Here is a 72,089-nt window from a genome sequence, read left to right on the forward strand (position 1 = left end):
TGCTTAGCCACAGCCTGGGGCGATGTTCCGAGAATGAATTTTTCACTCTGGATGGAAGTGTGCGCTGAGATGAAACTTCCTGGTAAATATAAACTGTGTGCCGGACCGACGCTCGAACTCGGGACATTTGCCTTTCGCGGGCAAGTGCTCTGCCAACTGAGCTACGAGAGGCCAGCTTACTGTACTCATCTCTTCGTCTCCTTCTACAATTTTTACCCCCATACCTCCCTCCAATACTAAACTGGTGATCTCTCAACGTCGCAGAAAGTTTCTGCCAACTTATCCCTTCTTCTAGTCGGGTTGGGCCACAAATTTAGTTTTTCCCAATTTTATTTAGAATCTTTTCATTATTTATTTGATCTGCCTATGTAATCGTAAGTATTTCTGCTGTAGCATCACATTTCGAAAGCGTCTATTCTCCTATTATGGAAACTGTTTGTCGTCCATTTTTCACATCCATAGACGCCTGCACTTCGTACAAATGCTTTCAGGAAAGAGTTCCTAACACTTATATCTACACTCGACGTTAACAAATTTCTCTTATTCTGAAATTTCTTCCTTGCCATAGCCAATCTACATGTTACAGCCTCTCTCCTCCGGCCATCATCAGTTATTTTGCCCAAAGAACGAAACTCGTCAACTATTTTAAGTTTCTCGTTTACTACCTACTCCAAATTTTTTATTTGGTTCGTTTTACTGCTTGCTCAGTGTACAGATTGGACAACACTGTGGATGGTCTACAACCCAGTCTCACTCTCTTCTCAACTGGTCCTTCTCCTTCGTGCCCCTTGTCTATTATAACTGTCGTCTGGCTTCTGTACAAGTTGTAAATAGCCTTTCGCTCCCTCAATTTACCCCTGCTACCTCCAGGATTTAAAAGAGAGTACTCTAGTCCACATAGTCTAGAGTTTTCTATAAGTATATGAATGCTTTAACTGTAGGTATGCCTCTCGTAAGCCTATATTCTAAGATAATTCATAGGGGCAGAATTGCCTCCGTTTTTCCTACATTTCTCTGGAATCAAAACTGAACTTCCCCCTAATTAGTTTCTACCAGTGTTCCATCCTTCTGTAAGGAATTCATGTCAGTATTTTGCTGCCATGACTTATTAAACTGATGTTTCGGTAATATTCACACTGGTCAGCACCTGCTTTTTTAGGAATTGATATTGTTATATTCTTTTTGAACTCTAAGGATATTTCGCCTGTCTCATACATCTCGCACACCAGATGGAAAGTATTGCAATTACTGGATGTCCCAAGACTGTCAAGAGTTCTGACGGAATATCCTCCCCCCGGGACCTTACTTTCGGCTTAGATCTTTCAGTATTCTATCAGATTCTTTTTCCAGTATCCCGTCTCTCCTCTCAACTTTATCTCCATCGTCTTCCACTTTATAAGATTACCTACAAGTTAAAAAAAATGGTTCAAATGGCTCTGAGCAATATGGGACTTAACATCTATGGTCATCAGTCCCCTAGAACTTAGAATTACTTAAACCTAACTAACCTAAGGACATCACAAAGACCCAGTCATCACGAGGCAGAGAAAATCCCTGACCACGCCGTGAATCGGACCCGGGAATCCGGGCTTGGGAAACGAGAACGCTACCGCACCACCACGAGCTGCGGACACCTACAAGTTCATCACCTTTGTACACACCTTTGAGCCCTCCCTTCCATGTTTAGGACTGGTTTCCCATCTGAGCAGTTAACACTGGTAAAGATGCTAGCCTTTTCATGAAATGAATCTTCGATTCTCTTGTAGGAGGTATCTGTCTTCCCATAGTGATATATGCTTCTAAGTCCTTATATTTGTCCATATTAATAGAAATAAATTCAACTGAAGACGGAGGTTTATACTTTCGAACGTGTTGCGGTAACACATAAACATTGACTGGTAACAGGAAGTATGGTATTTCATTCGACATCAGTAGCAGTCAGGGTAATGTGTAAAAAATGATCGCATTTAACGGAGTTTAAACGTTTATAAGTCGAACACTTTAGGCCTGTGTCATGTACATCGATCTAGAAACCGACTCTAAATGTGTTCAGAAATACGCCCTAAAACCGCTTAACTACACTTACATGGGAAGAGCTAACGCTATTAAAACAAACGCCTTAATTAAAGAGATTTATAGTAATTAGAAAACTGTAATAGAATTTGTCGATGTTTATAACACCCGAAGTGTCAGCCACGTCGTGGATATAAGATTTTCTAATAACAAGAGTTATTGTTTCAACCACAGTTACGCTAAATATTCACTGGTAACAAGAATAAAGACTACACCGAGTATGCAAAACGAAATAAATTTAAATTAGTCACTGTTTACTCTTAAATACGCGCTCTTCGTGGACAAAGTATACCTATGTATCTCAAACGACAGCCGTCTTGCTCCTAATGTGTGCAAGGAATTTATTAAAGCGGCAGTTTCATGGTGTACAGTTCGGTGGTCACAGAGATGGAATGCAACACACAGGATGCAAGGCTGGCTCACACAGACTGGGTGAAGTGCTACTGCGGTCTGCGGCATTCCGGAACGCCAAAGCACGCGCACTGCCGGCATTTAACTGAAAACGATACTGCAGCGCGGTTGCATATAGCTGCCGTTTAGGCAGCTGCAGCGGAAACTGGCGCCCATTTGTTTCATGACGATTTCGGCGACTACACCAAGGGCACGCTCATCCAATTGCATAAACGCGAAATCCGTATGCTTTAGACAGCACTATTCGAATACTTTAGTTCCTGGTACAAATCAAATTTCTCATCCACAAGCTCAACTCTTTAAATAAAAGGTACTTAGTAGTTTCACTGAGTTAAAATGTGTGTCATGGCGTTAATGTTTACATTGTGTATAAATGGTCTAGTGGGTAACACGGGGCACCTTGGGGCTGTTTGTCAATAATACTGTTGTCTATAGGAGGGCAGCAACGCTAAAACTCTGGAAGACCTCCAGAGGGCTGATAAATGGTGCAGGGAAAGGAAGTTGATATTTACCTTATGCAAACGTAACTTACAAACACGTGACAAATCATGGGAAAGCGTTATGCACATACACAGACTAGGATAGTCTCGCGTACACAGGTTATAAAGGGGCAGTACATTGGTGGAGCTATCATTTGCACTCAGGTGAATCATGTGAAATGGCTTCTTATGTGATTATGACCGCAAGCCGGGAAATAACAAACATAACGTGGTGTCATAGTTGGAGCTAGACGCGTGGGACGGTCTATTTTGAAAATCGTTTGGGTGTTCAGAGTCCCTGATCCTCAGTGTCAAGACGATACCGACAACACCAAATTTTGCGCTTTACCTCTCACCACGGTCAACGCTGTAACTGATGGCCTTCTCTTTAGAACAGAGAGCAGCGGTGTTTGCGTCGAATTGTCAGTTCACATAGACAGGCAACGCTGCGTGGAATAACTGCGGAAATCAATGTGGAACCTACGACACAGGTATTCGTCAGCACAGTGCGATGAAATCTGGCGTTAATGGGCTATGGCAGCAGACAACCGACTTGACTGGTTTTGCTAACGGCAGGACATTACCTGCAGTGCCTCTCCTGGGCTCCTGAATATATAAATTGGCCTCCAGACGACTCGCAAACCGTAGCCTAGTCGGATGACTCCTGATTTCACTTGGTATATGCTGACGGTAGGATTCGAGTGTGGCGAAGACCCCGCAAAGGCATAGGCCCGAGATTTCTTCAAGGCTCCATAATGGTGTGGACCGTGTTTCCATGGATTGGATCAGGTCGCTAGCCCAACTGAACTGATCACTGACTGGAAAATGTTATGTTCTGCAAATTGGAGACCATCTGTAGCCGTACATGAACTTCATATTCTTAAATGGCGATAGAATTTTTACGGATGATAATCCGCTAAGTCACCGGGTCATAAAGGTTCGCGATTTGTTCGGAGAACGTTCGGGACCATTCGAGCGAATGCTTCGGCCACTCAAATTACAGGAAAGGAATCTCGGTGAATATTTCTGGGACGTAATCGAGAGGTCAGTTCGTTCACAGAATTGTGCAGCATCAACATATTCGCAGCTATGACAGGCTTTGGGGTCTACGGGCAGCATAGCTCAATATTTCTGCAAGGGGATTCCAGTGATTTGTTTAGACCATGCCACGTCGAGTTGCTGCACTAAGCCGGGCCAAAGGGGGTCCGACACTTTATTAGAAGGTATTCCATGACATTTGTCACCAGAGTGTACAGCTTGTACGTAGACTGACATATCCTCCACGGTACAGTTACACTACTGGTGACATATCACTGGAAACACTAACTACCGTAAAATCTCTATCAACAACTGTCTCGCAGTGTCTTTCTGCAATATACAAGAAGGAATATTCAACTTCCTGTAGCGCTATTAAACGATTCCATTCAAAGTCACTGAGGTGCTAATAATGCCGGTTTGTGGCCTTAAAGGCATTGTTGACAAACATCAAGTCACCACGCCCCATGACAGCATGTATTTGAAGCAAACCTGATTTGCATTTTCATAGTGGCGCAACTAGTGCCAGTCTTGTGCGACATGTATGAAATTTGAATAGACATCTTCTTTCAGATGTAGAAAGAAGTGTACCAACTTTCGTTTAGATTGCGCAACTCCTTCTTGGTGTTGAGACTTTTCTGCCATCATGTAATTAAAGTAATAATGTCACTCCGGAAGTAGCGTCTGGCGAGATGTGTAAAATCGTACAAGGTGTGAGGAGGTCATAGTGGTTCAGTATAATTGGTTAAAACTATAGTAAGACCAATAGAAGATAAACAAGTAAAATTTAAATATCTTTTCCTTTCCATTTTCTGGCTTGCTCATTCACCAAACATTAAAATTTATTTCAAAAAGAGAACAGTCTTGGATGAAAAAAAAATCTATATATTATTTAACTAACGTGTTTCACCATTGTGGGGAGCCATCAGATTGTGTATTATTCAGCAAATAAGCATCCGTCACTAAACGTGCGAGGTACATTTGGTCCTTATGCACACCTCTCACCTTTCTTGACGAAAGCTTTTTGGCAGAATAGTGCACAGTCTTACGACACCCCATAAGCGTGAAGTGCATTATTATATAATCATTTGCAACCAAGCTTGTTTTCTTTTTGAAGTAAAATTTACTGAAGAATGGCCGCTGATCAGTCAATCCCCTCCCTTTGCTGTGTAAGATAAACACTAAAACAATCATCATACGCATATCAGGAACTTGGATTTTAATTAAGCAAATGATCATGACGCTATTGAAAATGTATTCAATTCAAAGGAGCGTTTGTGAGTCGAAAACTAAATATTGCAACTGTGAAATGAGCACGAATTATCACTTTGATAGGAATTAATTAATTTGGAGATCCATACCGACTCATTGTAAAAGACACGTGACATATTGAGAAACAATTGTTAGTCGTTATTTGTGCTATAATTAAAACCACAATTATTAGTATTTTTCATATCCTTCTTCTGCACAATGTGTATAAGGCCAAGTGTGGTCTGTTACAATTTCCATCATTCTCTCGATCGGCCAAGACTTTTTCTCCTTTTGGTTTAAAGTATTTTATCTGTCGTCGCAGTCTGTCTGGAATCATTCTTTGTAGTTGTTAAGTCCATATTTTTTAATCCATCTTTTCTATCATGTTTGAAATTTTTTATTTCTTCCGAATACCTTTGTTTCACATTTCGTATATTTTTTTACACCAAATTAGAGCTCTAATAATCCCACTTCTATTCCTGTATTTGTTTTTTGTTTCTTTCATCATTATCAATGATGCAGTTCCATCTACAATAAAGAGACAAAGAAACTGGCACATCTGCCTAATATCGTGCAGTGCACATGCGAACTCCCAGAAGTGCTACAGCATGACGTGGCATCGTCTCGACTAATGGCTGAAATAGTGCTGAAGGGAACTGACACCATGAATCATTCAGGGCTGTCCATAAATTCGTAAGAATACGAGGGGAGTGGAGATTTCTTCTGAATAGCACGTTGCAAGGCATCCCGGATATACTCAATAATGATCATGTCTGAAGAGTTCGATGGTCAGCGGAAGTGTTTAAACTCAGAAGAGTGTTCCTGTAGCCACTCTGTATAGATTCTGGACGTGTGGGGTGTCGCATTGTCCTACTGGAATTGCCCAAGTCCGTCGGAATGCACAATGGACATGAATGGATGCAGGTGATCAGACAGGACGCTTACGTACTTGTCACCTATCAAAGTCGTATCCAGACGTATCAGGCGTCTCATGTCACTTCAACTGCACACGCCCCACACCAATACAGAGCCTCCACCGGCTTCGACAGTCCCCTGCTGACATGTAGGATCCATGGATTCATGCCGTTGTCTCCATGCCCGTACACATCCAACTGCTCGAGACTCGTCCGACCAACCAACATATTTCCAACATCAACAGTCCTATGCCGGTGTTGACGAGCGCAGGCGAAGCGTGCAACTTTGTGTCGTGCAGTCATCAATGGTAAACGAGAGGGCCTTCGGCTACGAAAGCCCATATCGATAATGTTTCGTTTAATGGTTTGCATGCTGACACTTGTTGATGGTCCGGCATTGAAATCTGCAGCAATTTGCGGAAGGATTGCACTTGTCACGTTGAAAGATTTTCTTCAGTCATCGTTGGTCCTGTTCTTTCAAGGTCTTTTTCCGGCCACAGTAATATCGGAGATTTGATATTTTACCGGATTCCTGATATTCACGGTACACTCGTGAAATGGTCGTACGGGAAAAGTCCCACTTCATCACTACCTTGGAGATTATTTGTCCCATCACACGTGCACCGATTATAACACCACGTTCAGACTTTGATAACCTGCTATTGTAGCGGCAGTTACCGATCTGACAACTGCGCCAGTCACTTGTTGCCTCATGTAGGTATTGCCGAACGCAGTGCCTTTTTCTGCCTGTTTACATATCTCTGTATTTGAATACGCATGCCTGTACCAGCTGCCTTGGCTCTTCACTGCAATAGGACTGGCAACGCCACTGTTTTGTAAAATTTCAGAGGTGTTTTGATCTTTATTCTGTTTTTTAACGCAGCACTGATGGTTCCACGTACACTACCAAACGTTTTCCACTTAATCAGCATATCTTCTTCTTATTGATATGATATTTTTCATCCACGGTAGTTAAAATATTTTACTTGTTCAATTGATTTTTCATTAACTGCTGTCATAGTTTTCACTGAATAATTTCCACCAAATACCATTTTCTGAGATTTACTAGGAAAGATCTTTTCATTTTATATTGTGCCCATATTTTATCTAGTTAATTAAGTTTCATGAAAGAATCATTGCAAGATTACTAGAATGTAGGAGTGGTTCTACATTCACCATATCTTTTAGTTGTGCCGGCCGCGGTGGTCTAGCGGTTCCAGGCGCTCAGTCAGGAGCCGCGCGACTGCTACGGTCGCAGGTTCGAATCCTGCCTCTGGCGTGGATGTGTGTGATGTCCTTAGGTTAGTTAGGTTTAAGTAGTTCTAAGTTGTAGGGGACTTATGACCACAGATTTTGAGTCCCATAGTGCTCAGAGCCATTTGAACCATTTTTTTTTTAGTTGTGCCCCAGTATTTATCCCAGAATTCCATCTACAATTTGCATCGTCTGTTTAAATACCGAACAGCGTAGGGGACAAACTGCAGCCATTTCTCACCCCGCTTTTCTCGTTATATCGGTTCTATATACATGCCTTCTATAAATAGTAGTACAGGTGTTACCTCATATGCAAATTTGATAGTTAATCTATACTATAAAGCGTAAACTCTGCTCTCCGTTATTCTCCATAACTTCTCGGAAATTACCTCACTGAAAGCCCTTAAAGTCTTATAAAGCAATATTGGTCTCTTTCAAAAACTCATTGTATGCTTTTCGAGGAGCAGTCGTAAGATAATAACTGCTTGAGATTGTGGTATTACACTTAGTCTGCCCATCGCTTCCGCTAAGAAATGGCACCCAACGAAAGCGATATCGTACTGTTCAAATTGTTTCAAATGGCTCTGAGCACTATGGGACATAACTTATAAGGTCATCGGTCCCCTACAACTTAGAACTACTTAAACCTAACTAACCTAAGGACATCACACACATCCATGCCCGAGGCAGGATTCGAACCTGCGACCGTAGCGATCGCGCGGTTCCAGACTGTAGCGCCTAGAACCGCTCGGCTACCTTACCGTGTAAGCACCTGCAGGTATGAATTAAGAACTCAGTTGGATTACATGAAACTAAGCATGGGAATGTATGTGAACAGAAAGGGCAGCACCAAAATCATAGCATTGGGAAGAAACAATTTTTAACTCCATAACTGAAGAATACTTCGTGTTCGAAATTTACAGACCAACATACTATGAATACTAAACACAGATATCGAGGGGAAAGAGTATGCAGTATCAAGAACAAGTGTTCAATAACATGATCGCAGGTTATGGAGCATCAGTGACAATCGAAGTGGCGAAACAGCTATCAATAAAACGCCTACCGCGTTGAGACTAAAGAGCAGGGCCGGACAAACGCTGCACAGTGTGCAGACGTGCGGAAGTGCTGCACATGTGCACACGTGTGCGATAGCGAGCGACAGCGACATCTGTTATTAGACATGTGTCCTAAATGAACGGCGGCGGCTCCACTTCCCTCTTTATGTGGTACAAGCAAGAGCGCAACATACCCAGTCTCGTTTACCCCTGGTAACCGCAACCTTAACAGAGAAGTAGTGAGAAGTGGCGAGTACTGTGAAAAAGCAAAGGACGGGAGATCTATGTTCTCAGTCGTTTAAAAATGACTGGGAACTGCAATTCTTTTTTGTAGCCGTTGGTGAAAACTCACAGTGTTTGCTATGCCGCCGAATAATAGGCTGCCAGCGTAAGTTTTAAATTGAAAGACACTACAATACATATCACAAAGACGAGTGTAGTGTACTCAAGAGTGAAGAACGGCAAGCAAAATTAAATGTCCTTTAGAAAATGGATGAGACACATCAACTCGAGTATCATTTCTCATGACCAGTGATAAACGTGTTTTTTTATTTATTCCTTTCATAATTAAAAATTATTGTTTACTAACTGTGCATTAGTGCCTCATCTGATCCCTTACATTATTATCAGGAAAGTTGATCCTTAAACCGATTGTTCCAATGTATACTTACATTTAGAGTTTTTTTTTATGTGTGAAGGGCTACGCTCAGCTGAAGTCGATAAAACGTGACATTCATCTAATTGTCGGTTGTTGTGCAGATTTCAGACGTAACTGATGAAAGATATAGCAATAATGGTATTGAAATAACAGGTGATCATCGAGAGGTCTGCGGTTATCATTCTGTTCAGAGGTCAGTGAGACAGATATTATGTGGGTGTAACTGAGGGCACCGAGGATTAGTTAGAGGAAACCTTGCATTAGTTTCATGTTATTTGAAATCATGAGTAAGTTTCGTTGGAAGTCGCTAAGTGCTCTCCTTCTTAAATACTAGATGAAAAACATTGCTCGTATTTACGTGCCGTCAGTCAAGCTGTCTTAATAAAAACCCACGGTTGTTAACTGTATTACTTGTCTTACTGGGTTAAACTGTTAACATATAAGTAGACGTCGCAATAAATAGACTGTGACAGTGTTTTAAGTGTTTAATCCGCGAAATACCTTCCCATGGTTGGCTTGCAAGATGTGGAAAGAGCACTAGAATGCGCCGGGACAAAGTATCCCAGCAAGTGGATAAAGCGACATCTGTGGGTAGAAACATGCACTACATGAACGCTGACGGCTGCGGCGTGCACGCTGTGACGCGGAAGTTGCACATGTGCAGGAGCACCGCACGCGTGCAGAATTTCTGGCCGGCCCTGCTAAAGAGATAGAATAATTGCCATGACGAGTAACGGTGCCAGCATGATGGCGTGTTACCTATCCGTCACAACATAGAATCTCGCCTTGTTGTTCCGATGTCCGATGGCGGCTAACTGCTGTCAGCGAGGTGTTCTGTGGCGGACCCGGACGCCACGAGCTGCCTGCTAAAGAAAACCGATAAAAGTGAGGCTGAGTAACCCTTCTCGGTCCCGTTTAAAAACTCGGGCCCAGTGCGAGAGTATCGCATTGTCAGCGTAGGGCACTATTTTACATTGCAACCCTAAAGGACCGTTCCTACAAAAGGCTTGCGCGTCTCTGTCGTGAGTTCTGAGACTACTCATTAGATCTTTTATGTTGCTATAGCCGGTCTGGTCCTAACCGCCAAGCTCAACCAGGAGTGAATCCCGACGCTCCGGTTGGCGTCCTTCTTCAGACGGAGGAATTCCTCTAACGTTCACCGCTATCTTGGTGACAACCAAAATATGCACTTAGTAAGCCGTTGCCTCAAAATTTGAACCCACCCAAAATTACTTATGCGGAGAAAAATAATGTTTATTTATGTCTTCTTTACATAGCCCCATCAGATAACGGCGACAAGACCTATTAATCTGACCAGGAACAACATACACCAAAGACATAAGACATTTACAGTTTATGTATACGGCATAGATTACTTTAGCTCATTTGAAGTGATGTTTAGATTCGTCAGAAGCGGAAGGGATGAAGATAGAGGAGAAGGTTGAAATGGCAGTGACAGCTGCTGTTAGGAAGAAACAGAATTTAATAGAGAAATATGCCGACAAGGAGGACTTAGAGCAGATGTGTGAGAGAGACTTTTATGGAAGGTATGTCTATTGTTATGTGAGGTACATCAGTATTTGTGTTTTCAAGTTTGAAAGGGATTTCATTTCTCTGATATTTTGAGGAAGATCTTTGCAAAGTAGGATTCCTGGTACAGAAAATTATTTAGAGCTCATGGTATGGTTAGGTATCGATTGAGAGAGGATTTCCGTTCTGCTGTTCAGATAGTGGAGTAAGATCTGAAGATAAGTAAAAGGACGTACAGTAATTGAGAAGACGATAAAGCAAACTGAGCTTGATAGCCTCTACGCTTACAGGCAAGTAGCAATAATAATTTTTACTAGGTAATACTGATATATCACTTATGTATTGTACATATTCTTTCATTTCAGTTCGAGCTGATGTAAATTTTTGTGTGAAAGCCTCACCATAGTCAAATATGTGGGGTATTTGCCACTCAACGGGCTTTTTTCTAACAAATAAGTAAATACATTTTTTGTCTATAGTGAGGCAAGCTAAAGATGAGATAGGGAAAGTGTATGAGGATATTGAAAGGGTAATACAGTACTTGAAGGGAGATGAAATTCTAATAGTCATGGGGGACTGGAGTGGAGTTGGAGGGGAAGAAGTACCAGAAAAGTTTACAAGATAATATGGGCTTTCGATAAGGAATGAGAGAGGAGAAAGACTAATAAAGTTCTGTAACAAATTTCTGCTAGTAATATCGATTACTCTGTTCAAGAGTCACCAGAGGAGGAGGTATGCTTGGAAAAGGGCAGGTGACAAGGGAATATTTCAGTTAGATTACACCATGGTCAGATGGAGATTTCGAAATCAGATACTGGATTTTAAGGCGTACCCAGGAGCAGATATAGACTCACACCACAATTTAGTAATGATGAAAACTAGGCTGAAGTTTAAGAGATTAGTATCGAACAATCAGTACTCAAAGAAGTGGGATACAGAAGTGCTAATGATTGACACCCTTGGCGTTCTCTGGGGCTATAGATAGAGCATTAAGGAATATCTCAGTAGCCACTACAGTTAAAGAGGAATAGACGCCTCTAAAAGTGCAATTACGAAAGTTTGAAAGAAAAACATAGTACAAAGAAGGTAATTGCGAAGAAACCATGGGTAAGTGAAGAAATACTTTAACTGATCGATGACGAAGGAAATACAAAGATGTTCATGGAGTTTCTGGAATACAGAAATACAAGTCGCTGAAGAACGAAATAAACTGGAAGAGCAGGAAAGCTAAGACGAAATGGCTGCATGAAAAACGTGAAGAAATCGAAAAAGATATGATTGTGGGAAGGACTGACTCAGCATATACATAAGTCAAAACAACCTCCGGTGAAATGAAAAGCAAGGGTGGTAACATTAACACTGCAAAGGGAACTCTACTGTTAAATATAGAGTGGATATGTGGAAAGAGTACACTGAAGACCTCTATGAGGGGGAAGATTTGTCTGATGTGTTGAAGAAGAAACACGAATCGATATGGAAGAGATAGGGAATCCAGGATTAGAAGAATTTACGAGAGCTTAGGAGGATTTAAGATCGAATAAGACAGAAGGGAGAGATAACATTCCTTCAGATGTTCTCAATTAATTGGGGGATATGGTGAGAAAATGAGTATTCACGGTGGTGTTTAGAATGTGTGAGTCTGGCGATATGCCATGTAACTTCCGGAAAAACACCATCTACAAGATTACGAAGACTGCTATAGATGGCAAGTGTGAGAATTTTCGCACAACGAAGTTAACAGCCCATACATCCAAGTTGTTGACAAAGATAATGAAGAATGGAAAAATAGAATTGAGGAAGTGTTAGATGACGATCAGTTTGGCTTTAGGAAAGGTAAAGTCACCTGAGAGGCAATTCTGCGGTTGAGATTGTTAATGGTATCAATACTAAGGAAAAATCAAGAAACATTCATAGGACCTGTCCAACTCGAAAAAGCGTTCGTCACTGTAAAACGGTGCAAAATGTTCGAAATGCTGAGAAAAATAGGAGTAAGTTATAGGATGATACGGGTATTATACAATATGTACAAAACCCAATAGGGAAAAATAAGGATTGACGGCCAAGAACGGAGTGTTCCGATTAAAAAGGATGTAAGACAGGCACAAAGTCTCTCGCCAGCACTGTTCAATCTGTACATCGAAGAAGCAATGATGGAAATAATAGAAAGGTTGAGGAGAGGGATTAAAATTCAAGCTCAATGGATATCAATGATACGATACTCAGATGACGCTGATATCGTGAGTGAAAGTGAAGAACTACATGGTCTGCTGAATGGAATGAGGAGTGTAATGAGTAGAGAATACAGACTGAGAGTAAATCGAAGAAAGACGAAGTAATGAGGAGTAGCAGAAATAGAACAGCAAGAAACTTAACTTCAGGATTGATGTTTGCGAAGAAGATGACTTTAAGGAATTCTGCTACCTATGCAGCAAAATAACAAATGACGAACGAAGCAAGAAGGCCGTCAAAAGCAGACTAGCACTGGAAAAAAGGCATTCCTGTCCAAGAGAAGTCTACTAGTATCAAACACAGGCCTTAATTTGAGGAAGAAGTTATTGAGAATGTACGTTTGGAGTACAGCATTGTATGATAGTGAGACATAGACTGTATGAAGACCGGAATAGAGAGAATCGAAGCATTTGAGACATGGTGCTACAGACGAATGTTAAAAATTAGGTGGACTGATAAGGTAAGGAATGAGGAGGTTCTGAGCAGAATTGGAGGGAAAAGGAACACGTGGAAAACCATGACAAGAGGAAGGGAGAGTATAATAGGACATAGATTAAGAAAACAGGGAAAGACTTGCATGGTACTAGGGGAAGCTTCAGAAGGCTAAAACCGTAGAGGAAGGCAGAGATTGAAATACACCCGGTATATAATTGAGGACGTAGGTTGCAAGTGCTAGTTGAAGATGAAGAGGTTGGCACAGGAGAGGAATTCGTGGCGGGGCGCATAGAACCAGTCAGAAGACTGGTCAAAAAGAAAATACATTAGTCGTATTTTCGATGGGTTACTTTTGAAACCTTTGTCCTGCGCTTGGACATTCCTGTAAGATGCAAGTGGTCCTGTAGTGGGAAGGTTGTTTGGCAGATTTCCTGATACGTAGTGGTGTTACTGTTTCCAAGCTATAGGAAGACGCAGAAACTCAGAGAATGGTTAAAATTTCTGTTATTTTAGGAAACAATGGATCGACGAGAAAACTGAACGGCACGACGGAATATTCATTTACATCCTCAGTAAGAACTAGAGGGTCAGATGCTAATTTCGGTTTGCCTATTCCTAGACCTCGTAGATTTTTTCACATAATTGCGGGTCTATGAAAGATCTCAGCGAGTGGCCATACTTGAATTCTGCCCTTCTTACAGAGTGATTAATTTGGTGGTGTAGTTCCTTGTAGGTGAGAAGACTCAGAGGTCGGGTGCCGTTTATACTTCCAGTGTGCTGCGTCCCTTATACTCATTAGGTGTTCAGTGGCCCGTAACCTACGTTCGTACTGGTTATATATTAGTGTGTTTATCGTATAAGTCGTGTAGTCTCTTACTGTAAATGGATACTTCATTTTATATGTTGACGTTATGTCCAGCCACATTTTGTCATTTAATATCACAGGCGTTAGTTGCTAGCTCTGACGCATTCATCTATTTCAAATCTCAAAAACCCGCCAACTGCATTTTGGGTAGTGCATCTTAAGTAGTGACCTTCTCTGTCTCTCTCTCTCTCCCACTCTCTCTCTCTCTTGTCTCTGGGGCACAAAGAAAACCGGGCTTTACTTCAGATCTCAATTTGCTAGTGAAAGAGATGTAGTATCAAAGGTCATTGGTATTCCTTTTACAAAACCGATCCATCCCTTCGCTAGTAAACATTCGTCTATTCCTCTCAGTCAAATATTTAAAATATTTACTTAAGGGTTACAACCTGTGGCAAGTAAGTTTGTACCACGACAGTTTTCACATATATTTCTCATTTCCTTTCTTATGTATGTATATCGATTTTACTTTAGGTTTCTCATAATTTAGTGGTACATTATTGCTTCCCTCGCAAGTTAAACAATTGTAACAATTTAAGGTGTATTTATAACACATGTTTAATTAAATATGTATTAATTCCACCTTAACCTGTTACTTTTTTTTTGTAGTAATCAAAGCCGCTAAGAATTCCTTTATCGCTGTGTCATCTAGTTCTCTAATTTTTATTTCTGGATATTTCCTTTCTTTTCTTCGATATTAGGATCATGCCATCAAACTTCATACTTTCGTAAATCTATCCAAACAGATTATAACCGTTTCTGTTTATTTCCTGTTTTCAAAGATACATATGCTATCTTCTGATATCCGTAATTATGACATTCTATATTACTAATGTAGCAGCCCCAGGCTTTTTAGTGGACGCCCTTTTCTGCGATTCCTTTCCTATTCATACATTCGTTTCGTTTACAGGACAGGCTTTGACGGATACTTTTTGAATGCTGTTCGTTTCTGTCGTATTGCTTCCGCAATTCCTTTTGACCAAATTTTAATCCTCTCCTTTGGTGACATTTCTTTTTCCTTCCTGATGACTCACTTGCAGCCCCAATAATATTTTTTATCAATTTCGATCCTATCTTTTTCAGATCCATGTAGACAATACTTGTAATGCTTTTCGTAAACTGTTCTGGTGTAGGCCCTTAATACTTTCCTTCTAAACATACATTGTAGACCTCTTCCTGCAAACATGTAGCAGAAGGTTCTTCTTCCTCCATTTAGCAAAAGTGCCAAATTGACGTAGTAAGGTATAGTGATAAGCATAGTCTTTTATCTTTTCCTTGACCTTGTAATCTTGCATTAGGTATTTCGTAATCCGTAACTGATATCTATTTTCTAATTGTCAAAGTGTGTTTTTTTCTAAAATTTTAATTTCTTAATTTTTTAATCGTTGAATGTAGAAAAATTCTTCACTTTATTTTGCCATGGTAGTAACTGATGAGGAAGAGAGAGGTGCTGGGAGCCACAAGCTCGGAAAACAAGGATGCAGCCTTTCTCTCCTACTATTCAACATGTACAATACATACACAATGTAAATAACAGAAAGGTCCAGGTGCATGATTTTCAAAGTGAAGAAATGACTGCTATGAGATTCCTTGAACGCAATGGTGTTCTCTGTGAATGTGAGGAATAGTTAAAAGATCAGCAGAGCGGAAGAGAATATTACAGCAGAGCAAAGCGAAGAAAGACGAAATGCATAAGGGTACAAAAACGTGACCGTTATAAAAAAATCAAGTTAGTGAAGCACGTAATATGTGAAGTTTGTGTGTTCTGCTATCTCAAAGAAAAATTCCGCCAGAATGGTGGGAGACGCTGGATACCCTAAGCAGAGGGAATAATCTTCGCTGACAGAAGTCTGTTTTTAGCCAATGTTCGTCTTAAATGGAGGTTAAAATTCCTGACAATTTATGACTGGAGCACGATATCGTATGGAAGCGAAAATGGACTTTGGAAGAAACGGAAAAGATGATAAACAAAACATGAGTGATTTGGTTGCGTAGAAGGATACTGAAAAGAAAGTAGACTAATAATATCAGAAATTATAAGATCCTCATCTGAATCAGCGAGGAAATTAGTATGAGGAAATGTTGTTGTTGTGGTCTTCAGTCCTGAGACTGGTTTGATGCAGCTCTCCTTGCTACTCTACCCTCTGCAAGCATCTTCATCTCCCAGTACTTAGTGCAACCTACATCCTTCTGGATCTGATTAGTGTATTCATCTCTTGGTCTCCCTTTCCGATTTTTACCATCCACGCTGCCCTCCAGGGCTAAATTTGTGATCCCTTTATGCATCAGAACATGTCCTACTAGCCGGTCCCTTCTTCTTGTCAAGTTGTGCCACAAACTCCTCTTCTCCCGAATTCTATTCAATACCTCATTAGTTATGTGATCTACCCATCTAATCTACAGCATTCTTCTGTAGCACCGCATTTCGAAAGCTTCTATTCTCTTCTTGTCCAAACTATTTATCGTCCATGTTTCACTTCCATGCATGGCTACACTCCATAAAAGTACTTTCAGAAACGACTTCCTGACACTTAAATCTATACTCGATGTTAACAAATTTCTCTTCTTCAGAAACGCTTTCCTTGCCATTGCCAGTCTACATTTTATATACTCTCTACTTCGACCATCATAAGTTATTTTGCTCCCCAAATAGCAAAACTTCTTTACTACTTTAAGTGTCTCATATCCTAATCTAATTTCCTCAGTATCACCCGACTTATTCGACTACATTCCATTATCCTCGTTTTGCTTTTGTTCATGTTAATCCTATTCCTCCTTTCAAGACGCAGTCCATTCCGTTCAACTGCTCTTCCAAGTCCTTTGCTGTCTCTGACAGAATTACAATGTCATCGGTGAAGCTCAACGTTTTTATTTCTTATCCGTGGACTTTAATACCTACTCCGAATTTTTCTTTTGTTTCCTTTATTGCTTGCTCAATATACAGATTGAATAACATCGGGGATAGGCTACAACCCTGTCTCACTCCCTTCCCAAGCGCTGCTTCCCTTTCATGCCCCGCAACTCTTATAACCGGCATCTGGTTTCTGTACAAATTGTAAAGGCCTTTCGCTCCCTGTATTTTACCCCTGCCACCTTTAGAATTTGAAAGAGAGTATTCCAGTCAACATTGTCAAAAGCTTTCCTTATGTCTACAAATGCTAGAAATGTAGGTTTGCCTTTCCTTAATCTATTTTTTAAGATAAGTCGTATGGTCGCCTCACGTGTTCCAGCATTTCTGTGGAATCGAAACTGATCTTCGCCGAGGTCGGCTTCTACCAGTTTTTCCATTCGTCTGTAAAGAATTCGCGTTAGTATTTTGCAGCTGTGGCTTATTAAACTGATAGTTCGGTAATTTTCACATCTGTCAACACCTGCTTTCTTTGGGATTGGGATTATTATATTCTTCTTGAAGTCTGAGGGTATTTCGCCTGTCTCATACATCTTGCTCACCAGATGGTAGAGTATTGTCAGGACTGGCTCTCCGAAGGCCGTCAATAGTTCCAATGGAAAATTGTCTGCTCCCGGGGCCTTGTTTAGACCCAGGTCTTTCAGTGCTTTGTGAAACACTTCACGCAGTATCGTATCTCACATTTCATCTTCATCTACATCCTCTTCCATTTGCATAGTATTGTCCTCAGGTTCATCGCCCTTGTGTAGACTCTCTATATACTCCTTCCACCGATCTGCTTTCCCTTCTTTGCTTAGAACTGGGTTTCCATCTGAGCTCTTGATATTCATAAAAGTGGCTCTCTTTTCTCCAAAGGTCTCTTTAATTTTCCTGTAGGCAGTATCTTACCCCTAGCGAGATAAGCCTCTACATCCTTACATTTGTCCTCTAGCCATCCCTACTTAGCCGTTTTGCACTTCCTGTCGATCTCATTTGTGAGACGTTTATATTCCGTTTTGCCTGCTTCATTTACTGCGTTTTTATATTTTCTCCTTTCATCAATTAAATTCAATATTTCTTCTGTTATCCAAGGATTTCTACCTACCTGATGCTCTGCTGCCTTCACTACTTCATCCCTCAGAGCTACCCATTCTTCTACTACTGTATTTCTTTCCCCCATTCCTGTCAATTGTTCCCTTATGCTCTCCCTGAAACTCGGTACAACCTCTGGATTAATCAGTTTACCCAGGTCCCATCTCCTTAAATTCCCACCTTTTTGCAGTTTCTTCAGTTTTAATCTACAGTTCATAACTAATAGATTGTGGTCAGTGTCCACATCTGCCCCTGGAAATGACTTACAATTTAAAACCTGTTTCCTAAATCTCTGTCTTATCATAATATAATCTATCTGATACCTTCTAGTATCTCCAGGATTCTTCCATGTATACAACGTTCTTTTATGATTCTTGAACCAAGTGTTAGCTATGATTAAGTAGGAGGAATACTGACTAGAAAAAGGGCGGAATGACAGATCTTTTAAGACATTAGAGAAGAACTTCAATAATCGAGAACGTTATGTGTAATTGATACCATGAGAGTGAAATGTTAGTAAATGGAAATCGTGGTGTGCCACTTCAAACCATTCAGAAGAGTGGTAAACAAAACAGTGATAATTTAACATACGTTCCTGACATATCCAATGCTTTATTCCACTCTATGCAGGAATCCCCACCCATTCCAGCTACTTGTCCCTAACGTGTCGTACACAATTACGGAAGAAATGTTAGTTTTAACACCAAAATTTTTCGGTCACATGCTGTAAGTCCAGAAAGTTTCAAGAACTGCCTTTTCGGTTGCGAAAGGTTCCATTTTAGTATCGGACCAGAAATGACAGAGAGTCGTCTCTAATATTAAACCCCTTCTCTCGCCCCAGTTTCATACCACGTCTAGTTTACAAGTGACGTTTTAGCAGCTCCACATAAGAAACAAGAAATAACAAATTTACGTTTCTGTCCGAGTCAGAATTTTCGAAGGCCAGATAATTAACTTCTTTCAGTGATTTACACTTCCAAGGTGTCTAAAAGACCAAAGAAACGAATTAAAATAATACACAACGGTAGTAAACGCAAAACCTAGAATGTGATGCCATTTACCAGCGAAGTTCAATATTCACGATTGAGGGTGATATTACAAGGCTATATGACAAACAGAATTAATTATCTGCACTTCTACAACATTGTGATTAACATGGTTTCTATCATCATTAACTGTTGACCTCAATTTGACTGTTAGTAAAAGGAGAAATTATTAGTATAAAATTGGTTTTCCTTAACTTTACTTAAACTAAATCACACTTAGCTACAACGTCGCCATTGTACTTTCTCTCTGTGTTCAGAACTTCGAATAACCTAAGAATGCTAATATTGTGTGCAGCTGCTATTAATGCTACGTAATGAATGCTCTTTCAAACATCTGCTATGAGTGAAGTTCTGAGACCTTAGCTTCTCCCGGCTTGTACAAAGTTCAGGTAACTTACGCGTACACAGCCGGATGACACGGTCGACAACCGCCGATACTTCGACATGTGACCACATGGCCATTTTCATGGCAGAGCTGCAACAAGTAGGCACTGTCCAAGTAAATAAAAACCATGATTTTGAGTGAAACTCCGTAAAGATTGCACACACACACACACACACACACACACACACACATACACACACACACACACACACACATTCACACACACACATGCGCGCGCGCGCGCGCGCGCTCGCGAGTGCGCGTGCACACGCACACGCACTGAAAACACTAGCGGCATCACAAACGAAAGACGACTGACGTGAGAAGTTATCAATAACGAAACTAACAATTAAACGGATGGGTAGCAGAAACTCTGTCCCACGGTTTTCTGACAACTGAGCGAGCGTGATTCAGTGCAGAATTTGAACAAAGACAAACAACTCTATTCATAAGTCTACTTGATAATGTAATTTCAACAGCTTTCTTAATAATACTTCCCCAGTTGTTGGAAGTGTATTCCAGAATCTCCGTGTTGTTATATTCTTTAGGACGAGCGGCGCCAAGACAATGTTCCGCAGTGGTGAGTTTACTCGGCTGTGGTAAGCTTCTGTGCCGCATAAGCTTAGTACAACGTCGCAATAGTTTGCCCAATATATGAAATGCCACAACGACAAGGAATACGTTCTACACGCGTCTTACACTTACGAAGATCATCCTTTACGGAACCTAAAAGGACCTTGATCTTTGCTGGTGGTCACGTCAACACACTCCACATCATATTTCCGCTGTATTCGACCAATCGTGTTGGAAATGCTCTCTGTGTAAGGCAGAAAGGCCGCAGGCTTTGGTGCCACCTCGGCGCTATCATCACCTAGTGCATGTCTAATCTGCCTTTTGATAACCATTCTGATGAGGTCGGCTAACTTAGTTGACGAATCATCTGGGTCCGGGAACATATGAGCCATGTGAATCAACGTAAAAAGTATGCCTTCTCGTTGAGCCGGTTGATGGCAACTATCAGCCTGCAGATACAAGTCAGCCCGCATCTCGTGGTCGTGCGGTAGCGTTCTCGCTTCCCACGCCCGGGTTCCCGGGTTCGATTCCCGGCGGGGTCAGGGATTTTCTCTGCCTCGTGATGGCTGGGTGTTGTGTGATGTCCTTAGGTTAGTTAGGTTTAAGTAGTTCTAAGTTCTAGGGGACTGATGACCATAGATGTTAAGTCCCATAGTGCTCAGAGCGATTTTTGAGATACAAGTCAGTGTGAGTAGGCTTCCTATAAAGGACATCTCCCAACGTCCATTCATCTTCCTCCTGACTAAGACAAGAAGGAAGAGAAGACAGCCATCCTCTTCCTCCTCGATCGTACAACGAATAATAGGGTGGATTGAATTCAGGTGTTCTAAAAAGTCGTTGAAATTCTCACTTCCATGACGTTCAACAACAAAAGTATCGTCTATCTACCATATTAACAAACCTGTTTCAACACTTTCTGGTCCACGATGGACAAAGTGCTATGGAAATTCCTTTGTCGCCTCATATTGTCAATTTGTTTCTTCGAGGAACGTGGCTTTGTTTCGGCGCCTTTGAAACCACATACTCACACCGACATGTATCTGCTGGCTGTTTATTGTCACCATCTGGCTCAACGTAAGGGCGTGCTTCGTCCCTTGGTTCGCAGGGTATATGTCATCTGGGAACCTGGCATTCCGTCAGCTGAGTTAACCACTCTCGACGATGCCTTTCGTTAGAATGGTTACAGTGAAAGAGAGATTAGACATGTGTTGCGCTATCGACCAACTGTGCCCTAGGTGAGCGATGATATGCACGGAGGTGGTACTAGAGCCTACGGCCTCTTTTCCCTTACTCAGGGAGCATTTATAGCAGGATTGGTCGCATGTAGTGGAAATATGATGCGGACCGTCTAAGATCAAGATCCTTTTAGGTTACGAGGATGATGCCCTTGGTTTGAGTAAGGCGGGTGTCTCCCGTACTTCTTGCAGTTGTGGCGTGTCATATATTCAGCAAACTATCAGGACTGTGGAGTACCGGTGTACTGAGCATAAACAGCACATCTGCATACAACAGCCTAGTAAATCAGCCACTGCAGAACATTGTGTTGGCACCCCTCATCCTATAGAATATAACAACGAGGGGATTCTGGCGTGCACTTCCGACTACTGGTGAGATGTTATTAAGGAAGCTGCTGAATTTAAATTAGCAAGTAATGAACAGAGATGGCGGTTTTTGTTTAAATTCTGCATGGAATCCTGTGCTCTTGCTTGTCAACAACAGAGGGACAAAGTTTATGCTACCTCATCCGTTGCTTACTAATTTCACAAATGATGAAGTCTTACGTCGGTTGTATTTGGCTTGTGATGGCACTACTGTTTACAGTATGTGTGTGTGTGTGTGTGTGTGTGCTTTATCTTCAAGGGGATTCGCTGTGCGGGGAAGCGCATGGTCTAGAGGGCCTTGCCATGGTTCGCATGACTCCTCCCCGTCGATGGTTCGAGTCCTCCCTCGGGCATCGGTGTGTGTGTTGTCCTTAGCGTAAGTTAGTTTAAGTTATACTAACTAGTGTGTAAGCCTAGGCACCAATGACCTCGACAATTAGGTATCGCAGGATCTAACCACAAATTTTACGGGGTTTCTCTAAAAAACGAGATCTCAAATTTTTTGCGCAGTGCTTTTTTCGTGCAGTTTTGCCTTGAATGTGGCAGGGTGTGCGCCTGTGGAAATATCGGTCTTTGTCGATGGACTCACCCGGCTGCTTTCCCGTAAGTTACTTGAGCAAGGGTGAAGTTGATGATACTTTCAAGACAGCGAAGAGATGCAGGTGCATGATTTTGAATCTTGATTTGTGAGCTATTGAAGTAATTCTGGATTGGTCGTTACCCGCCATTTAATCGACGGTTGGTGCTACGTCTTCCAGTTTGCCGCATTTATAATATAAATTATAAAATATGAGTCTGAAAAGTTTTCTTAGTGTAATGTATGACTCTCGTAAAGATGTCACACCCCCTTTCATGATCAAAAACATTTTTCATAACTAATTGTATCAGATACATACTAGGCATCAAGGATAAGTGGGCACTGACTTAATTTTAATGAGAGAGAAAGGTTAGTATTTGTGGAGTTATGACGCTTTATCCACGTTCTTTGCTATTCGGAATGGATTTACATGACGGCATGGCATTCTTACACAGGCTGTTCAAAAATCATTTTATGTGGTATTTCAGTGGACAATTGTACGCAATAAATCTAGGTCAAAGAATCTACATGTTGATAAAATAAATTCTCAAAATTTTACGTAACGGGTTATTTAACAAGAAGCCACAACGCCCACATCGGTTTCGCTCAATAAACCAAGAACATGGAGGTGCGAGAATCGACTGAGAATATTCAATATTGGGTCGTATGACAGGCAAAGAGATTAGACTCCATAGAATATTCTCAGAACAAAGGAACATTCTTTGAGGAAAATCTCAGTTTCGTATGAATAAAAAATAGGAAGCATGTTCTCAGTCAACGGAATTGTTTCTCACTAGCTCCGCGTCCTCTTGGGAAAGTTCTCGGTGCGTGTCGCCTGCCCCACATCTGCCTCAATACACACACGTAATCTAACATTTCATTCATCTCGCTCAAAAAGGCAAACTATTCTGTGTGCAAAAATGGAACTTGGATCAATGCTTTCTGGAAGAGTTGCACTTAGTTTACGTTTTAGGTTTACTTGCGGCAGGAAATTATTAAGACAATATACGGACTGTTTATGAAAGTGCATTTTCTGACGGTGTAACCGAATATTCGATATGCAGGAACTTTTTTATTGAAATTACCTAAACACATTACGCGAACGAAATCTTAAGAATAGGTGCCATTTTCATGTACTCCAATTCCAAACTCTGTCACTGTTTCTAAAATGAGACAATTTTGGTTAAAAATGACACTTAATGGGCCAATCACGCGTCGCCCGTGCGATTTAGTTACGTGAAAAGCTCACTATGTTTGCATTAAACCATTTATTACTTTTTCTGATCTGCCTACTTATTTATAATGAAACAAAATATAAAATTTACCCTGAGAGAATGTACGATGTAGAACATCTGAGAACACCAGTGACACAGTTGTCTGATGTATACCCATGTCTTCTCCTACATCTGTCTCTAAAACTGGGTCTGCTAAACAGTCAAAAAATATTTTCATCTTCACTTCTTTTCAAAGCTCAGTCCTTAATTCTTCATGACTTTTGGGAAGGAAATACGTCACCGAAATAATGTTTTCAATTTTAAACCTGTATCAACTTCTACAGTTTATCTCTTCAGGATTTCTTGGGCTACGTGCATTGCTTTTGCCTTCTAAGCAACATATATTCTGGCATTTTTATTAAAGAAACGTGGTAAAACTTACTATAGTTCTTACTCAGCTCGATTATGGTACAGGGCTCACATCCAAATACGGAGAATGTTGTCTCCCTGTGAAAAGTTTCTCTTGTTTCATTCCTATGAGATTGCAGAATTTTAATCCCTTGGGGCAACTTACCCAATTCTTCAACTCAAGCTGAGACCATTCTTAGGTGAAGTATATTCTCCTACTCGGTTTATTCATATGAACCTGAGAATTTTCTGCCAAAATTCCGAGGATTAAGCACATTCTCCTTTTTATCCATACGATCCATTGTAAATTGCTATAAGGTAAAATCGAATGATTCTTTATCTTAAACTGAACGAAGTAAAGGAATCAATCACATTCGCTGTCGCTCAGATCCTTCACTAATATATTAGTATGCCCATGGTATTTGTAAGAAAAACATGGTATCATTAAAATTATCAGTGATCCTCTGTGTATTTTCTGTCGCTATTGGCGACTTTTTTTTAATTATTCAGTACTGCGAGGAGTTTCGTAACGCATAGCTCTCGACGATTAAGATGAATGTAATATTGGCATATGAGTAAAATTATCATATGGGGATGCTACTTTAGTAGTTGATCACCCACGGTAAATTAACACTCAGTTAAGCTTGCTTAACATCGGCAAACATCGAGAAAATACTTACTTCAATTCGTATTCCATCAATTCTGAGTTCAAATGAGGGTTTACCTGCCATGTGTGTGTGTGTGTGTGTGTGTGTGTGTGTAAGTCTATGTACGCACTAACGGAATGTATGATGACCTTTATGTCGTACAGCACACCGTTAATAATGTCAGGAAATGACAGCGCCAGCTACATGTTACGAAAACTGTATTCGAAAGCGAAGTTTTAAGGAGAGAACGAAGGCTTTAAAGTACAGAAAATAATCTTCTTTATAGCTCGATCTTATGATCTACCTATATATGCCGGCATAACGCTGATCTGCGTCAGTTGGAATGACACGAACGTGTTCTGTCTTACTCTTAACGTGACAAAAAAGGAATATGGACTTTAATTACAATTAAAGTTAATGAGAAATATAATTTCCACTAAAATGAAAACTTTGCACCTTTCACTCTCATTTACGCTTGAGGGCGCATTATAGATGTGTGTTCACTATCCGTCTACCGCCAGATGCGCCAGAAATCCCCTAGCCCCGGCCGGTGCGCGTGCTATGGATGTAAACGAGAAGAAGCCATGACCTCATGTAATTAACGGGACGTCAACAAGGGAACAAGGTGCGCCAATCCATGACGGATAGGTGCCTCACGGCTGATATTGACACGCATTAGTCCACGTTTTAGACAGTCAGCCGTTCATAGAGCGATGCGGCTCCCCTACGTTGATACTGAAAACGCGGTGCAGGTGTTTCTTTCTATAATTGCTTTGAGCATCAAATGCTATGCTATATCTCACAAATAAAAGAAATATCTCTCTCCTAATTATTATTTTGTTGGTTATCTTTTCCAGATTGCTGACTGCGTCTTACTTTGTTTTGTTAAATTTGAATAAAGAATAATACTTTAATGACAATGTTGGTGTCATGTTAAACGAAAATTTTGATTTACACTCTTTCCTTACCTACTTTAATTATCACTAATGGTCAGATGTTCACACGTCATTCTTGTAAGCAGTAGGTCGTCTGAGAAAGAATACGTGTTACTCTTTCCATTACAATATCTGTCCTTGTGCGCACAGCAGTGAAACGGTTTTTTCTTGTCGTATTAACATCTTCTACTTAACTATTATGAAGTTGGTCATGATGTAACGTCTCCAACCGCAGAATTCCTTGGAAGACTAGATGATTTTCGATATATAGCTAACACACTTATTTTACTACGAATAATTCCTTTTATATTTCTCCACACTTTTGCCTGTTGAAACCTCGGTAGTCTCGCAACACACAAAAGGTTCATTGTTTGGAATAGAAAATAAATTTCTGCAATACTGCACTTCTGCTTTTTTAATAATGAATTTCAGTTTGTTCTGTTTTAATGTTCGGGATCATAGATCAGACTTTAACCTTCCCACTTCTTCTGATGTACGCCATAATCGACCCAGATTATGTATGCTTAAAATGTCGCAGGGTATAGATAGATTCTGAATAAAATTGAACGAAAGTATGTGGGGGAAAATTGCGATTGAATACGCTCTCTTAATAAAGACCGAGCGAAAACATTGTAATTACAAAGATTAAATGAGAATACTCAGTCTAATTATCGTTAGTTAATATTTGAATTTCAATCAAATTCCATTACGGAATGAAGTAATCCAATACTCAGTGCTAAAGTAGGATTTCTGTAATCAGGTTTAATGTCATGTAACAATCAACAACATATTTACTGATGTCATCGGTCATTACTTACGCAGGAAATAATTTTCATATTCAAGGAACCACAAAATATTTAAGTTAAATTTCACACTCAAAACTTCACAATTTATTAAATTAATAATAATAAACGAAATGAAAACTGAAGGGACCGCAGCAATATGTGATGGGACAGTAAATACAAAGTGGAACACTGTTAGAATCTTAACTATTACAATTGTTGATAGACTTCTCCAAACAAATAACAATCATTCCCAGTATACATTCAGAAGTTAAATATTTGAAAACGAAGGAAAAACACAAGTGCAATGTTTACATATAACGAACACCACAACAGTCAGCAAAAAGCATACAAAATTAATTAATATAGTTCAGTAAGATGTAAAATTTAGTATGATTTACCAGACACAAATTTTCAGCAGATATTATAATATTAACTTCAACATTTCGTCTGATCTCTGTAAACTGAAACATACTTAATGAAAATGAATAACTTAGCAAGGTATGAATTTTCAACTCAAGAATAATCAATATTTTCCACTCGTAATGAAATTCTCGGAAATTAATAGGATATGGACCATGTTCCAGGTAATAATGATTTGGGCAATGACAGATATGGAACTAGAATTAGAGTTCACACAATGTTTATATTCTCTGTAGAATGCAAAACACTGGCAAGCATTTTGCGAAGCTAAACTTCTGAAGTGGTTCGATCTTAGACGCTGCAGGTGTTAAATAGGTATCCTGGTGCCAGCAGTGACAGTCCCATCTCCAAATTAAAATATTCCTTAAACTGGCTATGGCCAAATATATTCTTGTTTTTATTCCTCTGGAAACCATACTATGTGTGAAGGACTTTTGTAAATGACATTTTGTCGACTAAGCAGAGACCAGAAAACACATAGAAAATTATAATTACAATACTGCGAATGCTCATTAACTTTGGCAACTGAGAACCGAGTAAAACTGCCTCGCACTGCAATTAGATTGCATATACGTCGTACCAAGGACTCGAATAGTGCGTGGATGTGATGCTGGGGAACACACTATCACGCGAACTGTACATGCGTCTACAAAGTATCAACCGTGGTTGTAGGAGGACCGGTACAAACAGGATGTCTACGACCACAGCCCACATATGTGTGGCGGGTGACATGTAAGGTGAACGTACATGCCAGGGAAGCGGCGCTAACGTCTTCGAAGAGGGCTTGCGCATTGCTAGCCAAATGTTGGGAAAGGGGGTGCGGGGAGAATCATGTGTTCAAACGTGGCATGTTTAGCTGCCAGCAAGAGGGGCAGTACTTCTGTCCCTGAAACTCCCTGATATAGCGATAGCTGTTCAGATTGTCCTCAATACATGCGAAGCGAGATAGCAGCATTTGGCTTTTGTCAGCAGTGCCACTCAACAATGCAGCCTGCCAAAATGCATTCACTGTGGCAGCGTCTAACAGTGTCAAAAGTGTAGGGGATAGTGAAGTTGGTCTCTTCCGAAAAGACTTTAGTTTAGAACTCAGTACGGCAGTGTCGGCGGTCAGGATCATATTTACTGTCTTATGCCTAGGTGATTTCTAGTCAATGGCAGTCGACGCAGTGGCATGGATGTCACCAAACCAGCAGTTGGCGTCATACCGTCGTTGCCGACGTTTCCACGCCCTTTACAGCGATACAACTAGAGTCAAATCTATGTACGAACCTGTTCTGTCGGTTACCGACATGCGGGCAAGATAGAACGACGGCGGTCATCCCACACAGAGGGGAAGAAGGTGGACACAGATGGGTAAGGAGGAGATGGTTGTACGGCCTTCTTCTATCCAGTGGTTACCAACACGACTGTCATAGCACCGTGCTCTGTACGAGCTGTAGCTTGGCTAGGATCCCCCGTCGGGCAGACCATTCGCCGTGTGCAGGTCTTTCAATTAGAAGCCACTTCGGTGACCTGCATACGACGGGGATGATAGAATGATGATGAGGAAAACACAACACCCAGTCCCTGGGCGGAGAAATCTCCCCGACCCAGCCGTGAATCGAACCCGGGCCCAGAGGATTCACAATCCGTCACGCTGACCATTGAGCTACCGGGGGCGTAGTGTTACGGTGCGTTAAACTTGTTTCCTCGAGACTAATTTTTCTGCCTCCTTCTAATTCACTCATAAGCTGATATTCGCCCATGTGTCGTCAACGAGACATTCTGGCACTTGGCTGCAAGTTTCCACTTCATTTCGTGTCCTTGCACGGACTGAGCACACGTAACGCCTGTCTGGTCGCACAAAAGAAGACGGTGCTGGTCACATAAACTCGCCATCTTATCAATTTTTATGGTTAAACTGCTCCACACATCCACCGAGTTTGGAGTGATTCAAACCTTTCCTTCCTTCCCTTTCAATAACTGTAGTGTACGTTAGCAATGTAGTGAGACATTTGTAACCGCCACAGTTTCTCGCAGCTACAAAACAGTAATGTACACGCATTGACTCTACCACTGAAAATCTTGCGCACGTCTTTACTTACAGCATATTCGAGGAATTGCTTTCTGGTGTGCTACAATTATCACAACGTATTGGTATACTAAACGAATTTATGTTACACGTTCAGAAACACTCGGTGAGTTGATATAGTATTAGTTTCTGATATCGTCAGCATGTCTGAATTGTACCACATGTACAAGAGTACAGAAAAGCTTTTAACTGTCTCGTTTCAGGTAATTTGCCATTCATAATAAACTAGCTCATGACACGGCTTAGCCCGGGTACGTACATGCTCCAGATTTCTGTCATTCGTTCCCCTCCTTTCTGTTCATCTCCTCTTCCCCTCTCCCTCCTTCACTGTCCATCTGTCCACTTCTTTCATCTATCACTCTGTCTCCATCTCCAGCCTCTCTCTCTGTGTCTGTCCCGTTCTGTCAATCTCTCTATCCATCTCCTTTGCACGGTGTCACCTGCTCCTTGCCCCACTGCCCATTTCCACCTTCCCCCTCAGTCCATCTCCTCCAATCCATCTACTTACACCTCCTCTTTCCCCGAGTCTCTTCTTCGATCTCACTCTGCCTGTCCATCCGCTCTTACCTCATCTGAGTTGCACCGATAAATAAGTGTTAAGGAAAAAGTTCGAAACTCAGTGTCGTTTCCGATGTAATTAGCAGTGACGTTTGCCACTTACGATGATGCGCACGTAAATACAAGCACTTGCATGAGCTAAAATCTGCTAATGCACACACATCTTTTGACCTTGAGTTACCACTCGAACAAATGCTCAGTGTCAGTTCAAGTGTGTCGTATTCAGAAGTGATGAAGTTAGCTAGTTGAGCAAAAGCTACGGTTGTTCGGTTTGAAGAAACCAAACGAAGAATACTTTGGGCGACTGACTCTGGCTGGCCGCCTGAATAATCGCGCTCTGCGAGCTGGTTGGCTACTTTCAGTGTCCATCGGAAACGGCACAACATATCGACTTTTTTCTCCGCAATTTTTTCTCAACAAATCGTGCCCTGTAACACCCTTACAACTTCTTCAAGCAGTTTGTGACCACGCTGCGTATGTAACTGGTGTGTTGACCACTTGGATCTAACCTTGTTTAATTGAGTACTGTATTGGCAGTTGATGTCTTGGTGATTGGGGGTAGCTAATAGTATCCAGGAATTACGTAGCAAATGGCGATTTTACTCAGTTTTCTAATAGCGATTTTAGTCAGTTTGTATTACAGATAAGTGAATATTTTCTGGATTATTATGTGACTGTTGTCAGGATTGTTGGAAGCTGAAGGCCCAAAGTGTTACATAATTTCTTAGATTGCCCTTGTGGGGTGGACTGAATTGTTTAGTCTTAGTTATTGTTATAATTTCAGGAAGATATTTTCTGTTGCTCTAGCCCTATACAATTTTATTGGAGCCGCGGGGAATCTTTGTTTAGAACAGTGTCTCCTGTCTTGTTAAATAAGTAAATTGGAAATTTGCAGTAAGGTATTATGGTACCAAACTGCGGAGGTCATCGGTCCCTAAACTTACGCTCTACTTATCCAACTAAAACTAACTTATGCTAAGGACGAAACACACACCCATGCCCGAGGGAAGACTCGAACCTCTGGCGGAGGAAGCCGGTTAAATAAGTCTTCGCAAGGCAAAATAAATAATATAGAACCTGTCTTTATAACCCCCAGCTAGAAATCCATTCCACTTAAATCCCACGCTACAGGATACATCCAGACACAACGTTCTCCTGCCTAACGAGCACCTAAAGTAATTTAAAAAATAATCCCTCTTTACTTAGGTTCTAACCACCAAACTGCCCACACACTGCATGTCGTAAATAAACGAAAAATTGGAAAAATTATCGGGCTTCAAAATACTTCGGCAAAACATAAAATCAATAAAAATAAAATACAGTAATTTGAGCTCCATTGTTTGATCAAAGAGGTAGTTTTTGTCACTGAACACTCATGTAGAGACATAGAAATCAAACATGTACGATTATCGTCGTGTGGAAGACCAGACTATTAATGTTGGATTCTTCCATAGGATGAACGCTCACGCATTTATACCAAAAAAGAAACACAGTTTAAATCAAAACATGATCTTAGTACAGGAAGTGGAAACAATCATTTGAAACATCAGGTACTGAATGAATTGGTTTTAACATCAACATGAAATTAATCATTCAGTCTGTATATCGATGACCCGGTGGTCATTCGTTCACTTTACTGAATACAGGAACATAAATTCTAGATAAAAGCTCAACTTCAAAAAGTCAGTTTAGGTAAACTGTTCGTTATGTAAAGGAAACGCCGTAACTGTTAGTACATCTAGCCTACTGTGGTTTTATCCTACTGTGCTTCTACAAGACAGTCAACACCTTTATGGAAAACATTTTGTGGTTGTCAGCGGAAACACAACTGTACCCAGGCGTGTACTTATCTGTTAAAAACAACTTGATGGCCACGAATGCCCTTCTCCAGGGATCCAGGAATGTGGAAAATCTCGGTTGCTGGGGCGGGGGGGGGGGGGGGTGGAGGGCGAGATCAGGATTTTACAGAGGACGTGTCAGGGGTTCCCCAGCATCGTCTACACAACCTTCGCACATTGTGGGCAGGTATTACCCTGAAATAGAAAGATGCCATCCTTAGGCATTACAGTAAGTTTTGACTTGACGGTGAGCTTCAATTAACGCAGTGTGGTACGTGGGTGCTTTGCAAAACTTATAGTGCTAAAGGAAGCGTTCCTCCTTGCTAAGTGCTTATGTTTTTTCTAACTCATAACTGGTCCAACAATCGTTCAAAAATCCTGTCGATTCCAAGGACTTTGACTTCCTTTTTAATTTTCAAAAATTATTTAATTGGTCCTGCGGTATGTAATATACACTACTGGCCATTAAAATTGCTACACCACGAAGATGACGTGCTACAGACGTGAAATTTAACCGACAGGAAGAAGATGCTGTGATATGCCAATGATTAGCTTTTCAGACCATTCACACAAGGTTGACGCCGGTAGTGACACCTACAACGTGCTGACATGAGGAAAGTTTCCAACCGATTTCTCATACACAAACAGCAGTTGACCGGCGTTGCCTGGTGAAACGTTGTTGTGATGCCTCGTGTAAGGAGGAGAAATGGGTACCATCACGTTTCCGACATTGATAAAGATCGGATTGTAGCCTATCACGATTGCGGTTTATCGTATGGTGACATTGCTGCTCTCGTTGGTCGAGATCCAATGACTGCTAGCCGAATACTGAAACTTTTGGGCTCAGAAGAGTAATACGGAACGCCCTGCTGGATCCCAAAGGCCTCGTATCACTAGCAGTCGAGATTACATGCATCTTATCTTCATGGCTGTAACGGATCATGCAGCCACGTCTCGATCCCTGAGTCAGTAGATGGGGACGTTTGCAAGACAACAACCATCTGCACCAACAGTTCGAAGACGTTTGCAGCAGCAAGGACCATCAGCTCGCAGGCCATAGCTGCGGTTACCCTAGACGCTGCATCACAGACAGGAGCGCCTGCGATGGTGTACTGAACGACGAACCAGGGTGCACGAATGGCTAAACGTCATTTTTTCGGATGAATCCAGGTTCTGGTTACAGCTTCATGATGGTCGCATCCGTGTTTGCTGACATCTCAGTGAATGCACACTGGAAGCGTGTATTCGTCATCGCCGTACTGGCGTATCACTCGGCGTGATGGTATGGGGTGCCATTGGTTACATGTCTCGGTCACCTCTTGTTCTCATTGACGGCACTTTGAACAATGGACGTTATATTTCAGATGTGTTACGACCCGTGGCTCTACCCTTCATTCGATCCCTACAAGACCCAACATTTCAGCAGGATAATGCATGACTGCATGTTACAGGTCCTGTACGGGCCTCTCTGGATACAGAAAATGTTCGACTGATGCCCTGGCCAGCACATTCTCCAGATCTCACACCGACTGAAAACGTCTGGTCAATGGTGGCCGAGCAACTGGCTCGTCACAATACGCCAGTCACTACTCTTGATGAACTGTGGTATCGTGTTGAAGCTTCATGGGCAGCTGTACCCGTACACGCCATCGAAGCTCTGTTTGACTCAATGCCCATGCGTATCAAGTCCGTTATTACGGCCAGAGGTGGTTGTTCTGGGTACTGATTTCTCAGGATCTATGCACCCAAATGGCGCGAAATCGTAATCACATGTCAGTTCTAGTTTAATATATTTGTCCAATGAATACCCGTGTATCATCTACATTTCCTCTTGGTGTAACAATTTTAATAGCCAGTAGTGTATGAAAACTACCCTTGTATAGCCACACAACTACAGTATTACATATTCAACTCACACGCATCATTCCATTCTTAAATTTATAGTAGGAGTTTGCCATGGCGTATTTGAAGAGCCCTATCTAACTTCATGATCGCTCGTACAAACATGAGAAGATTCACAAGTCAAAAAATTGCATACATTATTTTATTTGGTCTAATATTTATGCTTGCCATCCTAAATAACATTTTGTTTAAAAAAATAAATAAAAAATCTTCCAAGAAAATTTTCTTTGACCACCAGGGGGGCGTCAGTCTGCATGATTACCTCTCTTTTGACTTTTCATCGCTAAGAAGAATGAACAGCAGTTCGTCTGTTTTAAACACCATCATATAATTTATATTTACTAGTCCACTCTCTTTCCGCATTGACCGATCAAAATGTATCAGAATGAACCACTCACGTAAAAATGTATTAGAAGCATAACATTAGGAACCGTCAGTTTGGTAATGGAGGGAAGTGTCAGGTGTTAGGAGGGGGAGTGGGGGGGAAAAATAGACGAAGACCAAAGCTTGAGCGCAGTAAGCAGATTCAAATGGATTCGGGTTGCATTAGTTATGCAGGCAGGAAGAAGCTTTCTCGGGAGACACTAGCACGCAGAGATGCATCAAACAATACCTCGGATTAAAGACCACAACTCTATACTGACTTTGGCTTCCCGGTAGTAGCTGGCTGTTCTGGTAGCCGGCGTATAGCAACTCGTCTACTTGTTGGAACTGACGGCAAGCAAGTGGAAAACTCAATTGATGGAAATCAGTTATTCAGTTAGGCATCTTCAGTTGAAGATTTGTGTGATAACAGTCTGCACCCACAATTGTCCTACTTCATTAGCATTGTGGAAAATATTTCCTAGCTGACATTTGGAAGCAATTAATATCACCTACATGAATTCTGATTACTCCAATTTGTCATTTTTATTCAGTACTTAAAACTAATTAAACTTTTTTTTTAATTTTCGTCAGATCTCATTTTATATTTAAAATAGTTTTTACTTTGTTAACAATTGTAAGTGGCCTGCTTCTGTGTTCGCAGCTCTGTGTAATGCTTTGCATTGGATCTCTGACTGCGCTTTCTTTGTAAGAGAGTCTGTAGCTGGTTGGACTCGTTGTTGGAAGTTAATCGCCAGTAGTGTCGGGCAGTTGAAAGCTAGTCGCCAGCCGTGATGGAAGTACTGTTGAGCACTTGGAGGTGAACAGCCAGCAGTCATGGATGTGGGGAGAGAATAGACAGAGGTGATGGAGGTTAGAGGTTTGAAGTGTTAGCTCGAGCGGTCCATCTGGACGTGTGCCCGTCATGGAAATGTAATTTGTCCATGATTATATAATCTTTTGGAACTGGATGTCACGGACTTTTATATATTATATGATTTTTGAACTGGTTGCCACATTATTAAGGTAAATACACTGTTTGCTCCGCAACAAAATCTTTCCTTTGATAACCATATCCATATTAGAAGTTAGCGCCTTCAGTAGTTGGGATCTTATATTTAGCTGGCAGTATTGGCGCTCGCTGTACTGCAGTAGTTCGTGTAATGAATATTTTTCTGAGGTAAGTGTTTAATGAAATATACAAGTTATTGTTAAGATTTTTTTTTCGTCAGGGCCACTCTTTTGAATAATTATTTGAAGTCAGGTTGTAATTTTTTTTTATAAGTCAGATTGCGTTGCGCTAGAATATTATGGGTCGGTATAGATATAATAACAATAAGTAAAGAGAAAGTAGGCTCAGTACGTTCAGTTTTACTCAGCTCTTTCAAAATTAAATTACGTAGACGCTTCGACTTCCCATTTCATTCAGCAATATAAGCAGAAAACAATTTTAATACAGAAGTTTCACAATATTTCTGCTGTCTGATTTGTTTTAGCTCCTAACATTATTGTTCGACCCAGTAGCTTTAATGTTAAGATTTCCTTTTACGTTGGTAGGAAGCTATGCCTAACGACTTTGGTATCGTAGGTGGCTCCCACCAAATCTAGTACGGTGTTCGCGTTCATCCCGTGTTATACAACCCTAAATGAATCAAATGACATCATTGTATTGAAAATAGAGTAATAATGATCCAAGACCGGTAAGCAGACTAACAAATTTTGTGGCTTCATTATAAATTAATTTTTTTCTTACTCTCAACAATGCTTAGGACTTCTACTAATTTACGGATTTGTACATTAACCCATTCCTTTCCTGTGTGCCATTTTATCCCCCCTCCCTTCATTAGCAAGTGTAATTCATGAGCATAGCCTGCCCCTAAAAATTTCATTTATTTACGAGCCAAACATCTGAAACGTACTCTACAGTACTTTGGGATTCCTGATGCGGTATATGCGTTACTATATATTTTTAGTGTATACTTTTGTAGCACCTGCTTTAACATGGCGACACCTTATAATTTGGTTGTTGCATGGATGAGGTGTAATAGTGATGCTATGACATCCACTGACAGTTACATTCCATATTTAATATTGTTTATTGCGAGATCCTTCTTGATGAGCGTGTAGCATGAACGAATTGTCCATATTTGATAAAGATTTCACTAGTGAGCTATAATTCTTTCTGTAATTAAACTGTTTCGATTGTGCAAAGAGACTATGTAATCTTCTGACATACGTTTTTGTTTTCAAAAAAGTCCTTGCCCACTAAATTTATTATGTAGTAGCCAAGCTCAAGAATTTCTGTCTCGTCTTCTACATTTCCTTTTATAAAACGCTATCAAAATTTTTGTATACTTCAGTATAAGGTATGTACATCTTTGAAATAATGGAAACTGACATATAGTGGAGACATCTACTGGGCTTCGAAGGAGGCAATTTTCTGGACGCTGCACAGCAGTGTAATTGTGTCTTTCTTCGCGTCTAGTAAGCACGCTTCATCGGTGGTTATTACATACTACAATTTGATTTTAATTGCACCGACACACGTAATGGCGTGATACGTGAAATAAAACACGTTTCCACTCAGGTATGGAAATGTTGCACTGTTGTTTTATAGGGTCTCCTGCTTTACATTCGTATAGTTAGGAGCGTATTTCTAAGTTAGGCAACCTCTATGTGCTTATATTTCTCTAGGACAAGATGGTTATTATAGACCGAAATCAATAACACGATAGCAGGTAAATGTGGCGATCCAAGACTATAACTATAATAAAGCAGAAAATTCCTGGATGCTATAAACTTTTTCGTGTCTACGTCACAACTAGGTACTAATTTGAATACTGAATGAAATTCATAACAATGCCCTGTACGGCATCGATAGTCATTACAGCATACTAAGAAGACCATGCATTAGTAACAGGAAAAAGATCAGGTTTTTGAAATAGTTACAAGATCTATATTTCCTTTACTTGATTCCACTCTGCGTGGCCGAAGAGATCCCATTTCCAAGGGTTGCCATGTCGCGTGCTCAGACACCATCCATCCTCCAGATCGGCTAGACATCAGGCTGAAGTCTTGATGTGCGAGGCTTTTAGTAGAAATTGGACGCCAAGTGGCGCCATTTAGCGGACGCTTGTAACGACAGAGTTCCTACGACTTACCCATGTGACGCAATATAAGGGAAACAGAGGAATAGTTCCCACAATACAGAACACAAACATGTGTCATAATAACGTTATCTTTCTATAGATCGAATGCTGTGGCCTTCATATCATCAAAGGGCATTCCGAAAGAATGCCGCGGGAGCAGAATGATGTGAGTACATTTACGGCAAGATGCGGTGGTATTCTCATTTGTTCGATTCTGTCCTTCACCAATATCTCCCTTGTAAGAAGCTCTTCATATCGGAGTAGTGGTTGCATCCTATGTCCTCAGTTACACTACGCTACGGTTTCTACCCTCGGTGGCTGTCTCTAGTACTATAGCAGTTATTCCTTGATGTCGTAACACACGGCCTAACATCCTAATCTAGTTTATGTTTTCAGTATTTCCTTTCGTTGATTATTTCGTTTATTCTTCGCAGAACCTCCTCATTCCTTACATTATCGGTCAGCATAATTTTAGCGTTTTTCCACAGCCCTCTGTCAATCGCATGGATTACTCTGTTTTGGCAGTTTTCGCAAAATACTGTCCACTACCATACGATAATGTGCTCCAAACGTACATTCTGTGAAATTTTTTCATCACATTAAGGTTGGTGTTTGATATTAACTGAATTATCTTTGTCAGGAATGCACGTTTGCTTGAGCAGATGTGCTTTTGATGTCTTCCCTGCTTTGTCTTTCATGTGTTATATTGCTTCCGTGATAGCAAAATTCCTTAACTTCGACTACTTCATGGTCCATAATTTTAGTGTTATAACTTTATCGCTAATCCCATTTGCCACTAATTCGTACTGTCGTGTTTCCTGGCTTTACTACCGGTCCAACTCATGTGCTCATTTGACTGATAATTCCATTCAAGACGTCCTGTAATACTTCTTCTCTTTCTCTGAGGACAGCATTGTCAATAGTAGATCTCTTCATTGGTTCCCTTTCACCCTCAATTTTAACCGCAAGCTTTTATATTTCTATTATTTCGGCAACTGCTACTTTGAGAAAGAGGAAGAGGAGATTAGTCTTTAACATGCCGTCGACAACGAGGTCATAAGAGAAGGATGCCCGAATTAGGGAGGGATGGGGAAGGAAACTGGTCATGCCCTTTCAAAGGACTCATCCCGGCATTTGCCTGAAACGATGTAGCGAAATCGAGGAATACCTAAATCTGGATGGCGGCTTCTTTCATGCATATATAGTGGGGTGGAAAAACAAAATGGCTGCGTTACACACTTTATAATCTGAGCACTTCGTTCTTGGTCTTCCTTTCTTATCTTTCCCTCCTAGTTCTAGCAAATATTGTGCAGTATCCGCCTTTCATATCGTTTATTCCTATTTCTCTCAAAATTTCTAACGTCTTTCATAACTTTACATTGTCGAACACGTTTACCAGGACGGCAAATGCTATCAACTATCGGTTTTTTTCTAAATTCTTTCTTCCATTATCACTTGCTACGTCAGAGCATCTTATCTGGTGTCCTTACTTTACAGAAAGTCAAATTGATGTTCATGTAACAGATCATTAATTTTTATCCATTTCTCTGTATGCTATTATTCTCAGCAACTTGTTTGCATAACTTTTAGGCTGATTTTGGAATAGTTGTCGCACTTATCTGCCCTTACTGTATTCAGAATAGTGTTAAAATAACTCTTGGAAAAGTACGGTAGTTTGTCTCCTGACTCATGGATTCAATACACCAACAAGAGCAATCACTTTGTTGTCATGTCACCCAATGATTTCTGATATTCCGTATGCATGTTATCAATCCCTTCTGCCTTACTTTTTTGTCATCAGTCTACTGACTGGTTTGATGCGGCCCGCCACGAATTCCTTTCCTGTGCTAACCTCTTCATCTCAGAGTAGCACTTGCAACCTACGTCCTCAATTATTTGCTTGACGTATTCCAATCTCTGTCTTCCTCTACAGTTTTTGCCCTCTACAGCTCCCTCTAGTACCATGGAAGTCATTTCCTCATGTCTTAGCAGATGTCCTATCATCCTGTCCCTTCTCCTTAACAGTGTTTTCCACATATTCGTTTCCTCTCCGATTCTGCGTAGAACCTCCTCATTCCTTACCTTATCAGTCCACCTAATTTTCAATATTCGTCTATAGCACCACATCTCAAATGCTTCGATTCTCTTCTGTTCCGGTTTTCCCACAGTCCATGTTTCACTACCATGCAATGCTGTACTCCAGACGTACATCCTCAGAAATTTCTTCCTCAAATTAAGGCCGGTATTTGATATTAGTAGACTTCTCTCGGCCAGAAATGCCTTTTTTGCCATAGCGAGTCTGCTTTTGATGTCCTCCTTGCTCCGTCCGTCATTGGTTATTTTACTGCCTAGGTAGCAGAATTCCTTAACTTCATTGACTTCGTGACCATCAATGCTAATGTTAAGTTTCTCGCTGTTCTCATTTCTACTACTTCTCATTACCTTCGTCTTTCTCCGATTTACTCTCAAACCATACTGTGTACTCATTAGACTGTTCATTCCGTTCAGCAGATCATTTAATTCTTCTTCACTTTCACTCAGGATAGCAATGTCGCCGGCCGCGGTGGTCTCGCGGTTCTAGGCGCGCAGTCCGGAGCCGTGCGACTGCTACGGTCGCAGGTTCGAATCCTGTCTCGGGCATGGATGTGTGTGATGTCCTTAGGTTAGTTAGGTTTAAGTAGTTCTAAGTTCTAGGGGACTGATAACCACAGCAGTTGAGTCCCATAGTGCTCAGAGCCATTGTATTTTAATTCCACTCCTGAACCTTTCTTTTATTTCCATCATTGCTTCCTCGATGTACAGATTGAAGAGTAGGGGCGAAAGGCTACAGCCTTTTCTTACACCCTTCTTAATACGAGTACTTCGTTCTTGATCGTCCATTCTTATTTTTCCCTCTTGGTTGTTGTACATATTGTATATGAACCGTCTCTCCCTATAGCTTCCCCCTACTTTTTTCAGAATCTCGAACAGCTTGCATCATTTTATATTGTCGAACGCTTTTTCCAGGTCGAGAAATCCTATGAAAGTGTCTTGATTTTTCTTTATCCTTACTTCCATTATTAGCCTTAACGTCAGAATTGCCTCTTTCGTCCCTTTACTTTTCCTGAAGCCAAACTGATCGTCACCTAACGCATTCTCAATTTTTTTTCCATTCTTCTGTACATTATTCTTGTAAGCAGCTTCGATGCATGAGTTGTTAAGCTGATTGTGCGATAATTCTCGCACTTGTCAGCTCTTGCCGTCTTCGGAATTGTGTGAATGATGCTTTTCCGAAAGTCAGATGGTATGTCGCCAGACTCATATATTCTACACACCAACGTGAATAGTCGTTTTGTTGCCACTTCCCCCAATGATTTTAGAAATTCTGATGGAATGTTATATATACCTTCTGCCTTAATTGACCGTAAGTCCTCCAAAGCTGTTTTAAATCCGATTCTAATACTGGATCCCCTATCTCTTCTAAATCGAATCCTGTTTCTTTTTCTATCACATCAGACAAATCTTCACCCTCATAGAGGCTTTCAATGTATTGTTTCCACCTATCTGCTCTCTCCTCTGCGTTTAACAGTGGTATTCCCGTTGCACTCTTAATGCTACCACCGTTGCTTTTAATGTCACCAAAGGTTGTTTTGACTTTCCTGTATGCTGAGTCTGTCCTTCCGACAATCATATCTTTTTCGATGTCTTCACATTTTTCCTGCAGCCATTTCATCTGAGATTCCCTGCACTTCCTATTTATTTCATTCCTCAACGACTTGTATTTCTGTATTCTTGATTTTGCCGGAACATGTTTGTACTTCCTCCTTTCATCAATCAACTGAAGTATTTCTTCTGTTACCCGTTGTTTCTTCGCAGCTACCTTCTTTGTACCTATGTTTTCCTTCTCAACTTCTGTGATGGCCCTTTTTAGAGATGTCCATTCCTCTTCAACTGTACTGCCTACTGAGATATTCCTTATTGCTGTATCTATAGCGTTAGAGAACTTCAAACGTATCTCGTCATTCCTTAGTACTTCCGTATCCCACTTCTTTGCGTATTGATTCTTCCTGACTAATGTCTTGAACTTCAGCCTACTCTTCATCACTACTATATTGTGATCTGAGTCTATATCTGCTCCTGGGTACGCATTACAATCCAGTATCCAATTTCGGAATCTCTGTCTGACCATGATGTAATCTAATTGAAATCTTCCCGTATCTCCCGGCCTTTTCCAAGTATACCCCCTCCTCTTGTGATTCTTGAACAGGGTATTCGCTATTACTAGCTGAAACTTGTTACAGAACTCAATTAGTCTTTCTCCTCTTTCATTACTAGTCCCAAGCCCATAATCTCCTGTAACCTTTTCTTCTACTCCTTCCCCTACAAGTGCATTCCATTCGCCCATGACTATTAGATTTTCGTCCCCCTTTACATACTGCATTACCCTTTCAATATCCTCATATACTTTCTCTATCTGTTCATCTTCAGCTTGCGACGTCGGCATGTATACCTGAACTATCGTTGTCGGTGTTGGTCTGCTGTCGATTCTGATTAGAACAACCTGGTTACTAAACTGTTCACAGTAACACACCCTCTGCCCTACCTTCCTATTCATAACGAATCCTACACCTGTTATACCATTTTCTGCTGCTGTTGATGTTACCCGATACGTATCTGACCAGAAATATTTGTCTTCCTTCCACTTCACTTCACTGACCCATACTATATCTAGATTGAGCCTTTGCATTTCCCTTTTCAGATTTTCTAGTTTCCCTACCACGTTCAAGCTGCTGACATTCCACGCCCCGACTCGTAGAACGTTATCCTTTCGTTGATTATTCAATCTTTTTCTCATGGTAACCTCCCCCTTGGCAGTCCCCTCACGGAGATCCGAATGGGGGACTATTCCGGAATCTTTTGCCAATGGAGAGATCATCATGACACTTCTTCAATTACAGGCCACATGTCCTGTGGATACACGTTACGTGTCTTTAATGCAGTGGTTTCCATTGCCTTCTGCATCCTCATGTCGTTGATCATTGCTGATTCTTCCGCCTTTAGGGGCAATTTCCCACCCCTAGGACAAGAGAGTGCCCTGTACCTCTATCCGCTCCTCCGCCCTCTTTGACAAGGCCGTTGGCAGAATGAGGCTGACTTCTTATGCCGGAAGTCTTCGGCCGCCAATGCTGATTATTTATCAAAATTTAGGCAACGGCGGGGATCGAACCCGGGACCGAAGACGTTTTGATTATTAACGAAAGACGCTACCCCTAGATCACGGGTTCCAGTCACGTGATCATAATACCTCCAAATCTGTATTGAACTTTAAAATCTACTATGTGTTCTCTATCGACACAGCTTTCCTATCCAATCATGAGCCTAGGTACCATTTTTATTCATTCATTAAAACTTCATCAACACCTTCCCACTTCGAATTCTACTGCATGTCGTTTGACACACTGGTAGCTCTGTACTGTACACCACTATTTTTGATGTTACAATAAGTAGCTGGTTTATAGTCAAGCAAAGTGATACAAGTAACGCAAAAACTAAAATGAGAGAAATACGTAAACCTCATTAATGTGCTGTTAATTTGTTTATATTTTACTTATGCTAAATGACTAACAGCTGCCTCGAAGTGACGACGGCCTTGCAGGAAACTTATCGTACATCCTACCACAGTGACTACAAAATACTTACTTTACAGTGTCTGAAGGAACATTATTGACGATTCACAGCTGTAGTAGATATTACGGAATTATTCGCTGATTGCGAATCCTTTGACATAAGTTAAGTACTATCTACTCATATGAAAATATGCAGCGGAGTGGGTCTCGAGCATGGATTTACCGCCTTTCGCGTGCGGTCACCTTGCCCAGTTCGGCTATCCGTGCACGCTCTGCACACCGATCCAGATCCCAACATCGTTCAAGGACTTTAATGATGTTAGCAAAATGTGTCCTTGAAATATATCAGTTGTAACAGGTGAGGGTTTGTGCGAGATTGAGACTCGAATCCGGATATCCTGCTTTGCCACGTAAGGTCTGCTTGACCAATTCGTTTATAAGCGCACATTCTCTAGACCAACCCATGTCACCACGTGTCACTCTGTCTTTACCTCCTAATGATTGTGCATTATGCTATTCAAGAAAAGAGGAGAATGAGACAAGAAGGAGTCAAGATTAATATTAGTACTATCGGTTTTGCCTGTTGAGGCTTGTAAAACCTATTTTATTTCACAATATCTGTTCGTATAAGCATTCATATGTGACAAGACGTACATCTCTGACATTACGGCTCTACAAAATGCTACGTAGTTATTTGCAGATTCGGATCTGAATGACATCAGCTACATTAAATACAGATGTACTAGCTGTTCCTGACACATGAACTCAGATGTCCCCTCTTGTCGCGAGCAGTGACCTTAACCATTCCTCCGACTTACCCAAACCTCCATATACCACACTGCCTACGTCCTGAAGCTCATATATTACATGAATCTGGCAGGAGGGAGAATGAGACTATAATGAATCACGATTAATTTTAGCATCATAGATTTTACAAACGTATGTTATGTCATAAAGACAGGCGTGTCTGTAGGAACATCACTGACGATCGACAGCTGTAGAAAATACTACGTAAGTATTCACAGATTGCGAGTTCTTTGACATTAGTTGTATTAGGTACAACAATGCTACCTATTCGAGACACGAAAATTTGTGCAGGACTGGGACTCGAACACTAATTTTCCGCAGGTTTGAAAAAAAACCAACTCCGCCCGAACAGGCCATGAAAGCTCAACGTACCGACCGGCCGCCGTGTCATCCTCAACCTTAGGCGTCAACAGATGCGGATACGAAGGGGCATGTGGTCAGTACACCGCTTTCCTGACCGTTGCCATTTTCGTGACTCGTGTCTCTACTTGTCAGTGAAGTACCTCCTCAGTTGGCCTCACAAGGGCTGTGTGCACCTCGCTTGCCAACGCAACTCGACAGACCCATCCAAGTGTTTAACTTCGGTGACATGACGGGAGCCAGAGTTACCTCCTCAGCGACGCCGTTGACCTTCTTTTCCTTGTGTTACAGAAAATAACTGATTGCAGTAATAATGAACCCTTGCACTGGAGAACTACATTCAGCATCCTATTTTATTGACTTCTAATTATAGCGGAGACGCTACGGACATTCCTATTTTTTCATAATAATAATAAAAATAGGAGGTGGAAAAGTGGTGAGTATGTAACTGAATTAACAAATAAAATTTTTAAACACTCTCCTTTCATTACAGAACAATAACTGTCTGCTGCTCAGATGAGAAGTGTGTTTCTCCAATTACGGATGTTCCGCGTGCTGGAATCGGGCACGTCTTCTCGTGAGATTGTGGAGAGCGCACCACCGTACAGATAAATTAAATTCATCTACTCGGCATACCACAACTACGGATGGATCTAGTAAGACACGTCCTGAAAAGTGAGAGTAATACAGTGTGTATCTCCGTTTTCTAAATCAATGAGTGATATTCTAAGAGAAAGGGTCAAAAATCAAGTACATTCACATAGCCGCCTGGGAAAATATGATACACTGTCAGACTAGGGTCAAAGTGGCTGCATTGTTCATGACCCTGGGGTAGTATGTCTTGTCCGGGAAGAGTAATATTCGTGATTCGATAGTTTGTGCCATTGCTACAAGTAATTTACCATAGCGCACGCTCCATCGTATCTAGGAAGACGTGGTGCACTGAACGTCATACCACTAGCCACGTTATTGTTGGCTGCCGTCTCTCTACGCCATTACGTGTCTGCCCTCCTGACAATAAGCGTCATATACGAATATCACGTACCGTTGCAAGCCTGTTAGTTGGTAGCTCCGTGAGACGCCCTGCTAAACCCGCAGGACAGGACAGGTAGTTAAAACTGTGGAAAGGGGCCAAAATAAGGGGCTGTCAGTTACACTCGAACATACAACTTTATTATTTGATCAAACATTTCAAGAGCCCTACCAACAAAAAAATTTTAAGCACCTAGCTTTAATCTTTGGGACTTAATTACCGGCTGAAAGCCACTTGCTTTAAAAACGGCTGAAGGCAAATCACTTAAAACGCAAGCATAATCAGAAATTTAAAAGGCAAGCCTTATCTTACAGCAGTTTTTTATTTAGGCTGAAGGCATAAAGAGTCTCAAATTTTCAGAGCAAACAATTTGAATACAAAAATCGGCTGAGAGCCCAACATTTCAGGCAAAGGAACATAAATGTTTTTGTTAAAAAAACAAAGGTCTCACGTAAAACCGTTCTTAATGAGGCAAAAATCAACCAAAACAGAAATTTAGAAGGCAAAGCCTTATCCTAAAACAGTTCATTAGGCCGAAGGCCCAGGAATCAGACACTTCAAGAGATAACAAGTTAAATTCAAATCGGTTGAATGCCTAACACTTAAAATTCAACAACGTTAAAAATTTTAAAATGACAAAGGCCTTACGTGAAACAGATATTTAATCTAGGCTGAAGGCCTTAACAGCAAAACAACTCAAACTCAAAATCGACTAAAGGCCCAACACTTAAAATTCTACAATTTTAAAATCTTTAAAATCCCAAAGGTTTTAGGTGAAACAGTTCTTCAAAATGGTTCAAATGGCTCTGAGCACTATGGGACTTAACTTCTGAGGTCATCAGTCGCTTAGAACTTAGAACTACTTAAACCTAACTAACCTAAGGACATCACACACATCCATGCCCGAAGCAGGATTCGAACCTGCGAACGTAGCGGTCGCGCGGTTCCAGACTGTAGCGCCTAGAACCGCTCGGGCACTCCGGTACCAACAGTTCTTCAAATTAGGCTGAAGTCCTAAAGAATCTTTCACCTTAAGTGAAAAACAACGTTAATTGTAAAAAGATCTGCTAGAAGCCATACAAGTACTAACAACCAGAACAAATAAAAAAAGAGGCAGTACACCGAAGGGCGCTTAGATGTTCGAGGGTCGGCCTGGAATTCAAACACTAACGCTCGCTTAGGTGAGACAGGCCGTCAGGCCAACCATTCACGATCCGACGACAACCCAACCGACCGACCGTCAACGGACCAAGCGACAGAATAACTTAACTTTCCTGTCCGGTGTCGGTGAGCAACGCACCTCGTAGCAATGGGAACAGCCCTTCACACTCTAGCCATGCGTGGACGCCGCCAGGACCCGGCCAGACACGCGCCACGGAGACTTCCTCGCTGCTCCACGCCAGCCTACCAACAGCCCAGGCCCGGAAACGGTGAAAGGACCAAATATACGTTGGCCTATGAGATGATCAACCGCACGACCAACCAACGGTCGTCCCGCTCCAGTCTGCCCCCGTTGGACAGTTCTTGTGTGTCGCCAGCGGTCGGTCAGCACTGGCTACCGGTGCCTCACCGGCGCTCCGTTCTCGACTTCACTGCTGCTGCGTCCCGACTGCACTGCTGGTCCGTCTCGAACTGACTTCCAGACACACGACGACTCGGAAACCCTATCGGTCGCTCCAGAGATGGTACGACAGTGCCGGTATCGATACGCGCTGCTGCTGCCGCTCACGGACAAGTAAGGCAGGAAGTTAGTGACGCCAGTAAATGGAATAAGGAAACGAGGGGGCAGTACCTTAATAGAAGATGACAAACAATAAGTGGCATGAAAACGAGCCGTGAACGGCTCGGTCCGTTTGTACACACCTGTATTCGACGAAAGTAGCTGGAATGTAGCCTATTGACAGTGAGACGTGAGACACTGCTACCCGCTCTAATCCGTAGAATGATGCCTGTTGCTCTATCAGTATTGGCAGTCAGAGTTCTATGTTATCGAATCCACATCTTTGTCGTCATGTTAACATAGATAGCTACTGAATGGTAATGGACGCAGACAAGGCCAAGGCCCGCTTGGGATGGTAAGGATTTCGAAGCTGACTTTAAATAGGAAACCTGCGTTCACAAAATATCCTAACACCGCAAGGATCCGGCGCTCTTTCACTGCCGGAATCTGGAACACTTGGGCGAAGTGTGGAATATGTGCTGCCAGAGAAGTGTTGACAAAGGTGACGCATTGTATCACGTCTGACGCTCTTAATATGTCACCAAAAACACTCCTTCTAATTTTTTGTATATGACGTTTATGGTTGAGCGCTACCATCATCGATAAATAATATGCACTAGCATTTCATCTTGTCCATCATAATTAGCAGTGTCACATTGCCTATAGGGAGCCCTCTACTAATATTCATGGAATTTCCTGTAGCCGTTCCATGCTGAACGGTCCAGTTCAGTGCTACTCGTAGCTCGTCGGACGACCTTGCTATTAGTACCAGGTCATCGGAATACTTTCTACTTTGACGCCTCATCGTTATTTCTGTTAGTCCCTTCCGATGGCCACACAATAATGGATCGAGAGGAATGGCGTACAGTACCGTCGACAGCGCACACCCTAGTCTGATTGATCTCAAGATATTCATTGGCTTATGAGCTTAACGAGCACTCTTGAGGAGGCATCGGCTAGTAGTAGTATAAGAACGAAAACAATTTTCTGTGGGAACTTCATGTGCGCCATCACTTCAGGGCTGTATGCGTGGCTCATCTTCTCAAAAGCACGATCAAATGCCGCTGACACAAAAATACCTTGGAGACATGTGGTTGCCAGGGCCATCACATTACGGTAGTGTCTGATCGACGTTTGTATATTGATGTCCCCCCCCCCCCCCCCAGCGAAATTCGAATAAACGTGATAAAACACGAGGCACAACGCGTTGCAAGTACCCTGGTGTCAATCCTGCAGTTACAATTAAGCAGCGTCAATGGCCGACTGTCCCGTATCTCTCTTCCGCCAGAAGGTCTGGGGATGGGGACAGTCAAACCGTTCACAATGGCAAGTGGGAGGGCCACACTGGGGAGAATCAGCTCGCACTACATGACAGTCCTTCGAGGAACCATGAGATGTCCCTGGATGTTGGATAAAATCTCTACCGGAAATGCATCGGGTAATGGTGAATTATTCGAAACGCCCTTATAGGAGCTTACATCACGTCGTCATCCGTACCTCCGTTTACAGTCCCTCATTTCTCACTCTAAGGATCCCTGATACTGTCTGTGGAACTTCGAGGAAGCTGCCTCGTGGTGTTTCACTACTTTGTTCAAGTGATTGTAATTATCCGCTAAGGCGTCCTCAACGTCATTTTGCGATGTCAGACGGCTACCATCCAACGTGTCGACGGCACGTGTTAAAGCTCTGCGACTTCGTAGCCTCTCTCTAATGTAGCGATACATCGATGCTGTTTCTCCTCGAATCCTATAGGAAGCCCTCGATCGTACTACTGCTCCCTCTAAGTAGCGTCGAATTGTGGGAATAATTTGGGCTTGCCCCCATTTAATTACAGGGTGCCAGTCTTATGAAGATTTGTACAGAGAGCTCCAGTAGCATCGTGGAGAAAAGTCCACAGTTTTCTGTCTCCACGCCGACTGCTCACGATCATCAGCGATCAACGCTTGACGCAAAGCAGGTTTGACTCAATCCAGCCTCCATTGCAACGTCGAAAGATAAGTCGAGAGACGTCACCCACTTGTACACCAGGCGTAGTCTATTCGATGGCTGTACTCCAGGTCCAGGATGCGCTCTATATTCGTCTGCCAAGTGCCTTGACTCCTCCACAACTGTTGCCGTATGAATAAGATCGTGCTTTTATAATCTGTACGATCCTATAAGGCCACGGGCGACAATTCCGCCTAAAGGACAGCAGTTGTCAAGCTGCGTGTGACGTAAATTCGATCGATGTCTTGCTGAGTGACTCGTAACGTATGTATATCTGCGATGGTCGCCATGCACACATTCCCAGGTATCAAATAAATTCACACCCTGCTCCAGTAGCTGTAGTTTCTGGTTATAGGTGTAACGTGAATACTGATCTCTGGAGAATGACGCAGATGAAGTCGCCTCCCAATAAAGAATGGTCGTATCTACCCAAGAAAGAGGAGCAATCGCATGAGCACAAAATCTGGGACGGTCCCGCCGTCTTTATGTTCCAGACAGGGCTTCTATTGATGACGCTAACTCCAAGCGTTGTCAGCGCCGGTCGTCTTGTTAACAGCGGATACATCACAGTTTCAGCCTCTGTATCTTCTAGTAAACGCGCGTCTATTTCAATGACGCCGTCATCGGTTAGCATAATATATGTATCATAACCGAGAGACAATACTGACTTTGCGGTTGATAATGGAAACAGGACAAACGGACAACATACATTTGCAGGTGTTATCGGAGTGGAAAAATCTCTCGACAATGAAAAATGATGTAAGATGTTCGAAAGTCTCAGGTAAGTGGTAACATATATGGAAAAACGGTTAATATACAATACGTACAAGGAACAATAGAGAATAATAAGAAAGGGAGATGAAGAACTCGGCCACAAAAGGAATGAGACAGGGATGTAGTCTTTCGCCCCTACTGTTAAATCTATACATCGGAAGAACCAGTTGTGGAAATAAAACAAAGGCTCAAGAGTGGAATTAAAATTCAAGGTGACAGGATATCAATATGATTCGCTGATGACATTGTTGTCCTCTGTGGAATAAAGGAGAATTACAGAATCTGCTGAACGGAATGAACAGTTTGAAGAGTACAGAATAAGCCGAAGAAACACAAAGGAATGACAAGTAGCAGTAAACGTACATCATGACTGATCACGAAGTGGATGAAATAAAGGAATTCAGCTACCTAGGCAGAAAATAACCTGTAACGGTCGGAGCAAGAAGGACATCAGAAGCAGACTAGCTCCGATGAAAAGGGCACTCCCGGCCAAGAGAAGCCTACTAGGATAAAAGACAAGCCTTAATTTGAGGAACAAATTTCTGAGAATGTACGTTATGAGCAATGTATTGTATGGTAGTGAAACACGGACTATAGGTAAACCAGAAAAGAAGAGAATCGAAATATTTGAGATGTGGTGTTACAAAAAAATGTCGAAAATTTATTGTATTGATAAGGAAAGGAATGAGGAAAGTCTCCGGAGAATCGACGAGGAAAGGAACATATGGAAAAACACTAACAAGATGTAGGGGCAGGGTAGTAGGACATCAGGGATTAACTTAAATGTACTGCAGGAAGCTGCAGAACGTAATAACTCTAAAGGAAAACAGAGATTGGAACACACCCAGTCTATAACTGTGGACATTGGTGGCAAGTGTTACTCTAAGATGAAGAAGTTGGCACAGTAGAAATTCGTGGAGGGCCCATCAAACTAGTCAGAAGGCTGTTGATACAAAAAAAAAGAAGAAATTGGTTGATGATAGAGAAGTTATCGACACAGACTTGTAGAGGGATTATAACGATATTCTGTGCTTGCAACATATCCCGCAGTAATTGTAACTTGACATCGGTTCTAATTGGATTAATGTTACTAAAAGCCACTCGATATGCCCATCTCTGCTCCGCAGAGTGCAAGGCAAGCTCCTGGGTTCTAAAGTTAGGTGGCGCTTTCTTGTCTATGTACTGGGTATCTTCGTGACCTTATGTATCTTCTAACATCAGGATCATGGGGACGTCGAAGCAGTTGTCGCCTCCGAGGTGTCGTTCTGCGGATCAGTCTCGCTATCAAATGATTCAAATGGCTCTGAGCACTATGGAACTTAACATGTCAGGTCATCAGTCCCCTAGAGCTTAGAACTACTTAAACATAACTAACCTAAGGAGAGCACACTCATCCATGCCCGAGGCAGGATTCGAACCTGCAACCGTAGCGGTTGCGCGGTTCCGGACTGAAGCGCCTAGAACCGCTCGGCCACAGCGGCCGGCAGTCTCGCTACCATCTGCCGAAATCGCGAGAAAAGATTCCATCTCGCCGAGGCAGGATCCGCTGGACGGATCGGTGGCATTGTTTCTGCAGCGGTGGTGAAATAACAGCCCGCCCGAGGATATTCGTCAGATGATCCCACGTTCTTCACTTGCAGAGGGTGATTCGCATCGTTCTGCCACGAGGTAGACAGGGCTTTCTCGTGCGTGTCAATATGTTCGCTGCACTTGTTGTGTACATTGCTGCCTCCCGTTGAGCGTATCAGGCAGTTGTCCGACGGCGCCGGGCATCGTTTCTTTCCGCGTTTCGTCGATCTTCGTTTGCGCTTGTGCGCCTTTATATACGTATGCGAAAGAGACCCCCGGCACAGAGGGATGAAAGCGGTTGTGGGCACGACCGTGTTATCGATTTCCATCCCCCCCTTTCGGTGCCTGCTCTTCAGTCATCGGTGTCGACGGTTCAGTCCTAGCGGGTATGTCAGCGTCCTGGGATGCGTCCATGAGTGACACCTGGTCATTCGTCGGAGCAGCATCTATCAGAAGCCCGTCAACATACCGTAGTGGGAGCGACGTCGGCGTGGGCGTAGGAACACCTGCCGCTGGGACTTGCACAGTTCACCAATGCGTGCATTCTGAACGGACGCACCTTCCTTTCCGCAACCCGAGCATGTCTTCAGCTGTTCGTCATACTGTCGCTTTAGAAACACCGATAACAAGTAGGATGGGACGCGTTTTATTAGCTCAACACCGATCTGTCTCTCTCCATTGAGAACGGAATATGTCGCGAAGATCGATCATTTTTCAGCTCCCAGGCGATTGCATTGCATCAATCAGACAAAACTTCAAAGGTGCGTTCTAATATGCGAATGGTTTGTAACCTAAGACCCAGGAGATCAATAACCACCTAACCAACATCGGGAGTGCCTGAATTTGAGTCCGTAGCTTGAATGATACGGCTACACACTGCACCATTTACCAGTTTCACGTAAACGATGCTATTCACGATACTCACGATGGAGATGTGGGTTCCTGTAAAATCTTGAGTCAGCTTCAACGTCATTTCGTATGCATCTTCTTTCATTTTCATGGGATTTAGGATGAGATTTTTCAATCAATCAGACAAAACTTCAAAGGTGAGTTCTAATATGCGAATGGTTTGTAACCTAAGACCCAGGAGATCAATAACCACCTAACCAACATCGGGAGTGCCTGAATTTGAGTCCGTAGCTTGAATGATACGGCTACACACTGCACCATTTACCAGTTTCACGTAAACGATGCTATTCACGATACTCACGATGGAGATGTGGGTTCCTGTAAAATCTTGAGTCAGCTTCAACGTCATTTCGTATGCATCTTCTTTCATTTTCATGGGATTTAGGATGAGATTTTTCAATCAATCAGACAAAACTTCAAAGGTGAGTTCTAATATGCGAATGGTTTGTAACCTAAGACCCAGGAGATCAATAACCACCTAACCAACATCGGGAGTGCCTGAATTTGAGTCCGTAGCTTGAATGATACGGCTACACACTGCACCATTTACCAGTTTCACGTAAACGATGCTATTCACGATACTCACGATGGAGATGTGGGTTCCTGTAAAATCTTGAGTCAGCTTCAACGTCATTTCGTATGCATCTTCTTTCATTTTCATGGGATTTAGGATGAGATTTTTCAATCAATCAGACAAAACTTCAAAGGTGAGTTCTAATATGCGAATGGTTTGTAACCTAAGACCCAGGAGATCAATAACCACCTAACCAACATCGGGAGTGCCTGAATTTGAGTCCGTAGCTTGAATGATACGGCTACACACTGCACCATTTACCAGTTTCACGTAAACGATGCTATTCACGATACTCACGATGGAGATGTGGGTTCCTGTAAAATCTTGAGTCAGCTTCAACGTCATTTCGTATGCATCTTCTTTCATTTTCATGGGATTTAGGATGAGATTTTTCAATCAATCAGACAAAACTTCAAAGGTGAGTTCTAATATGCGAATGGTTTGTAACCTAAGACCCAGGAGATCAATAACCACCTAACCAACATCGGGAGTGCCTGAATTTGAGTCCGTAGCTTGAATGATACGGCTACACACTGCACCATTTACCAGTTTCACGTAAACGATGCTATTCACGATACTCACGATGGAGATGTGGGTTCCTGTAAAATCTTGAGTCAGCTTCAACGTCATTTCGTATGCATCTTCTTTCATTTTCATGGGATTTAGGATGAGATTTTTCAATCAATCAGACAAAACTTCAAAGGTGAGTTCTAATATGCGAATGGTTTGTAACCTAAGACCCAGGAGATCAATAACCACCTAACCAACATCGGGAGTGCCTGAATTTGAGTCCGTAGCTTGAATGATACGGCTACACACTGCACCATTTACCAGTTTCACGTAAACGATGCTATTCACGATACTCACGATGGAGATGTGGGTTCCTGTAAAATCTTGAGTCAGCTTCAACGTCATTTCGTATGCATCTTCTTTCATTTTCATGGGATTTAGGATGAGATTTTTCAATCAATCAGACAAAACTTCAAAGGTGAGTTCTAATATGCGAATGGTTTGTAACCTAAGACCCAGGAGATCAATAACCACCTAACCAACATCGGGAGTGCCTGAATTTGAGTCCGTAGCTTGAATGATACGGCTACACACTGCACCATTTACCAGTTTCACGTAAACGATGCTATTCACGATACTCACGATGGAGATGTGGGTTCCTGTAAAATCTTGAGTCAGCTTCAACGTCATTTCGTATGCATCTTCTTTCATTTTCATGGGATTTAGGATGAGATTTTTCAATCAATCAGACAAAACTTCAAAGGTGAGTTCTAATATGCGAATGGTTTGTAACCTAAGACCCAGGAGATCAATAACCACCTAACCAACATCGGGAGTGCCTGAATTTGAGTCCGTAGCTTGAATGATACGGCTACACACTGCACCATTTACCAGTTTCACGTAAACGATGCTATTCACGATACTCACGATGGAGATGTGGGTTCCTGTAAAATCTTGAGTCAGCTTCAACGTCATTTCGTATGCATCTTCTTTCATTTTCATGGGATTTAGGATGAGATTTTTCAATCAATCAGACAAAACTTCAAAGGTGAGTTCTAATATGCGAATGGTTTGTAACCTAAGACCCAGGAGATCAATAACTACCTAACCAACATCGGGAGTGCCTGAATTTGAGTCCGTAGCTTGAATGATACGGCTACACACTGCACCATTTACCAGTTTCACGTAAACGATGCTATTCACGATACTCACGATGGAGATGTGGGTTCCTGTAAAATCTTGAGTCAGCTTCAACGTCATTTCGTATGCATCTTCTTTCATTTTCATGGGATTTAGGATGAGATTTTTCAATCAATCAGACAAAACTTCAAAGGTGAGTTCTAATATGCGAATGGTTTGTAACCTAAGACCCAGGAGATCAATAACCACCTAACCAACATCGGGAGTGCCTGAATTTGAGTCCGTAGCTTGAATGATACGGCTACACACTGCACCATTTACCAGTTTCACGTAAACGATGCTATTCACGATACTCACGATGGAGATGTGGGTTCCTGTAAAATCTTGAGTCAGCTTCAACGTCATTTCGTATGCATCTTCTTTCATTTTCATGGGATTTAGGATGAGATTTTTCAATCAATCAGACAAAACTTCAAAGGTGAGTTCTAATATGCGAATGGTTTGTAACCTAAGACCCAGGAGATCAATAACCACCTAACCAACATCGGGAGTGCCTGAATTTGAGTCCGTAGCTTGAATGATACGGCTACACACTGCACCATTTACCAGTTTCACGTAAACGATGCTATTCACGATACTCACGATGGAGATGTGGGTTCCTGTAAAATCTTGAGTCAGCTTCAACGTCATTTCGTATGCATCTTCTTTCATTTTCATGGGATTTAGGATGAGATTTTTCAATCAATCAGACAAAACTTCAAAGGTGAGTTCTAATATGCGAATGGTTTGTAACCTAAGACCCAGGAGATCAATAACCACCTAACCAACATCGGGAGTGCCTGAATTTGAGTTCGTAGCTTGAATGATACGGCTACACACTGCACCATTTACCAGTTTCACGTAAACGATGCTATTCACGATACTCACGATGGAGATGTGGGTTCCTGTAAAATCTTGAGTCAGCTTCAACGTCATTTCGTATGCATCTTCTTTCATTTTCATGGGATTTAGGATGAGATTTTTCAATCAATCAGACAAAACTTCAAAGGTGAGTTCTAATATGCGAATGGTTTGTAACCTAAGACCCAGGAGATCAATAACCACCTAACCAACATCGGGAGTGCCTGAATTTGAGTCCGTAGCTTGAATGATACGGCTACACACTGCACCATTTACCAGTTTCACGTAAACGATGCTATTCACGATACTCACGATGGAGATGTGGGTTCCTGTAAAATCTTGAGTCAGCTTCAACGTCATTTCGTATGCATCTTCTTTCATTTTCATGGGATTTAGGATGAGATTTTTCAATCAATCAGACAAAACTTCAAAGGTGAGTTCTAATATGCGAATGGTTTGTAACCTAAGACCCAGGAGATCAATAACCACCTAACCAACATCGGGAGTGCCTGAATTTGAGTCCGTAGCTTGAATGATACGGCTACACACTGCACCATTTACCAGTTTCACGTAAACGATGCTATTCACGATACTCACGATGGAGATGTGGGTTCCTGTAAAATCTTGAGTCAGCTTCAACGTCATTTCGTATGCATCTTCTTTCATTTTCATGGGATTTAGGATGAGATTTTTCAATCAATCAGACAAAACTTCAAAGGTGAGTTCTAATATGCGAATGGTTTGTAACCTAAGACCCAGGAGATCAATAACCACCTAACCAACATCGGGAGTGCCTGAATTTGAGTCCGTAGCTTGAATGATACGGCTACACACTGCACCATTTACCAGTTTCACGTAAACGATGCTATTCACGATACTCACGATGGAGATGTGGGTTCCTGTAAAATCTTGAGTCAGCTTCAACGTCATTTCGTATGCATCTTCTTTCATTTCCATGGGATTTAGGTTTTTTTTTTTCAGTCATCAGTCTTCTGAACATATGCCATACACTGCTGTGTTCAGAAATGTCTTCCTCAAATTGAGACCAATAATCAAGTATACTTCTCTTGGCCACGAATGTCCTTTTTTCAGTGCTTGCCTGCCTTTAATGTCCTCTTTGCTTCATCCGTCATGGGTTATTTTGCTGCCTAGGAATCAGACTTTCTTAACATCTACTTCGTGACCATCAGTCCTGTTGTTAAGGGTCCTGCAGTTCTCATTTCTGCTGCTCTTCATTACGTCTGTTTATCTTACATTTCCTCTCATTCAGTATACTGTACGTTCTAGTCAGTAGACCCTGTAAATCTTCTTCAATTTCACTGACAATAGCAACGTCATCAGTGAATCTTATGATTGATATTCTTTCACCTCGAATTTTAATTCCACTCTTGAACCTTTTTTTCAGTTCCAGAACTGCGTTTATATGTATAGATTAAACAGTACCGGCGAAAGACTACACCCCTGTCATATATTCTTAATTATCCTTTCACTTCGGTCATGGTCTTCCACTTATTTTTCCAGCTATGATCTTGTATAAATTGTATATAAACCATGTCTCCCTATAGCTTACCCCCATTTTCCATAGACTTTCCAATATCTAGCACTATTTGACACTGTCGAATGCTTGTTCAGAGGTCGACAAATCCTATTAACGTTTCTTGATTTTACTTTAGCCTTGCTTTTATTTTCAACCGCAATGTCAGAACTGCCTATATCTCTCCTAAAACCAAACTGATCGTCATCTAACACGTCCTCAGTTTTCTATTCCAGTGTTATGTATATCAAACTTTTCATTAAGTTAGATGCATGAGCTGTAAAGTGAATTTTGCTATAAATCTTCCACACGTTAGCTCTTGCGGTCTTGAGAACTGTATTAACTATCTTTTCCGTAAGTCAGAGGGTATATCGCCAGACTCATACATTCTATGCACCACTGTGTATACTAGTTTTGTTGCCGCTTCCCCTATGATTTTACAAATTCTGATGAAATATTATCTGTCCCTTCTGCCTTATTTGATCTTAAGTCTTCCAGTGCTCTTGTAAACCATGATGCTAATTCTTGATCCCCTATCTCCTCTATATCCACTCCGGTTTCTTCTTCAATCACGTCAGACAAGTCTTCCCTTTCACGGAGGCGTTCAATTTACTCTTTCCACATATCCGCTCTCTCTTCTGCAGTTAAAAGTGGGATTCCCATCACACTCTTCATGTTACCAACCTTACTTTTAATTTGAACACAAGGTGTTTTACTAACTTCCATCACGCTGGCGTAGCTTGTGTCAGCAATTTCTGTTAATCAACAGAACGAAAAACCAGTCCAAAATGCTCATTGTTATTTTGTATTCATTCTTTGACTAGTTTCGGGCCGAGACCCGATCTATGTGCACAGATAACTGAATGCACTGTCAATGTTCATTCCACATTTTTGACATCTTCAGAAATGCCATTTTTGACTATGTTTTGATGATTTGAAAATGGGTCTCGGGCGGAAACTAGTCATCGAATGAGTAAAAAGTAAAAATTTGGAACTTCGGCTGGTCTTTCGTTGTACTGAAAGGTGGGTTTGTTTTTCTCTCTCGATTTATTCGCATTTTCCATGTAGCGATTTCACCTTATCTCCCTTGTGTTTCCTATTCATTTCATTCCTAAGTAACTTGTATTTCTGTATTCATGAATTTCCCTGAAAAATTTTGTACATAGGTCGTTCCAAAATATTTGCACAGTCGTGTCTAATTTTTTTTTTATTTTCTTCAGGAGGAGAATGAAAGTTTTGTGAACATACTTGGAAAATTTAGTTACAAGTTGGTATATAACAGGGTTTTCTTTTAGTCACGGGTGAGCCATAATGGACCATGAAGTAGATGCCATGTTGCGACAACGGTCGGTGATGGAGTTCCTGTTCAAGACCGGCGATGACTCGTCACATCGAATTTCAGGAAGTTGCCCCCTATTTATGGGGAGGACACAGTGGATCGCAGCAGCATCTAGCGGTGGTTGCAGAGGTTTAAAGAAGGTGATTTCTATCTACTGGACAATCCACGATGAGATAGACCATCGACGGTAGTGAGTTATGTGAATAAGGAGACCATTGATCAAATCATCCAAAATGACAGATGTGTTACGACACGACAGCTTGCTGAAATGACTCGTTTGTCATTGGGTAGTGTGGTATCACTTGTACAGTCACTAAGGTACAGAAAAATCTGTGCACGTTGAGTTCCTAGATTATTGACAAGAGAAATGGAAACAATGAGGAAGAGTGGCAACAGTGTTTCGACGGTGTCATTATCCAGGATGAAACATGGTTGTTATTGTTCGAACCTGACAGGAAAACCCAATCCATGGAGTGGCGTCATCCGGGTTCTCATCGGAAGAAAAAACAAAGACTTTCACGAACAGCTGGCAGAAAGATGATGGCCTTCTTCTGGAATCAGGGTGGTGTCATTCTCATTGACTTTTAGGAACCTGGCTCCACAATTAACCGGGACCGTTACTATGTGGACAAGCTGCGACGTGCCATCAAGACTCACAGACCACAGCTTCAGGATCAGCTCATCGGAGTACACCACGACAATGCCAAACCCCATGAAGCCCTTATGACGCAGGATAAAATCAGGAAAATAGGTTGGAAAATTGTTCCCCATCCTCCCTACAGTCCGGGCTTGGCTCCCTCTGATTTTTACCTCTTTGTTCGTCTGAACGCCCACCTGCGCGGTAAACATATGATAGTGAGAAAGACCTTATTTTCTTCGTCAAGCGATGGCGTAAAAGTCAATGCCCAGAATTTTACCAAAGTGCATTTACATCTTGGAATGAATGTTGGGCCAGATGCGTCACAGCTGATGGGGGCATTGAGTAGGCTCAATGTATAGGTAAATGTTCCAAGTATGTTCACAAAAAATTTCATTCTCCTCCTGCTAAAAGTAAAAAAATTTGTGACGACTGCGCAAAACGTTTTGAACGCCCTTTGTACTTCCATTTTTCGTCGATCAACTAAAGCAGTTCTTCTGTTACGTAAGATTTCCTCGCAGTTAACTTCTTTGTACCTATGTTTTTCCAACTTTTGTGATTGCTCTTTTCAGAGATGTCCATTCCTCTTTAGCTGAACTGCCTACTACTCTGTTCATTATAGCAGTATCTGTAGCCTTAGAGAACTTTAAGCATATCTCTTCATTCCTTAGTACTTAATTTATCGACTCCTTTGCCTACTGATTCTTCTCGAGAAGTCTCTTAAACTTCAATTTACTCTTCATCACTAATAAATTGTGATCTGAGTATATATCTGTTCCTCGGTACGCCTTACAATCCAGTATCTGATTTTGGTATCCCCACCTGACCTTTACATAAAGCGTCTGACGTCTTACCATATTTCAGGGCCTTCTTTCAAGTACACCTCCCCCTCTTGTGATTCTTGGGCAAAGTATTCGCTACTACTGTAATAGTCTTTCTCCCCCCTCATTTCTAGCGTGAAACTGATATTCTTCAGTAGCCCTTTCTTCTACTCGTTATCCCATAACAGCAGTCCAATCGCCAATTACTATTAATTTCCTGTCCCCTTATGTACTCATTATTCGTTAATTGTCCTCTGACACTTTCTGTATCTCTTCAGTTTCGGCTTGTGACGTTGGCACGTATACTTGAACTATCGTTGTCGGTGTTGGCTTGCTGTCGATTCTGATGTGAACAACTCTATTAATGTACTGTACACACTAACACACTCACTGCCACGCCTTTCTATTCACAATTTTCCGCCGCTGTTGATATTAACCTATATTCGTCTGACCAGGTATCGTTGTCTCCTTTCCATTTGGCTTCACTGACTCCCGCTATATGTAGACTTGGGCCTTTGCACTGTCCTCTTCAGATTTCCTATCTTCCCTACCATTTTCAAACTTCTGACGTTCCACGCCTCGGTTTGCAGAAAACTATCATTTTGTTCAATCTTCAATGTTTTTGTCATGATCACCTTCCTCTTAGCAGTCCCTTCCCAGAAATCCGAATGTGAGACTATTACGAAATCTGTTGCCCATGGAGAGATAATTTTGACTATTTTTCATTAACATGCCACAAGTCTTGTGGATACACTTTCTGTATCTTTCACGCAGTTCTATACATGGCCCTTTGCATCCTCATGCCGTTAATCTTGCTGACTCTCCCGCCCTTAGGGGCAGTTACCAACTACAAGAGCAAGAGAGATCACTGAACCTCTGTCCATATGAGCATTATCGTTCTAAAAGATTATCTTCTTGTCTGAAGGAACAAACTCCATAGATGATCCAGAGCCGTAAATTACAAGGTCCTTGGTATTATTTTTATTGGTGATGATTGGAACTATGTGTCGGATCGGGTCTCGAAACCGGATTTCCCGTCCATCGCGAGTGGTCGCTTTAACCTCTTCGGCTATCCGAGCAAGATTTACGGACTGAACCAAATCTCCAGAGACCACACTGCCTACGTCCCATAATGGTTATAAATTACGGGATTTCGGCAACAGGGGAAATGAAACTACTATGAATCATGAGAATGTTAGTATCACGAATGTAGACTCTTGAGCTTTTAATACGATTACTATGTTACAAAATGTCTGTTATTAACACACATGCGCCTCCGAAGGAACAGACGTTATTGATGATTCCAAGCAGTAATAAATATTACTAAATTATTAGCAGATTCCGACATCACATATATTAGGTATAGTTATACAGCTTATTCCGATCACATCAAAATTTGTGCAGGATTGTGGAACGAACCTGGATTTAGGGCTTGCCGAGAGCCGTCGCCATAACCACTTTGGGTGTTGGCAGTTAAGGCGCGTTATTGTGTTATAATGGCGTGGACTAATGTCCGAGATTGTTTTACTGATAGTCACACCAGCCGTGAAAGCCCACGATTCTGTACATGTATGTCTAGTTGTAACGAACGCTTTCAAACCTTAACCTCGACCACTGATGATAGTGCCGTGCAAATTTTGATTGTGTTGTCACCAATTAAATAAAACTGAAGATATCCTGGTCTGGCGAGTGAATTTAGCGATACATCAGTTAACACGCAATCCATTCATTAAAACCGGGTTACTCAAAGCTTGTTTTGCTTCCATTGAACAAAAAACAACAAAAAAGCAAAAAAAAATGGTTGAAATGGCTCTGAACTCTATGGGACTTAACATCTATGGTCATCAGTCCCGTAGAACTTAGAACTACTTAAACCTAACTAACCTAAGGACATCACACAACACCCAGTCATCACGAGCCAAGGAAAATCCCTGACTCCGCAAGGAATCGAACCCGGGAACCCGGGCGCGGAAAGCGAGAACACGCTACCGCACGACCACGAGCTGCGGAAAAAAAAAAGAACTGAATTCAAGATGTTGACTGAAACAAGTTGACGTAAGGTTAGTGTCATACTACAAAAGTACAAGGTGAGTGTAATGTTAAATTCAAGCATTTCAAACTGAGGCATTTTATGTAGGTAATTATACAGGGTGTTTCTGAAGTAATGGTCAATAACTCATACATGGAAAGGTACGGGCCAAAAGTAGCTGAAAAGCTCCAATGAATATGAGTCTGCAAATCAGCCGTTGCCGAGGTATCACATTAATTTGAGTTGGGGACAAACTGTAAATGCTCATGAATACAGCGGTATTTATATTGATATATCAAGGTTTGGGCTCGACTGCGCATCTACTTCCCTTTTGCCTGCCGTGCACTACGCCGTACCGGCTTCACAATCTGTTACGAACGTGAAGGCTCCACGGAGAGAGGTTACATCAACGATGACTACGCTGACATGCACTTCATATATGACAAAGCGAATGGGAATGCCTCTGAGGCTGCGCAATAGTATGAAGAAAGTTTTCCTCTCCGCAGGCAGTACGACAGACGTACATTTAAAAGGTTACATCAGCGCCTTAGAGAAACCTGGAGTTTCGCGCACCATGTACGAGAAGGTTGACCCAGACTGATAACATCCGATGATGAGGAAAGGGTGTTACACATTGTACACGAACGTCCGAATGCTTCAACAAGGAGGATTTCTGCCCAAGAACGTGTCCCGAGCCATAGAAGCGTAACGAAGATTTTGCATCGGCGGATACTCTACCATATCATCTGCAGTGAGTGCAAGCCCTCAACAATGAAGACTTTCCTCCTAGAGAGAATTCCAATTGGTGCAACAACGATGTACCCTGAATCTTCTGTTTGTAAGCAGCAACCTTTCCACGGATGAGGCTGGTTTTACTGGTGACAGTATTTGTAACTACCATAACTATCACTTTTGGGTCGATGTCAATCCTAATGCAACACATGTATCATGACATCAGCAGCTATATTGGTATTGAATGTCTGGCTAGGACTGCTCAGAGACCGCATAGATGTACAACATTTCCTACCACAGAGACTAACCGGACAGCAGTACATGTGGTTTCTGCGGACTGTACTCCCAGATTTACATGATGATGTCCCTTTGAAGCAACCCCTGGACATTCGATTCACACATGATGGTGCTCCAGCACATTTTCATTTATGAGTGCGCCGGCTTCTAAATCGGACGTATGGTCAACATTGGATAGGTAGAGGAAAGCCTGTGCCATGTCCTCCAAGGTCTCTGGCTTTATATTCCATGGATATGTTTGGGGTCATGTCGGAAGCCTAGTCTGCGCTACCGAGTTCAACACTCTTAAGGAATTACGCTTACGAATTAAAGCGGCCTTCCAGCATTTACAGAATCCCCAAGAGTTCGCAACTTTTATCAGAGACGAGTTCAGTGTTGCATTCAGATGCATGGACAACATTCCGAATACCCACTTTAACGTCTAGAGATGCATTTTGTTCCTATACACTAATGAACCGCAACGTAGTATGTATTGTATCTCGACAACAGTTGATTTGTGGACCAGAGTTTATTGAAGCTTCTTAGCTTCTTTTGGCATCTGTTTTCCATGTGGTGATTACTCACTACTACTTCTGAACGACCCTCCATTTTTTCCGTATCTTTATAGGTATGCTTATGTCAGTATTAAATAAAGTATCGTATTACACTGACCTCTACCTTCAACTGGGAAAATGCAGATATTTAAAAGGACAATTCTAAAACATTGTCTATCAGCAAGAATTGCAGAGCTCTCGTATCCTAGTCTGATGGAACGAGTCCTCGTAAGCTATTACTAACAAGACCTATTGCCTTCCCTCGAAACGGAGGTGCTTTTGACAGTGAATAAATCTTAGCCAGGTGGGGTATAATATCGAAACAGGAAGTCAAAAGCGAAAAATTCAAACACATATGACCACCTGATCTGTAGATTACTGGCTTGACAAGAAGTAGGAAATCTCAAGAAATTCTTGTTTGGTAAACAAGAAAAAGTATTACACCACAAACCATTTTCGATGTCGGAATAACCGCGTTCTTCGTCAGAATGGAAGGTTGAAATACTGCTCGGCTGACTGCTATCAGCATTTGACAATTGAGAAACGACCGCATTACAATACAAATCTAGATCACGGGGAACCTCATTCAACGAATTCTGTCTACGTTGTTTAGAAGAATTCATACTCAACCTCCCTTGCAGTTCACGCAGTACAACATCTTTTTTTTCATAATCAAAACAGATACAGCAGGACTGACGCAGAACACGAATGCTGCGCTCGGTGTCCAGTCATGGCCCCCGTAAATTGGTCCCGCAGTGAAGTTCTCTGCAACGTCCGAAGCCATTATGCACTTTCCGTTACGACCAGTTGAGGAGCTCCTGTCACGGCACACCTAAGACCGGAGTGAGACGTTGTTTTACGGCTCATGAATAGTACAGGAGCGCCCCCAACCGCCGGCAGCTTACCCACAATTCTCGTTACGGAGACAAGGGTCGCTCTGACGTCTCTCTCGTATTCTGGTAACCGAGCTAACTCTTTGCTACGTTACACTCTCCGGAGAACACTGCTCCGTCACTGAAACTTCAGCTCTGGGACTAATAACGTTATCCTCACCTCAGACAGCTTTACAGTTAAAGCTACAAATGCTCCTCACGTTTCTGAATCTGTACCCTATTTCTAACACCATGTACTTGGTGCAGGGCACGTACCGTGTATCTAAGTCTGTATATGTACTCCACAGGCAACACTAGGGCGCATACAGTGTGTACCCTGAAGCATTACTAGTCATTTCCTTCCTGTTCCATTCACAAATGAAGCAAGGAAAAACCAACAGTCTACATTCTTCCGTGAGAGCCCTGTTGTTCCTTATCTCTTGTCTGTGGTCATTACGCGAAGTTCAAGTTGGTGGTGTAGAATCGTTCTGCAGCCAGCTTTAAACAGCGGTTGTCTAAATTTTCTCTAAAATGTTCCTCGAATACAAGGTCGCCATCCCCCCACGGATTCCCATTTGAATTCCCAATGCGTCTCCGTAACACTTGCATGTTGATCGAACCTGTTGTTGTTCTTGTTGTTGTTGTTGTGGTCTTCAGTCGAGAGACTGGTTTGATGTAGCTCACCATGCTACTCTATCCTGCGCAAGCTTCTTCGTCTCGAAGTACCTACTGCAACCTACGTCCTTCAGAATCGGTGACATATTTAGCGCCCACCTCTGAACTGCTTCGGAGTCTTCCTTTAATCCAATATGACTGGGATCGCAAATGTCTCGGAAAATACTGAAGAACGGCTGGCACACCCACGCTTCCCTAAAATTCTCCCTATAAACCAAAGTTCTTCTTTGCTATTAACAACAGTTCTTACAAGCTCGTTCCATTCCTTGTCACTTTGCAACGTTATGCCTATATACCTTATCGACTTGACTGTGTCAAGCATCACATTACTAACGCTATATTCCGGCTTTATGGATATGTTTTTCGCACTATTCTGCAATAACTTACACGTTTCTACATTTAGAGCTGGCTACCATCCATCACTTTAATTAAAAATTTTGTCTAACTTGTCTTATAACCTCCTATGCTAACTCAATGACGTCACCTTTCGGTACCGCACAACTTCATCAGAAAACTGCGGCAGAGATAATTATTTTGTCTACTCGAATGAACACCACTCCTCCTGTGGAGTCTATTCTGTCATTCCGATGACAATTTCACTAATCGCTAAATTCTTCAGAGCGTTGTAGTCTGTTTACAGGCCGACATTCTACATCTACATCTAGATGGATACTCTGCAAATCACATTTATGTGCCTGGCAGAGCGTTCATCGAACCACCTTCATAATTCTCTATTACTCCAATCTCATATAGCGCGCGGAAAGAATGAAAACCTTGTAACCTACCAACAGATAAATTCCGTAACCTTCAAATAAAAAAGTGACTAACCTCCCAATAAAATTGTGACTCATCTATACCCTTTCAAAAGAAATCTCGTAATGTAACCTTTCAATAATGAAGTAACTGCGAATCTAAACTGGTAAATCTGGAAGTCCGCAGTGCTGCGTCATGGCCCTAAAAAATCATTCTGAATAAACCGAAAATTCTTACCTCAATGATATTGCCGGATAACGTGCATATATCTGCTCCTATAGAAAACCTTTCTGGCGCAGCCCAGTGCACTGCTGGCCACTAGATTTTGTTTTGTATGAAAAACTACTGGTTTTCTTTACGATAATTGGCATGATTATGGATAGGAGAAATTAGTAAATACTTCAAATTCAGAAAAATATCTGTCAAAAGTCATCTTTATAAAAACCATTATTGTTGAAAGATTTTTGAAAACGTTTACATGGGACTTTGATATAACAGTAGTACAAAATTCAGTTGTAGCAATTAACATATGCGCGCGGCAATAAAGAACAATAATGTTTGTTTTTACCTTACACTACATCGCTCATGCACCGCCATCGTTCTCCACGACCGGCCTTGGTAATTCCATAACTCTACTGCTCTTCTCGAGTTACAAAACACCACTACTGGACTGCACTGACCAAACTCCAGGACGCAAGTGCTCTCTGTGAGCTATACAACTCGACAGCTGATCTCTACGAGCGACCTGACCCGACCACGAGCCACAACTACTGCCGCCGACACCGCTCTCTGGTCAGAGTTTCTATTGTAGCTTACATATCGCAGGCAGCGCGTGAGCAATCCCTGGAAGTTACATCTGCTCGAGTGCGCTAGCAATAAATTCCTTAGGCATGGACCTCTTACAACCTATATCTTACCGTACGATCTCTGATTTGCCTTATTTTACCATGGCGATCGTTCCTCCCTATATGTCAACAAAATATTTTCGCATTCGGAGGAGAAATTTGGTGGTTGGAATTTAAGCGTGACCAATTTTAGGCCGGGCAGTAAATTCGGGAACTTTGTTACGAATAGTTCGTCAACTTACTGATAAGATTTTGACGGTCTAAGTGTCTCCACTCTGAACACGGTCTGATATTCCTATCTGGGTGTCGAATGCTGAATGTTCATCAGAACACGTTGAAGTGTCGCCAAGCCTGAAAATACCCCATTTGCACTCCACAATAGTCTGCTAACCAAGTAGCGGTTCCCTTTATACATCGCACCCCTGACATATACAGGGTGAGCTGTATGACTCGCTTCGACCTCTCGAATCCACGGTCGTGTGTCCGTCCGTCTTTGCCGGAGTGCGGCTCGGTGGCGGGACGGGAGCGGGTGATCGTTGCAATTGGAGGAGGGTGCTCCGAACAGCGAGGTCGGACAAGAGCCGCGTGGGAGGCGGAGGTGTTAACGAGGCAGCGGTGTGGCCTTTCTCTTTAGGCCAGGAGCATGGTTTAGCTGGCCGGTGTGAGTTAAATGCAAGTTACACGTCGGGCCCTGAGGGAAGTCCGCTATTTGTCTCTGGCAGTCTACAGTGTCTACATTGTCTACATTGCTCGAAAGGATTGAATTTAAGGGATTGGCCCGACGTTTATTTAAATGATCTGAGGATTATTATGTTAATATTGCGCAATGGATAACGCGGGGAAGGGCTCAAACAACCAAGTGGGCAAGTCAGTAAAGGCCACGCTCTATCATGATCTTTAAGGACACCACTTTGTTAGTAACATTGCTCTCTACACAGGACTGGGGTTTGTAATGACCACTAAATCCATGACACCCAGTTTATAGGTCATTTGTTGTTTAGATCCCAGAAATTTTACTAACTTAATATGACATTTATTATCTATATTCCCCTAAACTTTACAGATTTAATAATTGCAGCAAACAAATTCGAGTCAAATATCTTCTAGTTTAGTCTCGCACTGAAGGTGCGTAAACTAACAGGCATCTCGTTTCTACTTAAGCACTGGGAAAGAGGATGGGACTACGTTGCTGCCCTTGTGGTCCGTCTGCTGGAACAGTGATCGAAATTCGCACCAAAGATTACTACTAGGACCGAATAACAAAAATTCTCTTTGGTGGAAAAACGGGGGAGCAAAGCAGACACAAACATCTCCCATATTCACAAAACAAAGCAAATTCTTAAAAATTAAAACATCCTGTGAAATACGGCACGCGCAAATAATCAATGAACAGCACACGTAAGCATCCTCACATTAACTGATTTCCCAGAACAAACTGGTAGCTCTCTGGTAGTGAAATTCAGCACCACGTGGGTGACCGATACCAACAGCTAATTTCTTTGTACTCACCCCTCTGTTCGTTCTTGCTTTCCATACTACACAATCTTTCACACGCTTAACCTATTCTTTATCAAAGTAGCTAGGATGTGCTGCTTGCAAATGTGGGTTAAAAAGGAACAGTGAACAAAATTTATGAGATGGCCTAGAAAAATTTTACGTCACACGCTTATAACCTTAAGTTTGTCACACACGCATCTCCTTCCAGGTTTCACACGGAATCATCATCCTAATTACTCATCAGCTGTTACGACCACGTGTTAACTAGGTGGGGTGAGGCCCCAGATTACTTTAACATTGCAAAAGCATGCTGCTTCTAAAAGTGAAACTATACAATTTTTTGGGAGCTATTGCTGCTCTCGTGTGCTGAAGGCACCAAGTGATTCCAGCATTAAAAAGGGATAACGCGAGCCCCCATGCTCGCCTCTGAAAACGAAACCAAAACTGAAAACTTTAGTTGTAAAGGCAAAATTTCTAAAAAAAAATGAATGAATGGCTGTAACGTCACGCTAACTATTTCAATCCTGAAAAAGAGCGGATTGGTAACAGTATAAAACATAATACCTCATCCCTTGATGAAATTGGTGGCAAACGTGGAGATTGCCCTCGATTCCGTCCGCTCAGTTCAGCCGCTACCCCAAGAGTGACTATCATGGCTGCCCTTACCTGGACGGGAGGTGACCTGTTACCAACCCCGGACTACCCACTGGCAAACAGGTGCACCATCTCTGTCTTTACTCTTGGCTTAGGTTGGCACTAACCGACCTACAGAATGACCACATTTCTGCCTTGACACTACCAGATTACGAACTCTTAATACAAACCCCAAACTTAATCAACCCAAGGCAACGTAGTGGCATTAGGGAAAGAAAGTGCAATTTTGTAATTATGAATTGAATTAAAAAAACAGGTAGTCCACTATTTCAACTAAAAGAATTTTGAAAGTATATTCAATTGTAACCTCCCCGCAAGAAATTTAGAAAGTCAATGATTAAAAAAAAATGTGCCCGATGTTGTCTTCGCACAAAACTGAATAATAAAAATGAACCAAGCGGAACCTGATTGCAAAATTAAGGAATAATAATGGCCCAAATGTAAACTCCACACAAAATTTAAGGAATGATAATTGCTCATTAACCCACAATAATATTAATTAAATAATGAACCATGAACTGAATGTAACATCTCAACACAAATAATTAAACCTGATAAATTTTATAAGGGCAGCTGCGCTGACCTTCGGCCCTGTGAAATAATTAAAACTGATAATTTTTACCCCAGTAAAACTGCATCTATATCTGCTCTTATTTTTCGGCACAGCTCCGTGCAATGCTGGCCTACATTTAATTTTGATTCTTGTAGGGAATGCATAGGAAATATTCTTTAAATTGAAATGAATCTTTCTGTTTAAAAAGTGGAAAAATTCTTTAAGTTGAAATGATTACTTTTCTTTAAAAGATTTACTTTATAAAAAAATTATTATTGGCGCATTTCTTGAACAGATTAATTACAATTAACACACGTTATTAGCTGAGCGCAATGCTGCTTCATTACCTTCAATAATAGTACATGTCGTCCACCACAACCCTTACCAGATTCGGAATAACAGCACGCCGTCGACGCATGGCGACGACTGCTCAGTACAACCGTCCGCTCGGTACAACTACTGCCGACTGACTTCTACTACAGACAGAGTACAACTCGCTACTGAATACTCGCGCGGTCAAGCGCAGACTAGCAACGATAAATAACTCTCTGGTCAGAGATTCTGTCATGCCTCGCCATCGCTGGTAATGAATACATACGTGTTTCATAACCCTCCACTGGGGGGGGGGGGGGGGGGCAAAAATTTGGCAGCGATGGTGAGCCATTTGGACTTGCCATGAGCAACAAACTTTTTCTTAACTAATTAACTTAACAATTACAGAATATATACAGATACATAAAGGTGTAGAACATGAAGTAAATATAGTGCACATGCACTGAGTCCAGAACATATCAGGCAAAGACAAAATATATACAATGAGTACAAAACATATTCACAAATGGCAAAAGTGCACACGCACAGTAGTACAGAACATATCAGCAAATCACAAAATGTATAGGCCATGAATACAAATTATGATAACAAAATGACTTTTAATATGTTACAACAATTAGGATAGGAAATGGAAGGATTGCGTCATGGTTGTAGCACTTTAGGTTGCACGCAGCTGCACTGAAAGTCCTTATCTTTCTACAGAAGCACAACACCAAGTGAGGCAATCTAAAGTTCTTTTCCCAGAAGTATTAATCAGCGTAGGCAAGACACTGAAATGCCGTAGTAATATTCCATGTTATCCTTTTGGTAGTACATTAGGTACACCAAACAGTGGGACCAAAATATCATCTCATCGCTCATTGTGGTGGACAGCATGTCGTGTCAACACCACGTTCTTGTATGTTACATCAACGTAGAATTAGTGCAAAAACCAAATATAGTGCTCCATGATCATGAGGATATACAGGTCAAACGGATATAGCAGTAATTCCAGGTAATTAGGTTAGAAGGTGAAGGACATTAAGTCACATACTAGTCTTCATTGAGAATTACACTAGTAATGGGTGGCACTCATTGCCCAGTCATTGAACATTTCTGTACCATGTACGTAGTATTACAGAATAATGTTCATGAGTAACTTTACAGAGAACATTGGCACTCATTGCCTAATTAAAAACCATCAGAAGTCATTTACAGAGAACATTGGCACTCATTGCCTAATTACAAACCCTCAGAAGTCATTTACAGAGAACATTGGCACTCATTGCCTATTTACCATCATAAATCATTTACAGAGAACATTGGCATTCATTGCCTAATTGCAAACCATCAGAAGTCATCATTGAAAATGAGTTAATAAATGGCATAATTAATCTATTTATAGTAAACATTGTCCTCATAGTTCATCTTATTACATTAATCAGTGGCATTCATTTGCCAGTTACAAAGCACTTTTTTGTGCTAGCAATGCATTGCGTTGGGTTCGATAATTAATAACAATATTTGCTTTTGAGTTATTGCTGCAAATGAAGATGTGTAACGTCATTCGTCATGAGTCAGCTGTATCAAGATTATGAAACAAGTAGAGTATATGTAATCACATTCATAAATGACATGGGTTTAATGAACAACTGCTCATAGTACATTAATTTCATGAATAATTTCTCCTGCAAAATATATAAAAATCGATTATTAGACTGAAAGAAGAAACGCATATTATGCTGAAAAGTAGTGAACTTCGAATTAACAGGTAGTGAAAGGTGTATAAAATGTGTTCCCTACCTGTCCTTTCCCAAACCTTCAGTCATCATACTATGCAATACAACACATACTGTCAAAACGAACTGCAACAAATACTTAAATAACTACAGAGCATAAATACATAAACGTCAACATGATCCTCATCTGTAAAGAAAAAACTTCATTATCCATCACTTCATTATCATAACTCCATTATTATCATCACCTGTAAAGAAAAACTTCATTATTCATAGCTGCATATTCTTCATCATTATTCATCACCATTCATTATCATCTGCAAAAAAAAAATCACTTCATTATTCATTACACAACTATTCGTTATTTCTAGCATATTTCCTCACTAAAACTAAGATGTGAAGTTCTGTCTGATAGCCTGCATCAATCGCTTCGTATTCTGGAAGAAAAAATTAGTTAAGACTGCTATTCTACGATGTGTATAGTATATTCTTCTTAATGCTTGTTAATTCTGATCCATTTACTCTTCCTCATAAGGTTTTTGCATCTTCTTTCCTTTATTCTGTAGGTGAAATTCCCATTTCTGTTTAATTTATTTCCTTTAGACGTTATTTCTTTCTGAAAATGATGAACAAAGATTAATGTCTTGCATTTAAATCATATACCCATTAAATAAAACCTGGTTTATAGTAACATAATTTGAGCATACAGCATAGGATGACAGAAAACGTATTATGTCAAAAATATAGTGTTCAGATGCAAAAATGTACACAGAATATCATAATGCAGCAGCAAAAAATGTAAAAATAGTCACGATGTTGAGATATCATAGGGCAAAAATGTCAAAGTCAACTGGTGTGTGTTATATCTATTTCATAGTGCATACAAACAAAACATGAAAATAATCGTACATACATAATAAATGGAAAATGTGCACGGTCTGATATGTATCGACAAGAAAAGCGACCTGCTAACCTTACCTTGCCGGGCACTTGCCAAAAAAAAAAAAAAAAAAAAAAAAAAAAAGACAATCGTCAGTAAGTATTCACAGGAATATAATTGTATAAGTGGTCATAAAAATTAGGAAATGGCATTACAGCATGTTAAATCATAAAGTATCTTCATTCAATAAAAAGTTTAATATTCGATATGAGGTGGTTCCCTTTCGATTTTCTGGTTCTCAAAGTATCGACGTGTACAACATTGGGGTGAGGAATTCTGCGAATCCGATATGGACCTGCGTATAGAAGTTCAAATTTACTGCACCTACCTTTTATTTTGTTGGATAAATAGTGTGTACGTACTAATATCTTCTGTCCAACATGAAAGTCACGGCTTATACAAACCTGTTTTTGTTGTCTTCTCCGGCGCTCTGCGGCACGTTTGATGTTGTTCAGCGCAATGTTAATTATTTCATTGTGTCGTAGTCGACGAGATGTAGGAAAGTTTACTAATTCTTTAATTTTGTTATGTGGTTCAACGTTTTTCAGTATAACAGACGGAGATAGCATAGTGCATTCATTTGGTATGGAATTAATTACATCCTGGAATGAGTGTATGTGTGTGTCCCAATCAATATGTCTTTTATGGCAGTATATTCTACACAGTTTACCAATTTCTTTAATTAATCGTTCACAACAGTTCGAAGAAGCATGGTACCTGGATATATAGATCGGAGAAATGTTTCTATCTCGTAACATACGTGTCCATATAGCAGATCGAAACTGTGGTCATTTGTCGG

This window comes from Schistocerca nitens, chromosome 4 (genome assembly GCF_023898315.1).
Source record: "Schistocerca nitens isolate TAMUIC-IGC-003100 chromosome 4, iqSchNite1.1, whole genome shotgun sequence".
Classification (NCBI taxonomy): Eukaryota; Metazoa; Arthropoda; class Insecta; order Orthoptera; family Acrididae; genus Schistocerca; species Schistocerca nitens.